The sequence below is a fragment of the Barbus barbus genome (genome assembly GCF_936440315.1).
Source record: "Barbus barbus genome assembly, chromosome: 23".
Lineage (NCBI taxonomy): Eukaryota > Metazoa > Chordata > Actinopteri > Cypriniformes > Cyprinidae > Barbus > Barbus barbus.
This window is the reverse complement of record NC_136751.1, coordinates 8,914,918-8,987,006: the sequence shown is the minus strand read 5'-3', so window position 1 is coordinate 8,987,006 and position 72,089 is coordinate 8,914,918. Positions and strand designations below refer to the sequence as shown.

Below are 72,089 nucleotides of genomic sequence, written 5' to 3'. Positions count from 1 at the left end.
ATGTTGCAGGGCCTGACTGAATTCAGCACAAGGCTGCTCAATGCAGGTTTCATTATAGAATGTTGATTTTCAAAGGCAAAGAACACACTCAATAGAGATCCAACTCAATAGAGATCCAAGTCTGGGCCCAACGCAAAACGATTAAACTGAACAAAACTAAACATAAGGAAATTAACAGCCCAAATGAGTCACAAAGGAAACTTGTATACAAAAAGAACTAGTCCATTACAGACACACAAGCAGTAACACAAAACATAATATTTAAACATGCAATAGATGATTGTCTTCAGAAACATTTTTTTTAAATGCTTGCTGGTTGAAAGTCTCTTCACATGCTGATAGCAATAATTTAGTTAAATGGACTAAATGTATTTTTATATATTTATATCTTCTGTTGAAGGCCCAAGACCAAGAAATGTTCATTCAATCAATGTTCGGTCCGGACATTATGAGAGGCTTTCCTACCTGCCTGTCAACATATGTGTTTGTATACCTCTGCGCACCCTGTTCATGCAAACATGATACATCATTGTTCACGTAAGCTATGCAGACAAAGCGAGAATTGAAGTTAAACATCAACAACTTGACCTTCCTTCCTGGCATGGTAGTACTGTTACTAACTGTATTATAAAGTTTTCTCACTGGTGAATGATACTATTGTAGTAATGTTGTCTGTGGTCTTCTGCTCTGTGTGTGTTCAGGAGGCATGGCTTTGGACAGCGATTTGCAGGAAGAGTGGGATGTAAGCTTTTATTGCTATCAGGCTAAAGTTAGCATTTTCCAAGATGTCCTATACTGCACCTTTAAGTTAAAATTGATCAGTTAACTCCATTACGAAAAAAGTACACAAAAAAAAAAAAACACAAAACAAAGAAATGCAAACTGAAAACAAATGTAAATATCAAAAGCACAAATAATTATAACAAACTCCCCTCAGCATGGAGTAAGAATTCACATGACAGTCACTGATGCCAGCTGGTCCTTTATAGAAACTGACCCCCACCGAGACACAGAACATCAATCCAAAACAGCTCCCAAACTCCACTCTCCTCCCGCAGGAAAGTTAAAATAATGCAAAAGAAATGGTAACACTTTACAATGTGTCATTAACATTAGTTAATGTATTAACTAACATGAACAAACAATATACAATGCATTTATTAGAATATTTATTAATCTTTGTTAATGTTAGTTAATGAAAATACAGTTGTTCATTGTTTATTCGTGTTAGTTCACAGTGCATTAACTAATGTTAACAAACACAATTTTACTAATGCATTAGTAAATGCTGAAATTATCGTTAAGATTAATAAATGCTGTAGAAGTATTGTTCATTCTTAGTTCATGTTTACTAATGTTGTTAACTAATGTTAACTAATTAACCTTATTGTAAAGTGTTACCAAATAAATAAATGTTAAAGGGGTCATATGATGCCATTTTAAAGATCATAATTTTATGTATTTGGTGTAACAGAATATGTTGACATGCTTTAATGTTCAAAAAACACATTATTTTTCTAATACTGTACATTATTGTAATTCCTCGCCCTGCCTCTCTCAAATGTGTGGTTTTCTACAAAGCCCCGCCTTCCAACAAGTGCAGTCTGCTTTGATTGGCCAACTGACCCAGTGCATTGTGATTGGCCGAACATCACATGCACGCGTCAGAAATTTAATGCCCCTTATCATAATCGCAAGCTTCAGCTTTCAAGTTAGTTTTATCAGTTCAAGCCAGAAAGGGGACTTGAGGGGATGAGAGACTCAACGGGATGGATTCAACGGTTATGGCCAGAACAGGAACAAGGACACAGAGAAGGCTCACTCAAACTACCATAACTGGGAGGCACCAGAGGTAAAGTGCTCTTGCGGTAGGATCTGCAAGAACTTAAGGGGCCTCAAAATACACCAGGCCAAGACTAAGTGTGGGAGGGAGGAAACACAGGTGCAGTACGCAGCTCTAGAATCTGGTGAGATGAAGGACAGCTCCAGCCAGGTAGCATCCCACAATGCTGGAGATTTCTCAGCACCTCGGTCCCCTACACCCCAAGATAACATTTCCACAGACACCATACCACAGCCTGCACCCATGAAGGAGAGGATTAGGTGGCCAAAGATGTCTGATATTAAGGAGTGGGCCAGCTTTGATGGAGACTTGAACAGAATCCTTGAAGTCATGTCAGTGGGCACAGCTGAGCGGAAAGTGAACACCCTCACGGAGATCAAGTACAATCTACCAAAGGAACGATTTGGCATGATAGAGAGGAAGGGCAACTTCAAGGCAGGGAAGCATTTGAACAGAAGAGAGAGGGAAATTTATGACCTAAGGAAAGATATCAAGAGCCTTAACAAGATTTTTTAAAGATAACTTATTACAGATTTGTAAATCGTTAGCATATTACTTAATAATTTGTGAATGTATAGCCATGTTTGTAAATGATTTGTTCATCATAAACTAATTACTTGTAAATGACTTGTAAATTAATTAACAAAACATACACAAATTATTAGCGTATCACTTCTTAATTGGTTATGAATGTTTTGTAAATGATTAGTTCATCATTAGCTAATCACTTAAAAATGACGTACAACTGAACATTATTATAAAGTGTTATTATAAAATGTAATATTAATAACAATTTGTCGTTTAGCAAATTTAAATTAAAAGTAATCACTTTGGTAATCTAAAATACGTTTTAGATGTAATTGTAATTTGATTACCACCCATTCCTAAGTATAATGAAATACAGTTACAGTTTTAAACATGGAAATCTTTACAATGTAACCGTTCACAAATTAATCTTATCTGCATGGAATAAGTTAAGGAACTGGGCCCGGTTGCATGAAAACCCTTAAGATAAGAAAACCCTTAATTATAAGGTTAAGGGTACCCTTAGTGAAACATGGGTTGCAAGAAAAAAACCTAAGGGCTTACTTAAGGGAAGTTAAGGCTGTCACTTAAGTATTTCCCTTAATTGCTTAAGTGTTCCCTTAAGTTCTGTTATGCGTTGCAACAAAGTCCTTAGTAACCGTTTCACCTTAAAAAATTAAGGGACCAAAATAGCTCCCTTAAGTCATCTTTTACTCTAGCACGATGGCTGATTTCATGTTCATAGAAGAGCAGCAAGTACCTAGGCGCATTTTTAATGATCGAAATAATCCATTGGAGACTATGAATGATGTGCAGTTATTGAGAGAATATAGGTTTGATCGTCAGTCAATCCTTCATCTCACCGCAACGCTTGAGCCACCAACACCAAACCCGACAAAGTCGTGCACTCCCAGCACTCCTTCAAGTTTTGATTGCTCTAAGGTTGCGGTACTTTTCAGTCTGTCATTGGCGACGTTTTCAGAGTACACAAATCCACTGTCTGCAGAGCTGTCCATCAAGTGGCCTTAGCGCTGTGTCGCCGAATTGACACATATGTCAAATTTACTTCCAGAGATGATCAGGACGTATTAGCGGTGCGTTTTTTTTGCAGTTGCTGGTTTCCCACGCGTTTGCGGAGTGATAGATGGAACACATGTGCGAATTCAAGCCCCACACCTATATGAAGATCAATTTGTCAAAAAAATAATATTTTGTAAAAAAATAAAAAATATTTTACAGCTGTAGTTGTAAGGTTATTTTTGCGGTCCGTTATCTTTATAGTGCGATATGGAAGAGTAACTATGGCAACCGCAGCTCGCGTTGCCGTGCGCTGCCAGAAACTACAGTGAAACGCTTAATATAAACACTTAGGTAAGGCTGACGGTTAAGACGTTTGTTGCAACTCTCTTAAGGAAATCCCTTGCCTCAGGGATCTTTTCCCCTTCAGGGATACCCTTACTTAAGGGTTTTCATGCAACCGGGCCCTGGACTTGATCTCCCTTTATTCTTCTTATTACAGCAGCAAAATTTATGACATTTAAAAGTTTTAGAGAAACTGAAAAATGCTTCGAACTAGCATATGAATGGTTCATGAAATTTCATTCCTGATAGATATTTCATGGTCAAAAGTAAGTGGTATTATTGGAAATTGCAGTCATTTAGGACCAGCAGTAATTTGAAATAGAAGACCATGTGAAATCACAGAGCGGGGTCACAGAGTGATGAGGTGCATGGTGTGTAAAAGTCACCAATGCTCTGCTGATTCAATAGCTGAAGAGTTCTTCCACTCTGATTAATATCAGTGCAAAAAAACTGCGTGGAAAGAGCTTCATGGAGTGCGATTTGTGAGACCATGAGATTCTGGGATGTTTCAGAAACCTGCAGTAGTGCACAAGCATTGATTAGGACGACCGCGTTGGGGCCGTAATGCGCTGCAGGCGTATGCAGTAATTTGCAGATCAGCTTTAACATCACTGAATCTGCTGTTAAAAATGAACCATCCATTCATCATATCATCATGCAAAACTGCGGAAAACATGCAGATGCTGCAGATTCGGGTGAAGTTTGAGCTCACCACTACACTATTCCTATCACTATTGCCTCCTAGGTTGGCAAAAGCAAATTCACCATAATAAAAGTGAAAGTGACGTGACATATGGCCAAGTATGGTGACCCATACTCAGAATTTGTGCTTTGCATTTAACCCATCCAAAGTGCACACACACGGAGCAGTGGGCAGCCATTTATGCTGCGGCGCCCGGGGAGCAGTTGGGTGTTCGGTGCTCAAGGGCACCTCAGTTGTGGTATTAAAGGTGGAGAGAGCGCTGTACATTCACTCCCCCCCCACCTACAATTCCTGCCGGACCTGAGACTCGAACTTGCAACCTTTGGATTACAAGTCCAACTTTCTGAGATGGTCCTCACTGCAGAACACAAGATCCAGGGGGCGGGGTTGGATCTAGATTCAACTCCTCCCACCTTACATACACCTGAACCTACCCGTCTCCACCCCCTGATCCCTAAACTCACCCATCCCCACCCCTGATCCCTAAACTCACCCATCCCCACCCCTAAACCTACCAATCTCCACCCCCTAGATGTGGAAGCAACCCCGCCCCATGGATCTTTGTTCTGCAGTGAGGGGCTACTGGACTTTCTAACAATTAGGCCACGACTTCCCCATTAGGCCATGACTTATTATGGACAACCCAACCTTCCTCCTCCTGGAGCATCAGGAGCGATCTCTCGAGGGCCATTCCAGACTGTTCCTAGAAGTGGCTCATCACACCAGCTACCCAGACGATGCGGTCTGCTTGTTCTACAACACGAGCCTCAACACCGCTTTCAGAGCACAGTCGTCCGAAGATTGTCCTCAGTAGAGTTTCAATGCCTTTGTGTAGTGGGTACCGGTGAGAAACAGATCTCCGTTCACCTTCAGAGTTGAGGAAGATCTTGCCAGTCCCACTCTAGACCCAGCTCCACTGCGCGGATCATCAGCCTGAGCCCACCGCAAATGGAAAGCCAGAGCCCGCTGCGATCGATAAGCCATCACCAAGAGGATTGACAGAGCTGAGAATCGCCCTAGTGCCTCATTCAACTTCTGACCATGTGCATTAGCTGGCAACTAAGCCCGCCGTGGAGAATGTCACAGTGGGGTGTGAGGGCACGAAGGAAAGTCCTGACCACTGGACAACCGCTGGGGGTGAGCTGCCGATGGTGGAATTATATTTGGATATGCCCATTCTTCTCCCGTCTTCTCCTGAACTGTCAGTCTACCCTGAACTTTCTGTCTGTCTTTTTACGGCAAAGGAGGCCGTTTATGAACTGTCTGTCTGCCCTGAATCGGCTGTTTATCCTGTCATGACTACCAAGGTCATTACCCTATCCGCTGCGCTCCCTGTGATGGGAGTCGCTATTTGGTGTGTGTATGTGGGCAGCACACACCATCCCTGAAAGCCCTGGCTGTCACAAATTCTCACCCAGCCTTCCTCTCCCACCTCCTCTCATGAGTCGTCTGCCATCTTCTGCTCCCCTTTGCTGCTGCATCCTGCCAATCCCTCAGCTCACCCGCAGCCCACCATCAGTGGTGTGATTTCGCTGCAGGTCTGCCAGTCTCCATCAGCATTGTGGCTGGAGGATCCCTTTTCTCCACCTCCAGCCTCTGAGTCCTGGGCTCTGCCTCGGCCTGTTGACCCAGCGGCTCCACCATGGCTCCTAGCTCCCTTATCTCCCTCGTCAGTCCACCAGCTCTGCCAGGCTCCCTCCTCCCTTCAGCTCTGCCTTGGTCAGTTGTCAACCTGCCCTCACCTCAGGACTACACTCCTCCGGCTTTGTCTCATCCCTTCATCCCTCTGGCTCCATTGGGCTCCTCCCTCCTTCTGGCTCCACCTTGGTCCTCTGTTGCTCCAGCTTCACCGCGGCCTTCCGGATCCCCACCTGTGCCTAGGTCGTTGGAGCCATCGACTTAATCAGAGAGACCTTAATCAGGCATGTATCACATCATCATGTGGTCAGACAATATTATCTCTTAATTATTCTGCCACTGGTGCAATGACAACGTATCTGATTGAATACGTGTGTGAACATTTTTATTAAAAATTGCAATACCTTGATTTAAGAAAAAACAAAAATGTTTTAAAACATAAAATCTTCTGACTTTTTTAGTCCGAAGACATTCGGACATTTTATAATTCATTCATTCATTCATTTTTTTATTTATAAAGAACATTTAAAAACAACCCAGGGTTGACCAAAGTGCTGTACAGAACATAGTCATCAATAAAGGTATAATTTACAATCTCACAAATAGCAAAACAAAGACACTAAGATAAATTAAAAACCCACACTGAAAAGATGAGTCTTAAGTTTTAACTTAAATAAAGAAAGCGATGGCACCATTCGGATTGAAGCCGGTAGGCTATTCCAGAGTTTAGGACCTACTGTCGCAAATGCTCGATCTCCTCGATGTTTCAACCTAGATCTACAAACAGAGAGCAATCCAAGGCTGCCCGATCTGAGTGACCTAGAAGGATTGTGATACTTTAAAATGTCAGACAGATACGTTGGAGCTAAGCCATGTAGTGATTTAAAAACAAAAACAAGAATTTTAAATTCAATTCTCAGTTTTACTGGAAGCCAATGCAAAGAGGTTAAAATGGGTGAAATATGATCAAATTTTCTACTGCCAGTCAATAATGTTATTACTAAAAAAAAATAATAATAATAATCTGAAAAAACAACCCTAGTTTCAGCATACAAAAACATGTTAGATTAGATTATATTATATTAGATTATATTATATTAGATTAGATTAGATTAGATTAGATTCGATTCAACTTTATTGTCATTGCACATGTAAGGTACAAGGTAATGAATGTAATGCCAAGCCAGCAGAGGGAGCCCTCACCCGAGTACTGACTGCACGCTCCCTCTGCTGCTTCTACAATCACTTCCTGTTTGGGATTATTTAAGCTGAAACCATGTGCTTCCTCTTCGCGAAGTATTGCCAGTTACCTGTTTTACTGAGCGTTATTCTGATTTTTCTGATTGCTTTCACGTGTATGTTTCTGCCTCGTTTTCTGACCATCGATTTCTCGGATTACCCTATTTGGATTGTTTGCTTGTGTGGACTGAATTCAAGGTTTGACATTATTGCCTGGCTTCTCACTTTCTATTTACGGATTATCCCCTGTACTGTTGAACGATTGGACTGCTCTTTTGGTTTTGACCCACTGCCTGATTACACGTGTATGTTTGTTGCTGTTTGTAATAAACTTCCGCACATGGATTCTAACGCCGCCTCAGCGTCTATGTTACAATGAAATGCAGTTAGCATCTAACCAGAAGTGCAATAAGCAGAAATACAGGATATACAGTGCCTACAATATGTTACATATGTACAGAAATATACAGATAAGGCAGTACTATGGACATAATTTACAAATTTTTAAATACTATCAGTATGATATACAGATGGGTGATATGAACATACTATACAGATGGATTATGCAGTAAATGTATCTACACTATGAGCAAAAACTATGAAATAATTACAAATGGATATGAATAAACTATACATTAAGATATATAAACACTAGTGCAATGAACATTGAAAGTGCATAGAAAATACAAAATTCCAGTACATAGTCCTCAGTGAGTAGATGGATTTTTTTTTTTTTGCGCCGCCTGTGAGCACTTCCGCCCGGCCGAGTAGAGTGCGTAGCCTCGGGTGTTCTGGAGATCTCAAGGATGAGTCGGTGATTGGTTATAAAACTGTTGGAAAAGTGCAGACCAATATCCAAAAGATCCTGTCGGGTGTAAGATGTTAAGGCAAAGCTGTTCAGTGCGAACAGTCCCGAGATGAGCAGGAAAAATACTGCAAAACTGCAAAAACTGGAGAGACGCTGAGCCTTGCAATCTTGGTCAACACTTGGACAATGCTATGCTTACAACTTTGTGGGAAGGTCCTTTCTGTTCCAGCGTGACTGTGCCAAAGCACACAAAGCAATGTTCATAAAGACATGATTGGATGAGTTTAGTGTGGAAGAACCTGAATGGCCAACACAGAGCCCTGACCCACAGAACCCTATCATTTACCTCAAGGATATACTGGAAAGGAGATTGTGAGCCAGGCCTTCTCGACCAATATCATTACCTGACCTGATGCAAAAATTCCAGCAGAAACACTCATGGAAAGCCTTCTCAAAAGAGTGGAAGCAGTTATAGCTGCAAAGGGGGCTTGACTCCATACAATATCTATGTTATTATTTATAACTGTTATAATGTTATTAATGTTATTTAGATTGTTATAATGTTATTTCATTAAAGTCCCCGTCGGTGTAATGGTCAGATGGCATAATACTTTTGTCCATACAGTATATTTATCCATCATATCGCCAGTCTCAGATTTATTAGCTCTTTCCATCATCAACAGTTGTTTGAAAAATATTTAGTTTGAAGCTGGTTGGGTGAATCTACAAAACATTACTCACAAAAAAAATAAAAAAAAATAAAAAATATATATATATATATATATATACATATATATGTACAGTCGTGGTCAGATTTATTGGCCACCCTTGGTAAATATGATCAAAGAAGGCTCTGAAAATAAACCTGCATTATTAATCCTTTTGATCTTTTATTGAAAAAAAATCACAAAAATCTAACCTTTCATTGAAGTAAAACAATTGAAAATGGGGGAAAATCTCATTATGAAATAAATGTTTTTCTCAAATACACATTGAACACAATTATTGGTACCCCTAGAAATTCTTACGAGTAAAATATCTCTGATATATTCCATTCATATTTACAATTTTGAGCACTCCAGGGGGATTAGGAACATGAAATTATCCAGCCATGGTTTCCTGTTTCACAGAAATATAAATAGGAGGGAAAACAAAATCCAAATTCACTTAATCATCCATCACAATGAGAAAAAACAAAAAATATATTTTTCATGTGGAGTAAAAGATGATTGAGCTTCACAAATTACTGAAGTGGTTTTAAGAAAAGAGCCGGAGCACTGAAAATTCCCATCTCCACCATCAGGGCAATAATTAAGGATTCCCAATCAACAGAAAATGTTATGAATCTGCCTGGAAGAGGACATGCGTCTATATTGTCCTAATGCACGGTGAGGAGGAGAATTTGAGTGGCCAAACCCCGCTAGAAATTTTACGTTCCCAGAACGTCCTCAGAGCGTCCCCGCTGGTGTCAAGGACATTGTCTAACGTCCCCAGAACTTCTGAGATGGTCACGATGTTGAGTTCTTTAAAAGGTTGGGGGACGTTATTTGGAGGACCTTCACAGAACATTCAGGACGTTCTCGGAACGTTTAGGGGACCATATTTTATTTGGAAATCTGATGTTCCCAGAACGTTCTCAAAGCGTCACTGCTGGTGTCAAGGACATCACCTGGTAACATTCCCAGAACGTTCTGAGAAGGTCACGATGTTGAGTTCTTTAAAGGGTGAGGGGATGTTATTCGGGGGACCTTAGCAGAACTTTCAGGACGTTCTCAGAACGTTTAGGGGACCATATTTTATTTGGAAATCTGATGTTCCCAGAATGTTTCATGGTTTCATTTGAAGTAACCATGTTTGAGATCAGTGTCTGCTTTAGTTGGGCTCTTGACCCTTGACATTTGCGTTAGTTTTTTTTTTTTTTCCCTCTGGCTGTTGTAATCATGTGTTTCTCGAACATATTTGTTTCAACTCAAAAGCCCAGAGCAAATGATCAGTAGTCGGTATATGTTTATAACGACAATCATCTATTAGTGACCTGATCTCCTTGAGAGTGAACAGATTCATTGTGAGTCTAATCTGTGATTAAATGCATGTATGGATTATAGTAAAAGTGATTCTAAGAGTCAGCAGTTTTGTGACGGTCAGGTGATATAAACGATTTTCCAAACAGTTTTCCTCTATGGTAGTAGCTAGACTCACACAGACATCAAGAATCAGATTGTGAACCTCAACAATGGCGACCATTAAAAAAAAAAAACAATCATGCAGCAATGCATGCTGGGAGCCACTGATGAGTTGTGCCCTATGCTAGTACCCAGCATGCATTGCAACATGATTATTTATTTATTTTTATTTTTTAAATAGTCACCATTGTTGAGGTTCACAAGCTGATTCTTGATGTCTGTGTGAGTCTAATTACTAGCTAGTCTAGCTGCTACCATAGATTAAAACTTTTTTGGAAAGTCCTCTATGTTAACTGATTGTCACGGAACCACTGGCTCTTAGAATCACTTTTACTATAATCAATGCAGCATCCATTTAATCAGAATAAACACACAATGAATCTATGCTCACTCTCAATGACATCAGTTCACTAATAGATGATCGTTACTATAAACATATAACAGCCAGTTACTGATCATTTTCTCTGGGCTTTTGAGTTGCAACAAATATGTTCGAGGAGCATTTGTTTACAAGAGAAAAAGAAGAAAAAAAAAAAAAACACATTGTCAAGGGTCGAGAGCAGACACTGATCTCTAACATGGTTGCTTCAAATGAAAATAAATCAACATCTAAACCTTAGTTAATTCTCAATAAGATCTTCTGTAGATGTCTGACAGAAATAAAGTCAGTCTGGTTATTAATAAGTGGAGCTGGTGATGCTGTTTGTGGGGTTGTTTAGATCTTGAGATTTAATGTATTTTATTTCAGTTAGTTGTTGTCCTTGTGTTTCTCTTTCTGTCAGTGATTCTGGTTGTTAACAGCATGTGTTCATCACGAAATGCTCAATCAGCACTTAATGAATCACTTAATTACTTAGTGATGTAAATATTGTCACCTTCCTTACTTAGTGTTTTGTTTTTTCTTCTCTTATGTATTTGATCTATGGGGGTTCTGTATTTGGTATATGTAAACATTGTCACATACTTTACTTGCATAATAAAAAAAAAATAAAAATAAATGGGTTAGGTTCCTGCCTCAAGTGGAGGAGTTTAAGTATCTTGGGGTTTTGTTCACGAGTGAGGGAAGGATGGAACGGGAGATTGACAGACGGATCGGTGCATCTTCTGCAGTAATGCGGTCGATGTACCGGTCTGTCGTGGTGAAAGAGCTGAGCCGCAAGGCGAAGCTCTCGATTTACCGGTCAATCTACGTTCCTACTCTCACCTATGGTCATGAGCTTTGGGTCATGACCGAAAGGACAAGATCCCGGATACAGGCGGCTGAAATGAGCTTTCTCCGCAGGGTGGCTGGGCGATCCCTTAGAGATAGGGTGAGAAGCTCGGTCACTCGGGAGGAGCTCAGAGTAGAGCCGCTGCTCCTTCACATTGAGAGGGGTCAGCTGAGGTGGCTCGGGCATCTGTTCCGGATGCCTCCTGGACGCCTTCCCGGGAAGGTGTTCCGGGCGCGTCCCACTGGGAGGAGACCCCGGGGAAGACCTAGGACACGCTGGAGAGACTATGTCTCCCGGCTGGCCTGGGAACGCCTCGGTGTCCCCCCGGAAGAGCTGGAGGAAGTGTCTAGGGAGAGAGAAGTCTGGGCATCCCTGCTTAGACTGCTGCCCCCGCGACCCGGCCCCGGATAAGCGGAAGAAGATGGATGGATGGATGGATGGATGGGTTAGGAAGATGCAGTTGAGGTCAAAACTTTATACACCTTTCAGAATCTGCAATATGTTGATTATTTTTTCCAAAATAGGAGGGATCATACAAAAAGCATGTATTTTTTTAGTACTGACCTGAATAAGATATTTCACATAAAAGACGTTTACATATAGTTCAAAAGAGAAAATAGTTGAATTTATAAAAATGACCCTGTTCAAACATTTACATACCCTACTGTGTTGTTATGATCCACAGCTATTTTTTTTTTTTTTTTTTTAGTGATTGTTGTTGTTCATGAGTCCCTAATTTGTCCTGAACAATTAAACTGCCTGCTTTTCTTCAGAAAAATCCTTCAGATCCCACAAATTCTTTGGTGTTCCAGTATTTTTGTGTATTTGAACCCTTTCCAACAATGACTGTGTGATTTTGAGATCCATCTTTTCACACTGAGGACAACTGAGGGACTCATATGCAGCTATTACAGAAGGTTCAAACTCTCACTGATGCTCCAGTAGGAAAAACCATGAATTAAGGTGTGTAAAATTAAAAAATGATGTCGTCTCCGTTTTTTTAATTTATTTTGCCTAAATATCTTCTTTTTTATTTAGGCCTACTGCCCTTTAGAAGCTACAGAATATACTTACATGTTTTCCAGAAGACAAAATTCTGAAAAACCAAAGAATTTGTAGGACCTGAAGGATTTTTCTGAAGAACAGCAGGCTGTTTAACTGTTCAGGACCAACGAGGGACTCATTAGTAAATATCACTAAACAAACAAAACCAAAACAAAAAAAGCACAGCTGTGGATCATTCTGATAACAACAAAGTATTAAGAATAAAATATGTCAACTTTTGAACAGGGTATTTTTTATAAATTCAACTGTTATTTTATGTTGTGGACTATAATGGATTTTATCTGAAATTTCTTATTAAGGTCAGTACTAAATAAAACATAACATGAATTTTGTATGACCTGTCTGAATTTGGTAAAATAAATAACATTCTGCAGATTCTGCAAGGTGTATGTTGCATCCAGCGCAGTTCCGAATAAAATGTCCCCATCTAAGTAAAAGGGAACTGTATGGGAACATTCTGTTAATGTTAATGTTTTCTTTGTAACGTTGCTATGTTACCATAGAATGACCAATACAGAACGTCCCCCTTAAGTCATATCAGGAACATTATTATGTGACCAACAGAGGACCATGTGAGAACGTTCTGTTAAAGTCCCAAATGTTCTCTTTGTTGTTAGATAACCATAGAATAACAAATACAGAACGTCCCCTGTAAGTCATATTAGGAACGTTATTACATGACCAACAGAGGACTGTGTGGGAACGTTCTGTTAATGTCCCAAATGTTCTCTTTGTGACGTTGCTATGTGAAGAAAGAACAGGAAAAGAGCGAGCCGCTGCCAAAAAAGAAGCCTGGAGAAAGTGGGAGAGAGATTCCAAGATGGCGGCGGCGTGAGTGTCTTGTGCAGACTGGTCTGCTAATTATGGAATTATTTGTCTTCAACTAACTTTGCGATACGTATTATATTGAATTTGAAAGCCTACATTAAAAGTCTCCGTTGATTATTGACTTAAGCAAGCTCTTCCTGAAGCAGTCAGCACTACAACAATTAAAATCTGAAATGGTCTCCCATTTTGATGTAAAGATGGACAATCTACAGATGAACCTAGAGACAATAAAGCTTTCTTTATCAAACCTGGGAGAACATATATCGGAGCTTGAACAAAGAGTCAGTGGCAATGAGGATAATATATCTGACTTTGGAAAGCGTATTAATATACTTGAGAGTGAAAACGTTTACCTGCGGGACAAGATGGATGATGCCGAGAACCGTAATAGGATCTACAACCTACGCTTTGTTCACGTTCCCGAGGAGTCGGAGGGCAAGGACACGTGTGGATTTGTTTCCAGTTTGATTCAGCAGCTTTTCGGGAGAGAAAGCTTTACTACTCCCCCAGTTATTGAGAGGGCTCACCGTTCTCCAATGCATCGAACCAAGGACAGTGGCAAGCCGAGGGTGATTATGGTGAAGTGTTTTAGTCTCCTTGATAGGCACAAAATACTCCGACTTGCCTGGGAGAAAAAACAACTTGAGTACAACGGTGATCGTATACATATATTTCCTGACTTTAGTGCTGCTTTACTTAGCAAGCGACGTCGATTCGATGACATTAAGAAACAACTCCAACAACGTAAACTGGAATACACAATGATTTACCCGGCCACTCTCAGGATTATCTTTAATGGGAAACCTCTTTTGTTCAAAACCCCAGCAGAAGCGAGCTGTTTCTTACAGAGCGCTGTAAAACGTTAACTGTCCTACTTAACTTTACTTCATTCGATGGAACTTAGTGCAAATGGTGCTGACTTTCTCTGAAGGCTTTGACTTGAACTGAATTTATTTGAATTGATTATATGATAAACGACATCACTTTACTTAAAAAGTTGAAGCATATGCCCTTTAGTCGTATGGTGGGACTTGTTTAATTTTATAATGCTACTAGAAGTGGCTTTCTTTTGTTTTGTTTATATTGTGAGTTGAATAAGTAAATTATGTAAATACAATATTCAGCATATATTAGCAGATAGTCTGCTTTTCTTTTTTTCTTTTTAATTTCAATGCTTTGGACCAGGCAGTCTGTGTTTGCTAGTGTGTGGATGTGTATATGTGTGTTGCTCTTCCATCCAATCATATGTCCCACTCTCTTATCTATTTCTGAATGACCATGGTTAAAGGCTTATTAGTTCCCTATCTGTCGGTCACTACGAGTTATGTCGTGACGACATTAGGGGATTTACTTGAGAGCCCCGACTGCCTCTGATAAGAGAAAACGCCAATGAAATTTGGCTAGTGGATTTTGCATACCTGAGCCACTCCCCGTGCATACGGGTATAAAAGGGCGACAGGTGCATCCACTCATCAGATTTTTGATTCGGAGCCGAGTGGATGAGAAATCTTCAAAACAGATCAGATCTCCACAAAGCCGTCTGCCTCGAAGTTTGTTCCTGGGTGGCGTTACGGTGCAGACAGCGGTGTCCCTGCAGCAGCGATTCCCCTGGGCACTTCACCTGAAAGAGCAAATTTCTAAAACACTGGGCGGTTCGCGTCTTTTTAAAGATGCCGTTCCGTCCGTGTTCTCTTGGTTGCGGTCGCTTCCTGTCCTCGGATGACGGTCACGAGCGTTGTCTTCAGTGTCTGGGCATCCAGCACGCTGAAGATGCGTTTGTGGATGAGTCATGCGCCTGTTGTGGGCGTATGAACATGGCAACGCTGCGTTCTCGCCTTTCCTTTCTGAAAGGATTGGCACCCTCTGCCGCCACCCGTCCCGGTCTCTCTGGCTCGAGCAGAGGACCGCCGGCTGGCGCTCTGGGAGATCTGAGGGTGACGGTAAGAGCTTCTCCGCCGGGCACGTCCCCGCGGACCTCTTACTCCTCCCGCAGCGCTTGTTCCGTCCGGTTCCCGAGTGATTTCGCTGGTTCGCCTCACGGGGCCGCCAGCATTTCATTCGGTGCGCCGCCCGAGGATCAGATGTCGATCGCGGCATCGGGGGATGGGCTTTCGTCCTCTGAGGATGAACGATCGGCGGGGCTGCCCCCCTCGGGTGTTGTCGCCACTGCCGATCCGGACCCAGAGCTGACGGCCATGCTTGCCCGGGCAGCCGTGAGTATCGGGCTGGAGGTCAACAGACCGCCCAGTCCCGAGCCCTCGCGGCTGGATGATTGGTTCATCGGCGCAAAACGCGACCAGCGGCCGCACTTTGCCCCGGTGCCTTTCTTCCCGGAGGTGCATGAGGAGCTGACGAAGTCGTGGACGGCCCCTTTCTCGGCCAGAAGCCGCTCGTCTCCCTCCTCCGTCCTCACTACCCTCGATGGCGGGGCGGCCAGGGGGTACGTGGATATTCCCCAGGTGGAGAGAGCGGTTGCGGTGCACCTGTGCCCGCAAAACGCCGCCACCTGGAGGAATCGTCCGCGTCTCCCGTCCAAAGCCTGTAAGCTGACGGCCGCACTCGCCGCCAAGGCCTACAGCGCTGCGGGCCAGGCCACCTCTGCCCTGCATGCCATGGCCATCCTGCAAGTTCACCAGGCCAAGGCACTAAAACAAATGCACGAGGGTAGTCCCGACCCGGGGTTGATGCAGGAGCTGCGCACGGCGACTGACTTCGCTCTCCGGGCGACGAAAGTCACGGCGCGGTCCCTCGGGAAGGCGATGTCCACGTTAGTGGTCCAAGAGCGCCATCTCTGGCTCAATCTGGCCGAGATGAAGGACGTCGACAAAGTACGCTTTCTCGACGCCTCCATCTCCCAGACGGGCTATTTGGCGACACTGTCGAGGGTTTTGCCCAGCAATTCTCGGCAGTACAAAAGCAGACGGAGGCAATTCAGCACATCCTCCCTAAACGGCGGGATGCTCCAGCTGCCACCGCTGGCCCAAGGGCCAGGCCCCAGTCTGCTGGTCGCCGTGGGCGCCCTCCTGCGTCCTCCAGAGCTGCTCCGCCCCGTGCTGAGTCGTCACCTAGGCCGGTGCGTCGAGCCTCTCGCAGGAGTGCGGCACCCCCTGCGCCTCAGCCGGCCGCCAAGTCCTCCAGGAAGACGACAAAGCGGCCCTGACGCGCACAACCCGGAGATGGAGGAATTTGCTCTTTCCCAGGAGACGACGAGGCTAGCGTCGCTCCTTCCCCCGGAGGAGGGCCGGGTGGAGAATCCTGTGTTTTCTTTTCTTTCTGTTCCGCCACTGGCTCAAGGGCCAGTGGTACCCACATTGTCAAAGAAAGAGCAATTTCCCTTCCCTCCGGGTTCCCAGGTCTGCGGGCTGACAGTGTGCGACGCAATGCCTCCTCACTCTCACCCGAGACCCATATTGCCAGTGGCCAAGAGAGTGCGGTCTGGGGACGCGATGCCTCCCCGCGCACCTCTAGCCAGTCCCCCCGGGGACTTAGGGAGTTTTGTGGGGATGAGTCAGAACGCACTGCCTTCTGTTCCATCCAACCTTACTCCCCCTCGCTGCACCACTGCGGGCACGTCGATTGGGCCTTTGGTGCCGCTTGCACGGTATCTGGGGGCGTGGCTTGCGCTACCCAGCCCGTCTCGCTGGCTCATTCGCACAGTTCGACTCGGCTATGCGATTCAGTTCGCCAGGCGGCCGCCAAGGTTCAGCGGCATCCTCGAGACTTCGGTGGCAGTCCGAGATGCACCTGTCCTGCGCGAGGAGATTGCTGTCCTTCTGGCAAAGGGTGCAATCGAGCCGGTCCCTCCAGCCGAGATGAGGCAGGGGTTTTTACAGCCCCTACTTCATCGTGCCCAAGAAAGGCGGTGGCCTTCGGCCAATCCTGGACCTGCGAGTCTTGAGTCGGGCCCTACACAAGCTCCCGTTCAAGATGTTGACGCAGATGAGTTCACTCCGTGGATTGGTTTGCAGCGATCGACCTGAAGGACGCTTACTCTCATGTCTCGATTCGCCCTCGACACAGGCCGTTCCTACGGTTTGCGTTCGAGGGGCGGGCATGGCAGTACAGGGTCCTCCCCTTCGGGCTCTCCCTGTCTCCCCGTGCCTTCACGAAGGTGGCGGAGGGCGCCCTTGCCCCGTTACGGGAAGTGGGCGTCAGGATCCTCAACTATCTCGATGATTGGCTCATCCTGGCCCGATCGGGAGAACAGTTGGGTGGTCACAGGGACCTGGTGCTCCGGCACCTCAGCCAGTTGGGGCTTCGGGTCAACTGGGAAAAGAGCAAGCTCTCCCCTGTGCAGAGAATCTCTTTTCTCGGTGTGGAGTTAGACTCTGTGAGTATGATGGCATGTCTCTCGGACGAGCGTGCCCAATCAGTGCTGAACTGCCTGAGTTCCTTCAGAGGCAGGACAGTGGTTCCGCTGAAACAGTTTCAGCAGCTCCTGGGACATATGGCATCCGTAGCCGCAGTCACGCCGCTCGGGTTGCTTCATATGAGACCACTTCAGCACTGGTTACACTCACGGGTCCCGAGATGGGCATGGCGCCGCGGGACACGTCGTGTCACCATCACGCTATCGTGTCGCCGCTCTTTCAGCCCCTGGTCGGACCTTGCCTTCCTACGGGCCGGGGTGCCCTTAGGACAAGTGTCCCGGCATGTTGTTGTCACAACAGATGCCTCCAGCATGGGCTGGGGCGCTATATGCAACGGGCAGGCAGCCTCGGGGCTCTGGATGGGGCCTCGACTGCTTTGGCACTTCAACTGCCTAGAGCTGTTGGCAGTGCATCTGGCCTTAAAGCAGTTCCGGCCACTGCTCCTAGGCCAGCACGTGTTGGTCCGCACGGACAACACTGCGGCTGTTTCGTACATCAACCGGCAGGGAGGTCTACGATCACGCCGCATGTCACAGCTCGCCCGCCATCTCCTCCTCTGGAGTCAGTCACAGCTCAAATCGCTGCGCGCCGTCCACATTCCGGGGGAGCTCAATCGTGCAGCCGACGCGCTCTCACGACAGCTCACTTCCCCGGAGAATGGCGACTCCATCCCGAGACGATCCGGCTGATTTGGAGTCGATTCGGGGAAGCTCAGGTAGACCTGTTTGCTTCCTGCAAGTCCTCCCACTGCCAGCTGTATTCCCCCTGGCCGAGGCCCCCCCCCGGCACGGACGTACTGGCACACAGCTGGCCTCGGGCTCTGCGCAAGTATGCGTTTCCCCCAGTGAGCCTGATCGCACAGACACTGTGCAAGGTCAGGGAGGACGAGGAGCAGGTCTTGTTGGTTGCGCCATATTGGCCCACCCGGACCTGATTTCCGGAACTCACCCTCCTCGCGACAGCCCCTCCCTGGCGCATCCCTCTGAGGAAGGACCTTCTTTCTCAGGGGCTCGGCACCATACGGCACCCGCGTCCGGCTCTGTGGAACCGCCATGTGCGGCTCCTGGATGGGACGCGGCAGACTTGAGTGGCCTGCCACAGGCTGAAGTGGAGTCTGTTCGCGGACTGGTGTTCTTCTCGGCGGGAGGACCCCCGAAGATGCACGATTGGAGTGGTGCTTTCTTTCCTGCAAGAGAGGTTGGAGCGCGGGCTGTCGCCCTCCACCTTGAAAGTGTACGTGGCTGCTATTGCGGCCCATCACGATGCAGTGGACGGCCGGTCCCTGGGGAAGCACGATCTCATCGTGAGGTTCCTGAGGGGTGCCAGAAGGTTAAATCCTCCTAGGCCACCCCTGATGCCCTCCTGGGATCTCTCTATTGTCCTGGCTGGACTTCAGAGAGGTCCCTTTGAGCCGCTGGACTCAGTCGAGCTGAAATTCCTGTCGGCCAAGACAGCGCTCCTGACCGCGCTCACTTCCATCAAGAGGGTCGGGGACCTTCAAGCATTTTCGGTAAGCGAAGAGTGCCTTGTGTTTGGGCCGGCCTACTCTCACGTTGTCCTGAGACCCCGGCCTGGATACGTGCCTAAGGTTCCCACCACGCCTTTCCGCGATCAGGTGGTGAACCTGCAAGCACTGCCCTCGGAGGAGGCAGACCCAGCCTTGGCGTTGCTGTGTCCCGTAAGAGCGCTGCGCATATACGTGGACCGCACCCGGAGCTTCAGAAGCTCTGAGCAGCTCTTTGTCTGCCACGGAGGTCAGCAGAAAGGGAAGGCTGTCTCCAAGCAGAGGTTGGCCCACTGGATAGTGGATGCCATCGCCTTGACGTACCAATCCCAAGGCGAGCCGTGCCCCCTCGGGGTGAGGGCTCACTCCACACGGAGTGTTGCCTCCTCCTATGCGCTGGCGCACGGCGCCTCTTTGGCAGACATCTGTAGACCTGCGGGCTGGGCGACACCGAACACCTTCGCGAGATTTTACAGTCTCCGCGTTGAGCCAGTCTCTTCCCGTGTGTTGGGTAACAGGTAAGTGGCGGGAAGAGTTGGCCGGTGTCACGCTTGCTGCGCCATTCCCCCTTACCCGGGGATACGAGCGCCTATTCTCTCCTCCAGTTAGTTCCCCGGACGGCGAACCCTGGCGGAGTTCCTCCAGCACCCCCGGCAGTCAGGCTGGGCGGAGCAGTCTGACGCCAGGCCCAGTACCGGTGTTAGCTTGCCCGGGTCTCCGGTCAGCCCCTGTACTCGGCTAGGTGCCCGTGTGGCCTGATTCCCTTCGGGTGATCCCACATGTGTATTCATCCACGGTACGGTTTCCCTCACGGTAAACCCGTGTCTTCCCTTTGACAGAGCTCTGTCAGACCCTGCTGGCAGCCTTCCTCCCTTCTCCTAGGTAGGATCTGCCCCAGGGTCCAGGCGTATGTAGCACTGCCCCAGGCTTGGGCCAGTCCATACCAGTGTCTCCACACGTTACCTCCCTTCGGGCAGGGTGTGGCCTCCATAGCGCCCTTCTCCGGAAGGCTCGCTTCCCCGTCGTTACTGCCGGGCTGTAGCAACAAACAGGAAAGACTTGAAGCAGTCTTTCATAGAAGGTCGAAATCCCTTCCGATTTCTGGGGAAAGGAACAGCGGCTTGGCTATCTCCAGCAGCAATGTACTCAGTGGTCCCTGCGGGCACCAAGGTTAGCGAATTTGCGCTGGGGCGACGGGAAGGTTGCGACCTTCGCATCGCATTTGTCTGTCACGCGCTAGCTTGTCAACATCTGCATGCCACAAGGTCGTGACGGGGTTCAGGTTGTGACGCTTTCCATAGACCCCTAATGTCGTCACGACATAACTCGTAGTGACCGACAGATAGGGAACGTCTCGGTTACGTACGTAACCCTCGTTCCCTGATGGAGGGAACGGAGACGTTATGTCCCCATGCCACAATCTTGAACCATCGCTGGTTGCCAGGGACACGTTCTCGGCTCCTCAGCGGAAAACCTGATGAGTGGATGCACCTGTCGCCCTTTTATACCCGTATGCACGGGGAGTGGCTCAGGTATGCAAAATCCACTAGCCAAATTTCATTGGCGTTTTCTCTTATCAGAGGCAGTCGGGGCTCTCAAGTAAATCCCCTAATGTCGTCACGACATAACGTCTCCGTTCCCTCCATCAGGGAACGAGGGTTACGTACGTAACCGAGACGTTATTCATTTAAATATTAGGAGTCTACCTCATAAAATTGATCTTCTCAGAGCATGGCTCTTATATAACAAACCTGCTGTTATTACTCTTTCGGAAACTTGGTTAAATAGTAATGTACGTGATGATGAAATAAGTCTTGATGGCTATAATGTATATAGAGCAGACAGAGGCAGTCGTGGTGGAGTCGTCGCTACTTATGTTTCCACAAACCTATCTTCTGAACTTATTATTGCAAGTGAAAGCCCCGTACACTTTGAATGCCTCTTTGTTAGAATATGTTTTCATCAAAACAAACGATTGATTATAGGAAATATATATAGACCCCCGAATTCGTTATCCGAATCAACTAATAATATCCTTAGTACTATTAATTCTTTAAATTGTTTTGACGAAATTATAGTACTGGGAGATTTTAATCGGAACTGGCTTGATAGGTCCTCTCTGAAAGAGAGGAATCAATTTGAAAGTCTAAATCTTATTCAATTAATACGGGAACCCACCAGAGTGGAGGGGAACTCCAGGTCTCTCTTAGACTGGATTTTGGTCACGCACCCTGATAGAATTGTTGATTCAGGTGTTTTATCTGACTGTTTCAGTGACCATTCAGTTATTTTTTGTACCTGGAATATAAGGTTACCTCGTCTACCACCTAAAATAATTAAGGTAAGACAATTTAAAAATATGAATAATGATGTGTTCACTCAAGATTTGTTATGTATTAACTGGAATAGGATGGAATTAATCCCTTATGTTGATAAAGCCTGGAATTTTTTTTTATACTGAGGTATCAAAAATTATTGATAAACATGCTCCTTGGGTATCAGTTAAAGTGAAGGGTAGACATCTTCCATGGATTGCCGGTGACTTATTATATCTTTTTAAGCAAAGGGACAAGGCTTGGGAAAGATACCACTTAACAAAAGATTTAGCAGATTGGACTGAATATAAGCGATTAAGAAATGTTTGTACTGTTAGAACTAGAAATGCCAAATCTGACTATTATAAAAACTCTTTATCAAATGATTTTAAAAATCCGAAACATTTTTGGAAAAAACTCAATTGTCTGTTGAATAAATCTAATAAGAGTTCCCTAGTAAAAATAAGAATAAATAATAATATTGTTAGCGATCCAACTTCTGTAGCTGATGCTTTTAATCAACACTTTTCTTCTGTTTGTAATTTACGTCCACCTGATTTTTGTTACTCTAATTTTATAAACAGTAATGTTGCAAACAGTTCTTTTTCATTTACCACAATTCTTCCTATTGAGGTACAGCAGGCAATCGCCGAAATTAAATCTGGAAGTGGAGTCGGTGTAGATGGTCTAGAAATAAAGTTTATTAAAATTGCTTCTCATGTTTTAGCATACCCATTATGTGATTTATTTAATTTATCTATATCTACTTGTAAAGTCACAATTATATGGAAGTGTGCTAAAATAACACCTTTATAAAAAAGTGGTGATCCTTTAGATCCTAACAACTACAGACCAATTTCAATTATTAGTAATGTAGTAAAAGTATTCGAAAAAATTATTTTCAAGAGACTGTTTAAATATATTAATGAGTTTTCAATTTGTTCTCCACATCAATCAGGCTTTAGACCCAATTTTTCCACCACTACTGCTCTTACAAAATTTGTTAATGATGTTACATTTTCTTTAGGTAATAATCTGTCCACTGGAGCAATATTTATAGATCTAACCAAAGCGTTTGATCTGGTTGATCACTATATTCTCCTGGATAAATTATATAACATTGGTCTCTCTGAACAGTCCATTTTATGGTTTAATTCATATCTTCATTGCAGACGCCAGTGTGTAATTGTTAATGGTTCTCTCTCTCAGTTCATGATAATGGAAAAGGGTGTTCCTCAAGGTTCTTGTTTAGGCCCTCTTTTATTTTCCATTTTTATTAATGACCTCCCTCAAATGTGCTCTGATAGTCAAATTCTCCTGTATGCTGATGATACAGTTATTTATTCTTCAAAACGTGACATTAACTTGATTCAATCCTCACTGCAATTCGATTTCAATACTATTCAAAAGTACTTTTCAGAAAATGGACTTATATTGAATAAAAGTAAATCGTATAGTATGTTATTTCCCACTTGGTCTGCCCGACATAACCAGGGCGATAGTTTATCAATTAAATTCTCAGATGGTACACTTATGGAGAATGTTGAGAAATTTTAATATTTGGGCCTTTGGCTTGATTCTAGCCTCTCCTTCAGGTCTCATATTGAATCTATAGTGAGAAGAGTAAACTATCATTTAAAATTATTATATCGTTCAATTAATTGTTTCTCACTACCGATTAGATTAAGACTTGTAACTCAGCTATTATTTCCCATTATTGATTATGCTGATTTTGTTTATATGAGTACAACAGAATCATGCCTGAAACCCTTAAATGGTGTTTATAACAGTCTCTGTCGATTTGTGTTGAGATGTCCGTTTCTAACTCATCATTGTCATGTATCAACAATTGAATCTTTTATCACCTAAGGCCAGACGACAGTTACATTGGTTTCAGTTTGTTTATAAATGTATCTTTTTTAATTATCCTTTTTATTTGAAGCAATATTTAGTCCCATATAGATCAACTTATGGCCTGAGACACCTTGATCATCTATTTTTTTCTGTCCCAAATATTTTAAAAGAAGTTGGAAGACGTGCCTTTAAATTTAAAGCTCCCTCTGATTGGAACAGTTTACCTTGTTCCTTAAGGTCCATCTCTTCCTTTTCACTTTTTAAGTCAGCCCTGTTAACTCATTTACAATCCTATGATCAATGCTAATGTTTCTCTATATGACTTTTTTTTTGTTTTTTTTTTTCTTCTTCCAAATAAGGTTCTCTCCTGTAATACTTTGAAAGTATTTTATATTGTTTATATGAATATGTTTTGGATAGAGGAGGGACTGGTTGGTTGAATGTGCTGAAGAGCTTTATGTGCGAGTTTGTAATTGTGTGTAATTGTTTGATGTTATTTTGAGGACCCCCTCGAAAATGAGATGTTTCATCTCAAGGGGTTATCCTTAACCCTTTAGGCACCAGGGTTTTTTGGAAAAAATGCTGGATTTTGACATCAAGATTTCAAAAGCTTGTGGCTTGAAAGGCTTAAAGATAGAGATCTACTGTAAATTAGAAAAATGTTGGGCATGACCGAAAGTTTATGTGGGGTGTAAATATACTCATCTAATTTGCATATTATGACGTCATCAGGGGCGGCCCTCTTGAATTTCATAATATTTAGGAAATAGTAGATATTGAATTGATGTTTGATTTTTTTGTTTGTTTTTTTGTCTTTTTCTCCTCATTCCAAATGGTCAGAAAAGAGGAAACCAACAATAAAACAGGAGAAAGTACTAAATTATTACTATATTACTATACTATATAGTAGTAAAACGCATTTGAACAGTAGCCTACTTTTTTATCAGTTCATCAGTAATATTCAGGAAATAATAGATATTGAATGGATGTTTGAACTTATTTGCATGTTGTTGTTGTTTTTTTGTCTTTTTATCCTCATTCCAAATGATCAGGAAAAGAGGAAATCAACAGTAAAACAGGAGAAAGCAGTAAATTATTACTATATTACTGTGCCATAGTAAAATACATGTGCCTATTTTTTGATCAGTTGACCAGCTATCTGCCCAATCAGGTATCTATGTGACAGTTTATAGTTCTTGAGAGTATGGTACCTCTCATTGCATGGCACAGTGCACAAATGTAACCCAAACTGACTGCACCTGTCCTGTCTGCCGGCGGCCCTTGGAGCGCGCGCGCGATCAGAACAAACAGCGCAATCTGGCCGATCATCAGAGAGCAACAGCTCTGCTATGGACACTAAGACCACGTCCACCCCTGCCACCCCCATCCCCGTTGGGCAAAGTGTTGAAATGATCACTTGTTTGTGCTTTGTGAACGATCGCGCCTTGCGCGCGGCACCATGGCACCATTGGAGAAGCGCGATCATTAGACGGCCGATCGTCATTTCTAAAAGGCAAATATTCCCCTTCAGAGTCAGAATCGGCGAATGACATTTGCAACACATCCTCACAGTACAACTTTTTATTAGCCGTTTGGCGATTTTCTCTCACAAATCTCACAATTTACTCACACGCTATGAACTGAATTGCTTCCGCATCAATGACACGATAGCTCACTTACTCTGCTATTTCCTCGAACAATTTTGGTCTAGAATCGAAGTACTACATGTCTGCCATCTAGTGGAAGGGAATACAAATGAGCCATTACACCAGATTAGGAACTACAGCCCATTTCATGAAGTATGACGTCTTGTCGCAATTTTGCGACTTTGGCGCTTAGAGGGTTAATAAAATGAAATGAAAAAATGTGACCATAGAACGTCCCCCTTAAGTCATATCGGGAACGTAATTATGTGACCAACAGAGGACCATGTGGGAACGTTCTGTTAAAATCCCAAACATTCTCTTTGTAACGTTGCTATGTGACCATAAAATAACCAATACGGCACGTTCCCCTTAAGTCATATCGGGAACGTTGAACAGCAGCACTTTCAAAATCAAAAGAGGACGTTTTAGGAACGTCCCTAATGTTCTGTAAAGGTTTGGGACTTTCGTCACCTTTACAGGACTTTAAGGGAACGTTACGCAAGGTCGCGAGAACGTCCCCTCCTACCAGGGAAGACTCTTCAAGGACCACAGCTGGAGAATTGTAGAGAAAGGTTGAGTTTTGGGGTCAAATAGCCCCCACATCACCACATGTTGTTCGGAAGGGTTTCAAGAAAAAATCTCCTCACTCATCCAACAACAATCTCCAGCATATTCAGTTGTCAGACACGACTGGAACTTCAAAAGGGATAGGCTCCTATGGTCAGATGAAACTACAAAAATGTGCTTTTTAGCAGCAAACACTCAAGATGGGTTTGGTGCACACAGGAATACAAAAGTACCCCATGTGTACAATGAAATATACTGCTGATATACTGCTGTATTTTTTATGTTGTGGGCCTATATTTCTGCTGGAGGTCCTGGATATCTTGTTTAGATACATGCCATCATGGATTCTATCAAATACCAACAGATAAAAAGTGACTGACTCTGTTAGAAATCTTATAATGGGCCATGTTTGGATCTTCCAACCGGACAATAATCCAAACACAAACCTCAAAAACAACACAAAACCAAGCTTGGTCATTCCAGTCCCCTGACCTGAACCCTGTAGAAAATGAGTGAAAGTGAACTGAAGAGAAGAAGCAACAATGCAGATTAATTTTCACAGCCGTCTTTGATCATATTTACCAAGGGTGCCAATAATTCTGACCACGACTGTATATATATATATATATATATGAACTCTAAATGTTTTTTTTTTGCAGTTGTCTGGAAGGTCTGAAAATATGAGAAGTTACTGTTTACTTATACACAAACGTATATAATTCTGATAAGAAAGACGCATTCTTTAGTTGTGTATATATATATATATGCAAGTTATTTTATATGTGGATGTGCGTGAGCTTTTCAGTGTAAACGGAAGGCATTTCAGTGTAAAAGGAAGCAGCGGCACTTCCGGCGGGACATTTGAAAATGCTTAACGTGGCTTAATGCATTAAACTGTGTTTTTAAAAGACCAAACTCAATAAACACATTATTAATAAAGCATACGACGTATAGACAAGCAGATGAGTCCAGAATAAGAACGTAACGCGTTTAATTACGTGTAAAGCGTTTTCCTCCCATAATACGCTTAACCTGGCTTAATACCTTAAGACTGTGTTTTTAAAATGCCAAACTCAGTAAACACATTATTGATAAAATCAAACTATGTAGAGTATAGTATGATTTATTAATAAAGTTCACACACATCCACATATGAAATCACTTGCATATACATATATACAAAACTAAAGCAGTCATTCTTATTAGAATTGTATACGTTTGTGAATTTTATTTTGTATGTTGCACGAGTGATTTATGGGTGAGTGCGCGCGCATTGAGTTTATATGTATGTGCGAGTGTTTATAGGTGTAGATGCATGGATCAAGTTTATATGTATATGTGAGTATGTATAGGTGTGTCTGCGTGCAGCGAGTTTATATGTATGTGCGTGTGTTGTTGTGGGTGTATATGCATGGATCGTGTTTATATGTATTAGCGAGTGTCTATAGGTGTATGCATGCAAGTTTATATGTATACGCAAGTTATTCACAAGTGTATATGCATTCATTACTAACATAATATGTATTGGTATGGATTTTATATTAGTGTGCACGTGTATTTCATATATATATTTTGAACATCCAATAGTATACATGTATATGTGAGTAATTTATAGGTGTATATGCATGTGTGTTATGTATGTATTGATAAGCAAAGTTTGATTTAAATCCTACGTGGCACCTCATATTAAGGTAGTTTGCTTTGTTACTACAGTTTTTCTACAGATTAATGCTCAATTGTTCCTGTGGCTCAGTGGTACAGCATTGCGTTAGCAGCGCAAAAGGTTATGGGTTCAATTCCCAGGGAACACACATACTGATAAAAAAAATGTATAGCTTGAATGCACTGTAAGTCACTTTGGTGGCTGCTAAATGCATAAATGTAAATTGGTTCTGAATTGAATCAGTGATTTTGAAAGATGATTTAATGACTCACTCATTAACACAGCCACCTACTCAGGGCTTGAAAACAAAAAAAAAATGTCAATCGGTTCACTCCGAGCAGAATCGCTATTTTAACGTTTCCGTTCCTGAGTTCCTCTGTATTATTACGTTCCGAAACCGGTTTGAGTAGAAAAAAATAACGGTTAATACCATTATATTTAAAATTGTCTTTGCCTATAATAATAATAATAATAATAATAATAATAAAGTACTGTGTTTTCTTTACACAAAAATAAAAAAAATAAAAAAAAAATACAGAAAGTGATGATATCTTAACCCGCTGCGCTAATAGGCTATACAGCATCATCTTTTCTAGATTTTTACATTTCTAAATGTAGGCTACTAAACAAAATAAAAAAATCTATTAATGCTTTAAAGACATTAAATAATGTTTTAAAGATGTCTGCTGCAAATTGTAAAAAAAAAAAAAAAAAAAAAGCTACTTGTATAAAATGTTTTGAGGGAAAAAAAAACAAAGGCTAAGCCTGCATTTTATTAGCCTATTATTCAGAAATGATGTAGGCTAAAATGCCGGTAAATCAAAAATGTTTACAAACATTATAAACACTAGGGATGTGCGCTACGACTAATTTGACTGTAGTTTAAACGGAAGTTTTGTATCCGACTAGTCGACTATAGTCTAAAAGCTAGAAACCCCCAAAAAATGGCAAAAAAAAAGTGTGTGTGTCTATATAACAGCCTACACTTGAAATACTTATATCTTTGAATCACACTGTCAAATTCCTCAATTAATTCTGCTAAAAATAGGTCATGATTAAGCTTGCCTCGCGTTATCATCATTTAATATTAGGCGGTCGTTAAACAGAAAAAAATAAAGAGCATACACTCAACAGAGCCCTGCACGGCCCTCAAATTTAGGCCCTAGCCCGGCCCTGGCCCGAGACGCTCAGGCTAGGCCCGGCCCACGTCCGACAGCTTATCAGAATTTCCGACCCGAGCCCTTTTTTTCCCCCTTCTCCTAAAACAGTTTATACTAATGTTTCGGCTATTAAAATAGTTCCGTTTTGTGTGTAATGGCAAAATTATTATATTTCGTTTTGTTTTTTTAATTTAGAAAAACGTTGGGAGTTTGACTCTGGATGTAAAGATAGCAGGGATACCCACCCGGTGCTTGTTGGACACGGGCTCTGAAGTCACTACCATCTCAGAATCTCATTTTAAACGTCATTTTGGAAAACAGGATGGATCATTGTCATCTGCTAACTGGGTGCGTCTGACTGCTGCAAATGGGCTGGACATCCCAGTCCTTGGGTGCTTACAGGCAGATGTAGAGTGCATGGGGAGTTTGCTTCCAGGCAAGTGTGTTTTCGTGCTCACAGAATTCAACCCTGATGCGAAGGAGATGAAAGGATTGGATGGAATTGTAGGAATGAACGTGCTTAGTGAATTGAAAAACCTTGTACTGTCAGGAAAGGAATTAAACAAGGAGAGTAGGGTCAACCCACACACAGATGCAAATGTTAGGAGAGTGATCGCAAGAGTGAATAAAGGTGAGGAACTTTTGGGTCCAGAAGGAAGGATAGGATTTGTTAAAGTGTCCGGGAAGCAAGTTGTCACAATTCCACCCTTAAGTGAGAAGATTGTGGAAGGCCACTGTATTGTACCACCCCAAGCGAAGCGTTATGTACTTGTGGAGGGCACAGATTCTGTTACCCTTCCAAAAGGGCTGTTGGTGGCTAATGTACTCGCAAGCCCAGAGAAAGGAAGAGTCCCAGTGCGGGTGCTGAATCTCTGTCAAGAAACCGTTAAGTTGATGCCGAGGTCTAGGATTGCAGTCGTGTCCAAACCGCAGAATGTAGTCCCAAAACAAATGGTGGAGTTTGAAGAGGATGATGACGAGCTGCGTGTTATAAAACCTGTACAATGCAGCATTAAGGCAGAAAGCCAGCCCGAACAAGTGTTAATTCCAGTCCAGGTGAACAAGGAAGGACTGACAGACGCGCAATGTGAGAAGTTAAGTGCACTGCTGACCCAGTACAGTGATGTTTTCTCCAAAAGCGATACAGACTATGGATACACGACGACAGTTATGCATAGCGTACCCACGGGAGATGTACAGCCAATCAAGCAACGTCACAGATGAGTCCCACCTCACATTTTCCAAGAGTTCAAGAGACATGTGCAGGATCTTGTCAGTCAAGGTATACTGAAGGAAAGTCGCAGTCCATGGGCCTCACCTGCTGTCATTGTGATAAAAAAAGACGGCGGTGTTCGTTTCTGCTGTGACTATAGGAGACTCAATCAAGTCACGTTCAAGGATGCCTACCCCCTTCCCCGTGTGGAGGAATCGTTGGATGCTTTAGGAAATGCAACGTTGTTTTCCACACTGGATCTCACGGCAGGTTATTTCCAAGTGGCAGTAAGTGAATCAGACCAGAAGAAGACTGCTGTCACAACGCCGTTCGGGTTGTTTGAGTGGACACGGATGCCATTTGGCTTATGCAACGCTCCGGCCACCTTTCAACGATTAATGGGTGCAGCATTAGGAGACCTGGCCTTTGATGTTCTCTTGATTTACCTTGACGATATTATTGTGTTCTCAGAGGACTTCAAGAGTCATTGCGAGAGGTTGGAGCTTGTTTTCTCCAGGTTACGTCAACACGGCCTGAAGCTGAAGCCGAGTAAATGTTTCCTCCTGAGGCCAGAGGTCCGGTTCTTGGGACACGTTATTTCGTCTAAGGGGATTCAAGTGGATATGGACAAAGTTCAGTGCTTGGAAGCCTGGCCGACACCAACGAATGTTAAGCAGGTCAGACAGCTGGTGGGATTCATGAGTTACTACCGCCGTTTTGTCCCAAGGTTTGCACAGCTGGCAAAGCCCCTGCATGCTCTAGTGGGAAAAGGTAATAAAGGCAAGCTGCCAGAACCGTTCATCTGGAGTGAAGAGTGTCAGTATGCATTCAGTCAGCTAAAAAGTTGTCTGACGTCACCTCCAATCTTGGCTTACCCTGATTTCCAGTGTCCTTTCATACTTACAACAGATGGGAGCCGCAATGGGCTTGGAGCCATACTCAGTCAAAAGCAGGGGGGTGTAGAGCGTGTCATTGCCTATGCGAGCCGGGGCTTGAAGGGTTCCGAAAGAAATGACAGGAATTACAGTGCCTTCAAGTTGGAGTTACTAGCCCTTAAGTGGGCAGTAACTGAGAAATTCAAGGAGTACCTGATGTTTGCAAAGTTTCAAGTGGTCACCGATCACAACCCACTCCGATACCTGGAAACGGCCAACCTCGGAGCAGTGGAACAGCGTTGGGTCGCTCAGTTATCAGAATTCCATTTTGAGGTTTGCTACATGCCTGGCAGACAAAACATCAATGCCGACGTTCTTTCTAGAATTCCTTGGGGTATAGAACCAGAGGAAGAGGACACAGAAAAAGACTTCATTCGGTTGACCCCAGATGAGGTACGAGCATGCTTGTGGCCAGGTAAAGGAGAGGAGAGTGATGAGTCCACAGTCCGAGTTGCCAAGCAAGCAGTCATAAAGAAGGGCGTTGATGGTTATAGCTGGTCCTCTATTTGTGAGCAACAGAGAAAGGATCCTTGTATAGCACCAGTGTACGATGCTGTACTTGAGAACAAGTGGTTAGTGGCACGTGGTTTCCGAAGCATGGGAGCCCAACAAAAGAAGTTAGCTAGGCAGCTTGAGCGCCTGAAACTGAAACATCAAGTGCTGTTCAGAGTAATTACAGATCCGAGAGATGGAGAGGAACTTTGGCAATTAGTACTGCCAGAGTCCTTGCGAGCTAAAGTGTATGAGGGTGTACACGAGCATGGAGGACATTTTGGAAGTAGGAGTACATTGGAGCAGATACGGCGGAGCTATTATTGGCCCTCAATGGCCAATGACGTGCAGACGTGGGTAACCCAGTGTCGGAGATGTACTTTAGCTAAGGACATGTTTCCCAAAATCCGTGCTCCTATGACCTGCACCAACGTAACCTCACCCCTAGAAGTTCTTGCCATGGATTACACCGTGCTGGAGAGATCAGCAGGGGGTTACGAGAATGTTCTAGTGCTTACGGACATGTTTACAAGATTTACTGTGGCCGTCCCGACTAAAAATCAGACAGCACTTACCACTGCCAAAGCCCTTCTATGACACTGGTTTGTCTGTTATGGATGTCCCGCCCGACTGCACTCGGATCAGGGGAGGTGTTTCGAGGCAAGTGTAATTAAGGAGCTCTGTAAGCTGTATGGAATCAGCAAGAGTCGCACCAGTCCTTACCACCCACAAGGGAACGCACAGTGTGAAAGATTCAACCGTACAATGCATGACATGCTGCGGACTTTACCTGCTGAAAAGAAAAAAGATTGGAAGACTTACTTGCCTGAACTGGTGATGGCTTACAATAGCCATGTACATTCGTCAACGGGTTACTCCCCGTTTTATCTAATGTTTGGGCGAGATGCAAGAATGCCCATGGATGTCCTAGGAGGGAAGGATCTAACTAATGATGAGGCGGATGATCTGGATGAATGGGTGAAGAATCACCATAAACGCTTGAGGATTGCAGTGGAGACTGCAAAAACAACCGCTCAAGAAGCCTCCAGGAAAAGGAAGAGAGTCTATGATCGCAAAACATCCGGAGCGCTCATTAGACCTGGTGACAGAGTATTGTTGCGCAACCATAAGTTTAGGGGCCGGAACAAAATTCAAGATAAGTGGGAGTCCGTACCATATTTGGTAGTACAACAGAATCACCCCGATTTACCTGTGTTTACCATACGTCCTGAGCAGGGGGGTCCCACAAAAGTAGTTCACAGGGATCAATTGAGACACTGTACCTTCCTCTCTCCCACAAGACAGGTTACACGTGCTGAAAGAGAAAAAGAGTTGTCAGAAACAGTTGTTGGCCCACATGACATTGTTTACACTCCGTATCCTACACACTTTCGGAGTACAGATTTACCTGAGGAGGTTGGGGTTGAAGTGTTAGGTGAGGAGGAGGGTCGTGTAAGTGAGAGTGGACGAGTACAACCTGAACAAGATGCAGAATCTGAAAACTCTGACACTCCAGAAAATGACATCAGTGGGGTACCTGATCTGAGACGTTCTAACCGAGAAACACAGGGCAAATTGCCTGTAAGGTATAGAGATGACTATATTATGTAATTTGGGCTTAGAGTGTCAAACTCAAGTAAAAGGGAAAACATCAAAGTGTATGTTGTTTACCTCATGAAAATGTAAAACAAATGTTGAAAAAGTGTTAATGAATCTGTTCTGTGTTTTATATATTTTTTTTTCCTAGGAACTGGCCTGCTTGAAGTGTCCTGTATATGGCAGGGTTTAGCAGGGGGGAATGTGGAGGTAGTCAAAGACTTTTATATTGAAGGGTTTTTTTTTTAAAACTGAAAACGGAAGTGACGTGAGCGGGATGAGAGGTGCGCGCGCGACGTACAGAGAGGGCCTGAGAGGCAAAGAGTAAAGAAAAATAAAGCTGACTTATCGTGATTCTTTCTCATTGACGTGGACAGCATTTGACAAGTATCGAGGGGAGCCGATGAAGAGCTGGACCGAGCTTGTTGTGCTGCTGTGAGTCTTATCACGGAAGTGTGATTGCTGTGGAACTGAATCGGAGAAGATCGTTGTTCAGCACGTTTGCTGAGATGGCGTTTGCGCGAGTGTTTGTTTTCGTCTAAAGAGAGCTGAAGTACTGTGAGTTTTCTTCATTTTTGTTTAACTACAGTTGACTTCCCGAAGAAATATACAGATAGTATTTTTGTTGTTCTTAAAACGAAGCTGATTCCTGAACGAGTGAATTCTGCTATTGTTTTGAGGAAATTCTTTACATTCCGCTTTTGACACGTTACTGCCGCTGTGTGGACGCGAATGGGATTGACGCTTTTCTTTTGACAATATTTTCCCCTCTATTTTTCATATTGTATTTTTGAACATTTTGCAGTATTTCCTCTTGGAGACTTTTCAATTCCTTTTTGCTGGACTTGAGAACTGAAAACTGAGTTTGCTTGAGTGAATAAATCCGAAATTCCGTGTTTTTCGTTCCAAACGGACAGTCTCGTCTACCGGAACCGTTGGTAGAAAAATATTTTTTTTCTTATTATTCATTCCTGAACATTATTTTTCCTGTGTTTAAGGAAAAGGCAGAGACTTTGTGTTATTGAACAGGTGGCTATTTGTTCGGTTTAATTACCCTGCCATATTGGAACACTCCAGCACCAGCCCAGTTCTACTGTAAGGTAAAACTTATATTCTGGGATTGTGAATGTCATTCAAGCATGTGATTCGTCATGAAAAATATCTGATGTGGACCGAAACGTCTGTAATGCACTTTTGAGTGAACTGAGTATTGAGCTTTCTGTCAGAGCTGTTGTTGTTTTTTTCTATTTTTGTTTGAATATTACTGTTGGAAGGAAAGAAACCGAACAAAAGTTTGAATCTAAACAAAACTTTGTTTTATTTATTTTGTTTGTATATTGCTTGGTGAAATCATAAGAAATCACAAAGTAAACAGAGTTTATTTCATGATTATTGTTTCCTTTATGCTGTTTATTCTTTACTAAGCCTTTTTTGGAAATAAGTGTAAAACTTCTGTTATCTTGGAGTAGGGGCATTCCTACTGTCTTGTGACTGGTATAGGGGAGGAGGGGTTAAGCAACGCCATTATACTCTGGGGTAGCTACCGTGTCTGTTATTAGGATCCAGAGCCTCAAACCTTATCAGTCGCTGCTAACAAAGAAAAATGCATAATTAACAAGGCAGATAAAACACACTTCAGTAAAGAAAGTACAGGAATTAATTGTGCTAGGAAGTGAGGACCTAGATCTTATCAATTCCTAGTCGTCCAAGATATATTGGAGCAAAGTTAAATTCACCCCTACATTGTAGTGAAATTTCTCCGCTACATTACACTGACGTCAGATAAACGCTAACGCCGGTGTTCTGACGATTTGTGCTACCCTGTCAGATTTTCCATTAAAACAGATGGTAGCAGAATTCATTGCCATTGCGACTAGGGTTCACAGCTGAGCACGGGCGGGCATTTCACTCGCTGGATGCGTCAGAATCACATTTGTATAGTCTGTACTACTTGAATTCGTGATTGGTTGACAGCAAATTTAAAATATTAAATGGAACTATAAAATAACGTTATTAACCGGTTAATGGCCATTTCAAATTTTCGATTCTATTCGGAACTATAAAATTTGATTTAGTTTCTGTTTCCGGTTCTGTTCCAGTCAAAATTTCGTTCGTTTCCGGTTTTCGTTTTCGTTCCTTGAACTGGTTCAGAGCCTTGCACCTACTACTGTCATTGTGTATCTTACAAAATCCAAATGAATTTGTGTTTCTTTTGTTTGTATCAGGGATGCATTGATCCAATACCAAGTATCGTTACTGATTCAGCACTACCCTTTTTTGTCGGGTACAAGTCAGATGGGATCGATCCAAATCCGACATTACATTACCTATTATTGTTACTGTCCAGCTCAAAAAAAAAAAAAAAAAACATTATAAAAGCACCATAGGTTTACTGCATTGTTTTCCAAGTCTTCTGAATCCATATGTAGGTGTGTGTGTGTGTCTTCATTTACAATTAAAGCTGTAGTCTACGATGTTGAAAATCAGTCGAGAAAGCCAGAATTTTTAAAAAACTCATCCCGCCCCTCCACACGCACACCCCTCCCCTCTGTGCTACCTGATCCCTCCCACCGGGAAATGACCTGAACAACGTCACTCAGTCAAGCAGGAGTAAACATGGAACAGAGATGTACCATGTGCGATGTCGGCTAACATTCCAATGCCGACCGGTAGCCTGATCATGTTGTCAGACTGATAAAAAGCTATTTATGTACACCACACCATAAAAGTATAAATAAATGCTTACCTGCTCAACAAAAAGTCAGCCATGTCAGCGTCGGTTTTAAGTCCAAGGTTTCTCTGAAGCTTCCTCCAACGGGCAATGGTTGACCCTATATTGATTCGGCTTTGAGTCCGGCGTTCTTCACATTTTTTTTTAATCTCTGCTCTTTCCTCAATTGACTTTCTCTTTCTTCTAACCTTGACTGTTGGGGCGAGCAGGGGCCGCTTGCTGCTGTCTGTTTGTTGGTTTTTCTCCATTGCTGAGTTGATGCTGCCTACTTTCGCGCGAAATTTCATGTCGCAGGAGGGGGCGGGGTGGGGTGCGGTGGGTGGAGACGCGAGTGGAACAGGGGATTGGATGAGAGCAGTTAACCAATGTAAGCTGTCCGGCCGGACAGCTTACATTGGTCAATTTCTCTGCGGGTGTACACCCAATAGAGTGAATGGATTTTTTTCATTCTTTTTTCTCTTCATATTATTAGGATTGTACTGTAGAACCATAACCAGCATCTAAACGAGGTTATTAATAATGAACAATCTTTGAAATCGTAGACCATAGCTTTAAGTAGATATTGTAAACATATATATATAAAAAAAACCTATCAGCAGATAATAAACATTGCAGTATTGGACATAAAAAAGTGGCACTGAGCAATTCCTAGTTTCTATACAGGCTTTAGAGAAACTCCACATCTGGGGGTGTTCCCATTGCATCACCCAGTGACACATATTGTGCCCTATTCAGAGAGCCAGGGGTTATATAAGCAACAGACACATTTCCTTTTAATTTAGTTACTAGTATTTTAATATTGCATTAATCGTTTGTTCAGGATGCAACAGTATTCTAAAGTGTTACTGGTTTATATATTATAATGCATCATTTCAATACGGCATACATGTTTTACAACAGTGTTTTCAAAGCATCTGTTCATATCATGAAAGAGAGAGAAAAGTAAATAAACAGTTTATTGGTCATTTCAAAACCTTTTTTTCCCTGCCAGGGATAGGTATAAATTATTCATTAAAAGCAATAAAATCAGGAAACTCAAATCAACTTGTCAATGTGAAATTTCAGCATTGGAACTACCTAAAGACAGACAGACAACAACAACAATAATAATTTCCAATGTTAAGAGCCCATGGTCAGTGATATCCAGCATTTCCAGATGATGCACTGAAGAAACAGTTCTGGGCTTCTCCTGATTGATGGTGTTAATGCTGTGTTACTGGCAGTAAGCACTGCATTGTTTGGCTAAGAATGGCTATATTGAAGACACAATGAATCAGTTCTTAGACCCAACCTGTTCCAGTCTGTCTGAGTCTTTGGCCAGGATGGGGCTGATGCCCCTGAAACTTCCATAAGGCCTCTTTGGTGTCCCACTCAGGCTTGGTGGGGTCCCTGTATCCATGGGGCAGATATAATCTGCTGATTCATCCATTCTGAGCTTTCTTAGTTGTCGGAAATGAGTAAAACCAAGCTTCTTTGGCTAAAGACAAAGAAATTAATAAAAATACAACATGACAAAAATGATACTTGCAACTTATATGTAGCATAAAATAGGTTATTTTGTTTGGAATATCATACCCTGACTTTGGCAGTGGTGGTAAGTGGTGCATGCCCACTGGCATTGGCAAACTCCTGTTTCTCCTGCTGGGCCTGAGGCCCCACCAGTGAGTTAAAGTTGGTGGCGAGGTGGCGTCTGAGGAGGGTTTTCTGTGGAGGGATGTTGAGCAGCATAGCCAAGGTCTCTGACTGAAAGCGAGGCTCCAGGATCTGATATGGAAATACATACAACTTAAAAGGGATATTTCATCCCAAATATTCATGATATATATTTTAATGTTACAGCTAAAGTAAAATCAGTTTGTTTAACACCCAGCCAGCAATGACATGTGGGGCCCAGATGAGGGCTTCATGGGCGGCAAATGTGGGCCCCATTATGGGCTTGCACCTGGGATCCACATGTCATTGCTGGCTGGGCATGATCAACTTAAAACAGATACAACTTAAAATAGATAAAACACCATACATAAAATCTTACTATGTGACACTGAAATAAGCATCCTTAAAAAACAACAAAAAAAAAAACACGTCAGCCCTTTTGTAAATATCAGAAAGGAGTTGAGGAGCAGCCTTTCAGCAGAAAGTTAGCCAATCAAAAATGCTCCCTTCTATGAGTAATTGTGTATTTGTCTTCATCTTTGTCCTGCAATAATGTGCCTGCAAACCTAAGTGTTTCAAGAGTGCTAATATAACTGTACAACAGCCTTGAGACTTCTCATTGTGTCATTCCACTTGTCTGTTGCATATTCCAAACAAAATCTTAGTCTGTGCATTAGTAACAAGGATTTTTCAGTGACTTTTCTGTACAAAAATTAATTAAATCATCTGGCTGATTCATTCAAAAACACTGATTCGTTCCGGAAACAGAACCAATTGAGCATGAATCTATAGATAAATAAATAAATAAAAAATAAATAAACTGTAGCAACAAAACAAACTACCTTAACAAACTGTGCACATTCGAACATGCACATGCAATTCAAAGTTAATTGATAAAAACTGTCCATGGCATTATTTTTTAAAACAAGCTAAAGCGTTGTTTCACAAGTGCTTAAAACATTTATCAGTATTGTAGTTTGAAGGTAGACAGCATAATGTTTTACAGTTCAGCCCTAACTGCAAAATAAAATAAATTAATAACAAAATAATATCTCAAATTCTCACATAAGCACTTATCATATAATTTATCATATACAATGTATGATATCTTATAAACACCTGCCCCTTGTTTTACCCCTCGTCAGTTCTAGTATATCTTCTTTCAAGTTCGTTGTCTAGTACTGTTTGCTGTCACACGGTTTCTCCTGCTATTATCCCTATTTGGATTATCTTTTATTTTGTTTTAATAAAATACCTGCCTCCTTGTCCTATTTGCCTCACTTGTCATGACAGATACAATGAATACAGTGCAGTGGATCTAGAAGCTGTCCATCTCTTCCTTCTCACCCAGAAAGATCACTTCTGACAACTTCTAGGACCTTGCCCACCAGACCCACTATCCTGACAGTGCACTTATTTATTTATTTTCTTCTCAATTAACAGTTGAAATAACAACAACTTCCTTTTTCAGTTTATGGATCCATCTCAGTCCAGTGAGCCTACGTCTCTGCCTTAACTTTCCAGACCAGCAGTGTGGCCCTGGATCTTCATCTCCTTGGCTCTGTCTAGGTCTCCACCTCTCCAGAATCCACCTCTTTTGGTCATCCCACTGGTTCTAGCTGGCATCACCATCAAGTCTGTGGCCCCTTTCACAGCCAGCTTCTTTGTGGCCTCTTCTCTTCTCACAGAGCTGGTGGTGGCAGAGACCTGGCAGGGGGTCTGTTCCACTGCCAACTCTGTGGCATCACCATGGACTCTTTCATCTGGGGGTCCTAGTCCTCCTTCCGGCCTCCCTAGAGTCATCTTCACCCCCTCCCACCACAGGTGTGTTTTTTTGTTTGTTTGTTTCTTGGAGTTTTAATTTGTATAACCTTGTTCTCATAACCGTGTTCCTGCTTTTCATGACCCATTGAGCTGATTTCTCACACCTGTTCCATGTTTTACCCCTTATCGTTCTACTATGTCTTGCCCCTTTTCAGTGCAGTTCTTTGTCTTGCATTGCCATGTGGTTTGATTATATTTTTGTTTTGTTTAATAAAATAGCTGTTTATACCTTCCTCTTTGTCCTATTTCCCTTCTAGTTGTAATGGCTGGACAAATCAGACACATTATATTTAACAAATAATCCAACAGACCCCTCAGCCAATAACTGGACAGGGTGCAGAGATGTCTGTGAAGCCATGACAAACAACCAGAGGCAGAACAGGCCTCTGGTTATCATAGCAGCAAGGACAGATTAAAACATTAAGACAGGTTTTATGGCCCAACGGAATTCACAAAGAGTTTTACACTCACTCAATTCACTTCAAAACAGACACATACTGCCCATAGAAAAGGACATCTTTCATTAATTCATAGCCAAACCTTTATATGAATGAACATTTAAATAAGCAGGTCATTGTGTGTATTATTAATGTTCTTGTATATTGCCTTTTGTGTTGTATACTGTTCTATGCATACTTTATGAACAAGTCATGTTGCAACTTTTCTCTCAGAGGGAGAGAACTCTCCTGACTTCTACTAAGTCAGAATAACATATTTGATGTTCGTCACTCTTCAGTCCCGGAAGAACATGATCACTATTCCAATACCATCAGCACTTCAAATCATCAAGACTTCCATCCGAGACTGCATCCGGATGCTTGTTTTAACGGCCAAGGCAAGTCGCGAGTGAAATTAGACAAACTTGGGGGTGGCGCATGTCCTAAAAGGTTGAAAACCCCTGGTATATATAATGTATGAGAACATTTAAACCTCATTAGCAGTAGTACTTTAATGACCAGTAAAAGCTGACTCACAATTAGACCTCCATGAACGCCGCTGCCTCTAAGGTTTGGAGCATATTCAGCCAAATCCACCGACCTCAACCACTCCATCACACGATGGTTGGACCACTGCACCACCTCAGAGGGAGATGTCTTATTCTGCAAAAAAAAAAATAAATAGAAATACAGTCTTTCGGTGTTTTTCAAGATTTATCCTTTGTGGAGATGTGAGTATCCTATATAATTCTGACGTTGAAATTGTGAGTTTTTAATCTGCAATTTGTCTTACTTCATCCCCTGGCCTGCGTCTCAGGCAGTTTGGGTTAAACTTGTTAACGTGGAGGACATGGATGGCACATTTAATGCTCAAGTGATGGAGCTGACTGGTGACTTTCAAGAACAAGAGATCATTCTGTAAGAAAAGAACATCAGTTTCTGAAGGGTAAAAATATGCGAATTTGAAAAATATTGTTACACGGCATTTTTAACATGGGGATAGAGGCAACTTTTGGTCTTACCACTGTTAGGTACTGTAGCATGCGGCCATCAACTTTGTTTTCATAGAACTGATCTTTGTACTGTGGTAAACCGACGTCATCAAGCCAACCTACAGATGAAAAATAGGGTAGTGAAAACATGCATTTATTTCAATACTGTCAATCTTTTCTTTTCTTTTCTTTTCTTTTCTTTTCTTTTCTTTTCTTTTCTTTTCTTTTCTTTTCACATAGCAAGCCACTTGTATTTCTTTCCAATCTAGCTAATTTTATTATTAGTAGTACATACGTGTAACCCAGATGTGATCCAGTTCTGAAGATTTCTCCATTGTCTTGTTGCTAAAAGCTCTGAGAGCCAATTGCAGCTTTTTTCTGTGCAGAGGATGTTTAATACAAATCTCCTGTTGAAAACGGTGCATACGAGTCATGGGAACTGTACTGTTTCACTAAGAATTTCATGCAGAACAGTGTATTTTTGTTGTTGATTAAAAAAAAAAAAAAAAACTATGGTTGATAATTTTACATCATGCAGAGTACACTAATATAAACCATAGGTAGCAACATATATAATATAAAATATAAAATGATACCTTCTCAAGCTCCTGTGGAGTGGCAGAGAGGAGGGTTTGTCCGCTGTCCACCCACTGACGTGCCAAACTGACATACTGCCCCAAACCAATGTCCTCCAGCCAACCACACACCTGCCCCGTCGTCCACTTAGAGAAAGGTGTGTGTGCACTAATGATGACAAGATAATAACATAATCAGATCAATAATAATTCTTTATCTGTATTGTTCTTTCAAAATCTATTGCACCTCTGGCCCTGTCTGTTTATGAAGGAAAGTTTACCGGGATGAGCATCCAGAATCAGGGGTTCGTGTTAGCCGAGGCCCAGCTGTGGCTCTGAACCCTCCTCTCTTGAACTGAGTGGGCTCAATGTCATCTGATAGCACACCTGTCCTCTTCATCCTCAATACAAACATGTCCTGTAAGATGCTTGTTTTTCATTGGTTTCACACAGAAACAGGGAAGATGCAAGTAACTGTAACATTTTCATAATTTAATATTGCAATTGTCAATGGTCATAATCAACTCACTTTCCCCAAAGTTTGCGTATGCTGCTATTTTTTACGTTTTCTTGTAACACAGGAGACTGCTGTCCAGAGTCAACTCCAGAAGACACTGAAGAAAGGTCAGAATTGGCCGTGTCCTTCATTTTCTCTGTAATTCCTTTGGGGGACAAAATAATAATAATAATAATAAAAGTCATTACGTATTGCTGAATGAAATAAATAAATGAATGAAACCAGCAACAGAACGCTATTTTGGTAAAAAAAAAAAAAAAAAGACATTATAAATAGGAGGCTCAATATGTGCAAATGTTGATTATACAATCTTATTTTATGTTATGTAAATATGTATTTTATTTATTTAGTCCCTCAGCAAAGAAAAAGACAACAGAAAAACATCATATAGACTTACACTGAGAATGAATGAATGTTTTTGTTACAGCATGTTATATTATTGCAGCATTCATTATGCAGTAAATGTAATTTATCAGAGCTGTAGAGTAGTTTTGAGGTAGGGTTATTTTTTATAATATTTTTTACTAGTTATTCATTAATGGCAATCTCTGTTGGAATTTTCCTTTAGTTATTTATGAATTACATAGCTTCTTGTGCATATCTTCCACAAGTGATAATAGCATGTGTTCAAAGACTGGGAATAGTTTGCACAGACAATGTAGAAGAGTGATTCTAATCCCATGGTAACAGATGCTAATGTTATATGCTATGGTTATACTTTTGAAATACAGTAATAATTGAATAATGAATTGCAGTTCAGCATGCTTGACTGCTATAGCTTTAATTGAAAGAACATTTTTCCATTCCTTATTACAAACTTAATTTATTTTCTTTTCTTTTCTTTTCTTAATTTATAATCTTTTTAAGGAAGATTTAATTTATTTTCTGCAGTAATCAGATACAGAAAACCATAGGAATGGTGCACTGGTAAAAATAAACTGGAATATTTATTTATATACAGTCAAAGTGTCTTTTTAAAATTCCAATACAGTGAAAAAGGGAGAAAAGGAGGGAGAGATTTGATTGTGGCAATCAGCCCTATTACAGTTTTAGTTATGATCTACATGTGTGAAATGTACATGCAATTACCAAAGACAAAGGACTTCAGGTCTTCAGGACTATTAGCTCATTGTTAGAGATTTAAATTAATGAAATGAAAGCAGCTGTGCTAATGGAGCATCAGAGACTAACAAAGCAGATTTGCATAGGCATGTCTCCAGTCTCCCTGCTTGTCAAAGCATGTTTGGGCATCTGGCAATGATTTGCCTCCCTTCAGTCGAGCTTCAGTTACAGGGTGGGTCCTGAACAGGTGGGGCCCATATGATAGATCTGGTTCCTGATGGATACCCTTTCATTAGAGTCCATCAAAGGCACAGGGTTTTAGGAATGGTAGAATGGTTTTGCTCCAAAATAGTGTGGAGGAATTATACATTCTAGTCACAAAAAAAAAATATTTCACCAGAGATGGGTGGGTTTGAGATCAAACACAAATATGCAGGGCTGGGAATCAAAATACTTGTTCTAATAATATAAAAAAATATACCTCTGCCATTTGCAATTGGTCTATGATTTGAGTTGCACAGACTCAGCTGGATTAGAATTAAATATCAAGATTATTTTTTAGTAAGGTAAATCCTTTCTAATTTCAGGTTTATAGTACCAGCTGTGATAAAAGTTGCACTTCACATGGCATTTAGATGGACTTTTCTGCAGTTCTTGGCCAGAACAAGCTCCAATATGGACCAGACTTTATGCCAATACACTGTTAAAAATAAAGGTGCTTCACAATGTCATAGAAGAACCTTTTTTGTGTAAACGGTTCCATAAACAACCTTCAACATCTGAAGAACCTTTATGTTTCACAAAAGGTTATTTGTGGTGAAAGAGGGATCTTCAGATTATAAAAAGGTAATAAAGAGATTCTTTAAAGAACCTTTAACTGAATGGTATTTCTAAGGCTTCGCTGTGAAGAACCTTTTAAGCACCTTTATTTTTTAAGAGTGTAGGCAAATTATACAAGATAACCTGTTCTCTGACAATTATCTTCAAAAGGTAAATACTAAATTATTATGATAGGCTTAAAATAATCAGCAGTGGCTTCAACACAGGACAAGATACTATGAAAGGATCTCATACCAAGGTTGATGTTTTCATCTTTGTTCTCTGGTGTCCTCTGGTCTGATGTGTCACTCGCCTCACTCTCTCCCTTCTCTGGGTGACTCAACACTGTTGGGCGTGTCGGATGTTTGTTATCAGCTGGTCGAGTCTATAAAAATGGGTGAGAAGTGAAGAGTAGGTATTGCTGGCTGCTGCAGACATGTTCAATCTTCAAAAGCCTCCTATTATAGCATCAGCATTAAACCACTGCCAATAACAACACGGCCATGATTTCAGTTATGTTGACATGTTTAGTTTTAATTCAAATAGAAGATTAAGAGTAAATATGATGACAGATTAATAACTTAAGACAATGATTTATATACCTCCTCTGAAAGAACAGGCTCTACCAGTTTCCCATCCACAGCCTAAAAAAATAGAGTGAATCACTAGAAAGAACCTTGGCATGTCAGCATCATTTTAGGATTTTATCAACTCTGAGTAAACCACACACACACAAACCATAAAGAAATAAATAAACAGCTATCAAATTAATTAGATTGGTTGTTTGGTCAAACCGTTTGTGCTGGGCTGCCTTCAAAGTCTTCTATACTGATGGACCTGAGGAAAACAACATCAATAGTTATATGTGACATATATTCTACTGTTTGAAATGAGGTTTGCATGTACAGACACTGTTACCTGGGGTTTGCATCTTTCTGAGAAGAAACTGAAGAAAACATCAGAGGAGATGAGCTACTAAAGGTCAACTTTATCAGAGACAAAAAAGAATAAGTTCAGAAATGGTTCAGGAAACAGTCACTCATACTCATGAACCTCAACACACACACACACACACACACACACACACCTCAGCATGAGCTTTATGTGTTAAAGTCTTCATCTTTACAGTCCCGTTCTGTTTTCCATCTTCGCTGCTTATCTCTGCTGATTTGTCTTCTGGGTCTGAGGAAGGCATCATTTACATATCATTAAGCTATACCCTATTAAAAATTAAATGTATTTAAAATACATTTATTTCATAAGTATAGTTCAAATCTATTAACATATTTACTGACAAATCGCTCAAAACTTACTGATTAAGAAATGCCACTATTGATAAAGATTTTATGAACTTTGACTTATATCAGTCTTTAAATGCAATATACAGTCATGGCCAAAAATATTGGCACCCTTGCAATTCTGTCAGAAAATGCAACCTTTCTCTCAGAAAATTGTTGCAGTTGCAAATGTTTTGGTACTCAAATGTTTATTTTTTTTTTGTTTGCATTGGAACAACAACAAAAACAAACAAACAAACAAACAAAAAAAACAGAAGAAAAGTCAAATCTGATACAATTCCACAAAGAATCCGAAAAATGGACTGGACAAAATTATTAGCACCCTTAACTTAAAGGGGGCAATGGCAATATCAACACAATGAGCCTCCAACTATGCTAGGGCGTCCCCATAGGTGACGCGCGCCGTCCTCGCCTGGATGGCGTGAGAAATTGGCAAGGGCTACCTGCCCAAGGACAGGGCAGGTTAAAGAAATTAGTAAATAAGAAGATCTGACTGGCCACACTTAACATTGGTAAGCTCAGGGGGCGCAGCCACGAACTAGCAGACGACCAAAGGAACCGGCAAGTGGACATTGCATGTATTCAGGAGACAAAATGGAAGGGAGCCAAAGCCAGGGACATCGGTGAGGGATATAAGATCATCTACTATGGCACCAAGACAACCCAAAATGGTATAGCTGTAGTCATCAGCCAACAATTCCGGGACAATGTCGTTGAGAGCATCACATGCTTGAAAATCAATTATTTCTTACAATTTTGACAAGCTGCCAATAATTTTGGCCAGTCCATTTTTGAGTTCTGTGTGAAATTTTATCAAGTTTGACTTTTCTTCTCTGTTTTTGTGTGTGTGTGTGTGTTGTTGCAGTGCAAACAAAATGACTGTATTGCCATGACTGTATTTAAAGTGTTCCTGAAGTATACTGAATACTTCAGGTATACTTAAGTATCAAATATACTTCAGCATATCTTTAGCTGTACTTTCGTCCACACAAAACAAGTGCATTGATTAAAGTACAAAATTATTTTTTTCCGATTTAGCAAACTTTCCCCCGCTTTCACAGACAAGGCTTGAGTCCCAGACTAAAATGCATGTTTGAGCTGTCGCAACTGAAAATATCTTGCTCTGACATAATATGTCAGTGTCATTGTTCTGTGTCAAGATGCACACCTGTAATGTTTTCTTCTAAGGCATTTTTATAAGTTAAATATCTTAATTTAACTTAGGCCTAGTCCTGGCTTAAGCTAAGCCCTGGTTGTGAAACCGGGCCATTTAAGTATACCAGTTTAGTATATTAAAAGTACAATTTCAGGGTATTTTTATTAAGTACAAAAATATGAAAAGGTATTTGTAGTATACTTAGCATGAAATAAATATATTTCAAATACAGTACATTTTAGTATATTTATTTTTCACTAGGGTAGCTATCTGGAATTCAATATTTCAACACCTGATCATAACTCCCAACAAGTGTGATTTAATTTGAGTTCAACAATCATTCGGTTTTGATTTAATCTCATTGACATTTCCAACAAACAATGCACTCTTCATTTAATGATTTCTAACTGATCAGCAAAAGGTTACTACTTAACTTAGAGTACAAATGAGCTTGTTAGAAAAAAAAAAAAACTCTGTTATGCACATTTTTTTTTTATGCATGATTATAGTGCCCTTTTTGTATTTTAAATATTTTCTGGCAAATCTCTATGAAATGGTTTCAATGGGTATATGACCATTGATTATCTGATAAAACACATCAAAAATAGTTTAAGAATTTACCTTGAACTAAAGTCATGATGTCATTCATTTGTCTGAATTTGCTGAGGAGGTGAGTGAGCTCTTCTATTCGACGATCCTGGGAAAAATATTAAAAATAAATGTTATATATATATATATATATATATATATATATATACAGGGGCGGTCCAAATCTTTATGGGGCGCTAAGCAGAATTTTATTTGGGGGCCCCTCAGTCCGGCCAATATGACTGGTTATTGTCAAAGCTTGATTATTCACACACTATAAATCTAACACACTCATTATCAGTTTTGTTTGTTGTAGCTGTGTTGCTTACATCATACCATTGTCTGCCTGCATGTTTTTACCCTTCTGTGATTTTTAATTGTAACAGTTGCAAACTTACAAGAGTGGTCAGGTGTTAATTTGCACTTTAACATTCATAAAAGTCTTAAAGTATTAAATGTCATACTTAATGTGGTGGTGTGCTGAAATGTAGCTAAATAAACCAGCAGACAATGCATTTACAGGACAGACTGTTACTTTAACAACATAAATATTAATTGAAGTTGTATTTGTATTACAAGTCATACTTTTTTATAATAAATATCAAACACAGCAGAGAGCATCTGTACATATAAAACAACTCCTAATCTATATCTAGCTAATTGAGGCATAATGATATTGGAATATAATAGCAAAGACGCAAAATGTAGACCAATGATTTTCAATCCTGTTCCTCGGGACCCACTGCTCTGCCCATTTTGCATGTCTCCCTTATCCGACACAGTCATTTGAGTTCATGGAGCTCTTTCCTAATGAGCTGATGATCTGAATCAGGTGTGTAAATTAGGGAGACATGCAAAATGTGCAGAGCTGTGGGTCTCCAGGAACAAGTTTGAAAACCACTGATGTAAGCTGAGGTAAATAATGTTAAGCTGTTATTAGTTTATGAAACAGAAGCTTATTTTTATTACAAAAATATATACCAAGGAAAGTTATTTTTACGCATAAGACAAAAACTTTAATCTAAAACTAAGTAAAATGTTATATTTATAATATATTAAGATGTCTATGTTAATATGGGGGAGGGTTAGTCGATCGATTTCAACCTTTTGATGCGCAGCGCTTTGGCTGGCGCTGAGCCAGAGAAAGACGAGCTCAGAAGAAAAAACAATGCCACAGTGCTTTTCATAACTGTTCAATGTTTTAAACCGAATAAAGTTTATTTTAGGTTTCAGACATTTAAATACACTTCAGTTAAGTAAAAAAAAACATTTATTTTTTTAAATAGGCTACGCACTGATTTCTATACACTGTAAAAAAAAAAAAAAAAGAAGTTGAGCCAACTTAAAATTTTAAGGCGACCAGCTTCAGCAGATTTTTGAGTTCTCTCAATTTATTTTTGAAGGAGATTTTCAACTTTTGGTTGTATAAACTTAAAACAACAAGTTGAGAAAACTCAAAAATCTGCTGAAGCTGGTTGCCTTAAAATTTTAAATTGGCTCAACTTTTTTTTTTACAGTGTAGAAAGCGCCAATAATAATCCTGACGAGATGTGCATGATAATCAAATTTGATTTAATAGCATAATATATAGTTATAAATCTGAATATATACATGTAAATTGAAAGCATCCTGACCAACTGCATCACAGTCTGGTATGGGAACTGCTCAGTTGCTGACCGCAAGGCACTGCAGAGGGTGGTGAAAACTGCCCAACGCATCACAGGGACACCACTTCCTGCCATTGAGGACGTCCAGAGAAAACGCTGTTTACGTCAAGCTCGCGGCATTCTTAAGGACTCCTCTCACCCTGACCATAGACTGTTTAACTTACTGCCCTCTGGGAGGCGCTTCAGGAGCCTCCGAACAAAGACCAGCAGACTCAGTAACAGCTTTTTCCCTACAGCTGTCTCCCTACTGAACTCTGCCTGATGATACCCCCTCACACACCACTACAAACTCTCCACCCCTCCCCATCACTAAAAAAAAAAACAATCTACACACTGAGTACTATGTACTGGACATTTTTATTTTCTATGCACTTTCAATGTTCATTGCACTAGTGTTTATATATCTTCATATATAAACACTTCATATCCATTTGTAATTATGTTCATAGTTTTTGCTCATAGTGTACATACATTTACTGCATAATCCATCTGTATAGTATGTTCATATCACCCATCTGTATATCATACTGATAGTATTTAAAAATTGTAAATTATGTCCATAGTACTGCCTTATCTGTATATTTCTGTACATATGTAACATATTGTAGGCACTGTATATCCTGTACCTCTGTTTATTGCACTTCTGGTTAGATGCTAACTGCATTTCGTTGCCCTGTACCTTACATGTGCAATGACAATAAAGTTGAATCGAATCTAATCTAAATTGTGAATATATAGTAGTAAATCTGAATATATAGTTGTAATTCTGAATATATAAAGGTAAATCTGAATATATAGTTATAAGTCTGAATATATAGAAGCACATCTGAATGTATTTTCACAATTGTTATTGCTGTTCATTGTAGTTTATTGACACTGTAACTAGAATATTTTAATTTAGTAGAACAGCTAGAATAAGCAAATTTATATCAGTTTAACTGAGAACTAGTGAATTAGAATCAAATCAAATCTGAAAATCAGTGTCAATATCAAGCCCTATTAATTGTTCATACAAATGTAGTGATTGTTATAAACTGTACACAACTGTCTCATAGGTTGTTTATATACAGAAAAATAGTAAGAATCTATTTCCTAGATTGGAAAGGTGAATATGCTATTGTTTTCATTTCTAATCATGATTTCCTTAATTTCCTTGTAGATTAAATCTCATTTTGCTTGTAAGGACTCTAACTGTTGTGCCTAGTATTGAAGCAATCAATAACTCCAGCTTACTTCCGGGTGTGCAACTGGGCTACTACATCTGTCACACTTGCTCTCAAAGGCCATTCAGAGCACTGAGCAGCTTCTCGCTGTGAATGGCACACTGCCTGTCCAATGTGAGCTTCTTGAAAGGCCTAAATCTATATATTCACAATTTACATTCATATATTCAGAATTACAACTATACATTCAAATTATCTTCTATATATTCACAATTTACATTTATATATTAAAATTCATAACTATATATTCAGATTTACTTCTATATATTCAGACGTATAACTATATTTTCAGATTTATATGTATATATTCAGAATTATAACCATATATTCAGTTTTACATAATATATTCAGGCTTATAACTATATATTCAGATTTACATTTAAATATTCAGACAAAACAATATATTCAGACTTATAACTATTCACAATTTACATTTTATATATTCCGATTTTTATATAATTATTTCCTGTTTGTACCTCATAGTATATATATATATATATATATATATATATATATATATATATATATTGTTTTTTTGTTTTTTATGTTTAAAGTAAAACAAAAAGAACACCTTTTCCTCATTTGCTGCAATAAGTGATTCCATTCCTGTCTTTAGACTTTGCAGCTCCTGATCTGTTGACAGACAAAAAAGAAAGAAAGAAAGAATATATTCAAGATCTGCAAGATTGTTTACGGTGTCAAGTAACAGTCTAGAATGTCATAAACCTCACAAATGTTTAAGATCTACTACCCTGAACATAATTAAAGTACACAGACATGGAAAACAGGAATTACACTGATCTTACTTTTCCAAGGAAAGCCAAGTGGAGCAATAAATGGTTATGACTTCATTTTAGAGTCACCAGTTCACAAGACACTTACACAGGCATGAGTTTATGGGGTCACATAAAACAATGAAACAAGTGAGAACTTACACAATCAAATGCAGAAATGGGTTTTATGTACGCAGATGAATTCTGCATTAATCTTTCTAGCAATTTATGTGAAGTTGTGTAATATAAACAAGCTTACGTTTGGTGTTGAGTCTCCTTCTGTATATCTCCTCTAATGGTGAGTGAATGGTAGTAAGGAAAAAGAACCATTGTTAGCACACCACACAGCAGACACATATGGCAATTACTAATAACTCCTGTTAACATTAGTGATTGACTGAGAAGTACTTTTCAAAGGCTAATGCCAAAATCTAAAGAGCAGGGCAGCTAATGGCCAGTTTAATAAAGATACAATTTAAAGGTTAAGTGTGTAATTGCAGTGCCACTGTAACAGCAGAAAAGGGAATTACAAGAATAATGACAATGTGCTCCCAAAATCGTGTGCTGTCAGTTTATGCACTATATTTGATGAAGAACTTACTTCTCGGCCATTATTAAAGTATGTTCTATAAAGTCTGCAACATCAGCCATGCTTTTCAGAACCTCTGCAGAAGCAGTAAGTCGCTTAGGTATGGTTTACCTACTATTTTATGAACACTGCATTTTTGGACATACTACTCATATTGCTATTCATACATAGTACTGTATGTAACTAACAACATCTGTATGCAAAAACTGAATGGAATGCATGCATTCCCTGAACTCTCTCACTGTCTGTCATTAGTCGGACAAACAACTGATTTAAAAACAGCAGAACTAATACTTTTGCCACTTAGCCAAGTGCACACAGTTATGGGACAAATATCTCAAATGGAGAAATATTGGCTTATCACTAATTAACATGCATTAACATGCACAACTAATTAGACACAGCTGCGAAAAATACAAAGAGCTAAATTGCCTTTAACATTAGTATTGAATGCATCAAGGCAGGCCTTTAGATGGATTTGAGAGAGAAAGCAGTACCTCTTTCTGCGCTGTCTACAGACACTGGAGCTCTGGAGAGCAGCTGAGCATGTAGACTCTCTATCTCAGAGTTCTTACAGCTCAACAGCTGCTGTAAACTCATGATCTCTGCCTGAGAGAGTAGAAACACGTCATTACGATATAGCCACAAATTTAAAAATAAATTAAAATGATCTGCATTAATAATAATCATAGTACATGTTTACAAGAGTATTAAAAAGGACATTATAGAGAGCAGAAACACTGCTACATTGACCACAGTTGATCACAACATGAGCTACATTGGAATATTTTCTGTGAACAACTTTGGGAAAAAAATTGTGCATTTGTGTGGCAGTACCTGTGTCACTTTGAGCTTCTGCTCATACTGCAACTTCTCCTGTTCCAGCTCGTCAACTCGATGCTTGAGCATCTTGAGCTCCTGAAGCAGGTTCTGTGTAATAATGCACACACCAATAATGAATCATTTTATATCGGAATATATAATGTTCCCATGTAAAAAAAAAAAAAAAAAAAATTATATATATATATATATATATATATATTCACATTGCTGTAATACGTCATGTTACCATTGTCAATTTAGGCAGGGTTGTCCAATCCTGTTCCTGGAGAAATACCTTCCGGCTGTCACATGTATGTTCAGGTCTGTTTCGGGGTTTTTTCTAGTATTCTTTGTTCCTGTGTTTGACCGAATATATTTGGTTCCAATTTTCCCACCACTGGTTAAGCCACTGGTTAATTTATATTGTTTCAGATAACTGTATTTCACAGATGTTTCTGCTTACCCTGATTAGTTCTCTGTGTATTTAATCCCTGCACTGTAAAAAATCCAACTTTCGAAAAGTTCTACTAACCAATGTAAAAAAAGTAGCCTGAACAAAGAATTTTTAGTAGGAGAAGTCAGTTTAATTTTTTGTGTGAGCTGAACAAAAATACTCTAAGCATGTCGCTAACAAAAGTTGTTTTGTTTACCTTACTTAGATACTCAAGTATTTGTTGTAAGTATTCACAACATATCCAAATGTTCTCCCAACTTTTCAAATTGAGTCATCTGAATAAACAATTTTACATTGAACAACATTGCACAAGTTCCCAGCATGCATTGCAGCTTGAAAACATTTTATGTTAATTATTACTAAAATATTATAATTGTTTTACATTTTACTGGCTTAATGTATGCTCCTGCTGCTGTTGTCACTGTCAGTTAGCTGTCATGTGGATTAGAGTTCATATTTTACTGATTTAAAATTTGTTGATCCTCACCATGGTTGAGAATCGTGTGCTGAGGTACTGTATATGTGCATCTCATTGTAATTTGTTAATTACATTTGTCTATTAACATAAATGTTTGCTTTTAGTTTTAAAAGACAAATGCCACCCATATTATGTAGAAGGCTTCGAAAACAAACGCATATTTAAAAGAAAAAGGATTGTCAAAAAAGATTAGCATTGCTAAATGCTAAAACATATTTAGTTGCTCTAACAGATTTTTTAACACTCAGTAAACTGACTTTTATTCATTAGATGAACTAAAGTTTTTAAGTTGTCGGTTGCTTGTTGAGTTAACTTAAAAAGTTGAATGTGATAGGTTGCCTTATTTTTGTGAGTTAGGTCAACTTTTTTTTTTTTACAGTGTGTGTTTAGTACAGTGTATCTGTCCATTATTTTCACATTCTTTTTTTGTTGTCCAGTCTCACGTTTCATGCATCCTGAGTTTTGTTTAATAAATTTTTATATAATTGCAAATAGATCCTGCTTCAACTGCTACTTTTACAACCAACTGTGACAGCAGAGTCTAGGTCCAACCCTACACCAACACACCTGTCTTACTTACCTGGTTCAGGTGTGTTTCATAACAGTAGGGTAGGAGCAGAACTTTGCAGGAAGGAGGATCTCCAGGAACAGGGTTGGGCACCCTTCTGTTAAATAATAGAAGGGATTAAACAATATAAAATATTTTTTAAGCAATTAAGACATAACCACAGCCCCAAAAAACTACTGACAGTTAAGAAACAGATAATAGGTTCTGGAAGTAAAAGTCACATTCAAATCTTCATAAAAATATGTTTATGCACCACCAATCATTACAAGACCATCCCAGAATGTCTTAAGCAATGATATATGTTAACGTATAAGCTATTAATTTGATTGAAAATTAATATTTTAATAGCCAAATTCCAGGTGTAGAATTACATTATCCAAAATTATTTAAACAAGTGCTTACTCAATTAGAAAATTTACTTTTAAGATTGCAATGGGAAATGCATCTAGCGAGATTGTTTTGTCAGGCTATCTAGATAATGTTAGCTAGTGACTGCATATATGATATTGGATTTTGTAGTGCTAGAACATAAACACAGCAATAAGTTGTCTGTCAAGAAAATGCATTTTAAAAACTACAACAACAGCAGCAAAGCACAGACTAATTAAATTACACAGTTTACAGTACTTGATCCCAGTAAGATGCTTGCAAAAACACAACACCTGAAAAACAGTTAATTCTAAATGTTCAAATGGTTAAATATTAAATAAATAAATAAATAAAAATATAATAATTCCAGGACAAAAGCTCAGTAAATGTGGGTGGTCACTGATGAGCTCTATTAGAGATCATACAAACACTGTTGATCAATAACAATGCATAATTATAGAAAGAGGGCATCCATTTATACAAAACAATTCTAACTCTTACACTTTATTTTTATTGTTCATGTCCACTTTAGACATTCTAATAAATATAAGTAACTTTGCAACTACATGCCCACTAACTATCTTTAGAGTATTAGACTATTAGGTTAGGGTTTGTAGAATAATATATACTTGCAAAATTATTACAGTTAGCATAATGCTTGTTGAAGGACCATCAACATAAAATTTGAGCAGATATTAAGCAGACTGTCTACTAATACTCTTATTGACTGGTAGTTGACATGAAGTTGCAAACTTGCTTATAGTCAACGGAATATATAAAATGGACCGTCAGAAAGTGTTACCAATTTGGACACCAATTCATAAACACAAACAATGTTTTTGCAGATTACAGTCTATGACTTTAAACCTGTCAGATCCAAGGGGTGCCTACAATTTTTTTTTCAACAGTGACCACAGTTCCACATAAATGTGTCCAGGTCTCAGACCCACCGCTGGCTTTGGCTCAGTCAAAGAGGCATGTGCTGTCTCACTGCCACAACCTTCCTCTGGGACCATCTCCGCTGGCTTCTCTTGGATCTTACTAGAGATCTCCTGCCGAATCCTACACATCTGCTCCTGAAGCTCGCTAATCAGATTCACTACACTCTGTCAGAAGGGAATAGCAATAGGGAAGAAAAGATAAAAGAAGGTAAGAGAAAGAAGCAGACATGCAGTGGTTTCCTCCTGTCTGTGTTCTTCAGGTTGCTTGAATAATTAGATTATTAACTCACTTGTCTCCTTTATGTATTCTAGATGAAACCTCTGATATATCCTTTCCTCCAGTCCTTTTCTCTTCCCAACTATTATTATGTATGGTAACATAATGTACAACCCGAATTCCGGAAATGTTGGGACGTTTGTTTTTTATGTTTTTTTTTAATTTTTTACTTTAATAAAATGAAAACTAAAAGACTTTCAAATCACATGAGCCAATATTTTATTAACAACAGAACATAGAGTAGGCTACATAAAAAAAAATTCAACAGATACATTTTACACTTTTATCCACTAAATGAGCTCATTTCAAATTTAATTTCAAACTGGAGAAATCTCTGTACATAAGGGCGAAGAACTTTGTTGGATGCCCGTGGTCTTCAGGTCCTCAGACGACACTCATCGGCATGATTCTGTCATTGGCATTACTAAATGGGCCCAGGAATACTTCCAAAAACCACTGTGGGTAAACACAATCCACCATGTCATCTGCAGATGCCAACTAAAGCTCTATCATGCAAAAAGGAAGCCATATGTGAACATGGTCCAGAAGCACCGTCGTATCCTGTGGGCCAAGGCTCATTTAAAATGGACTATTTCAAAGTGGAAAAGTGTTCTATGGTCAGACGAGTCCAAATTTGATATTCTTGTTGGAAATCATGGATTTCGTGTCCTCCGGGCTAAACCTTCCTGCGTGTTATCAGTAATCAGTTCAAAAGCCAGTATCTCTGATGGCATGGGGTGCATAAGTGCTTGCATGTTTTGAAAGGCACTTTTAAAGCTGAAAGGTATATAAAGGTTTAAGAGCAACATATGCTCCCCTCCAGATGATGTCTATTTCAGGGAAGGCTTTGTGTATTTCAGCAGGACAATGCAAAACCACATACTGCAGCTATTACAACAGCATGGCTTCATAGTAAAAGAGTCCGGGTGCTGAATTGGCCTGCCTGCTGTCCAGATCTTTCACCTATAGATAACATTTGGTGCATTATAAACGACCATGACCTCTTCAGCAGCTGGAAACCTATATCAGGCAAGAATGGGACCAAATTCCAACACCGAAACTCCAGAAACTCATAACCTCGATGGCCAGACATCTTCAAACTGTTTTGAAAAGAAGATGAGATGCTACACCATGATAAACATGCCCCTGTCCCTACTATTTTGAGACCTGCAGGCATCAAATTTGAAATGAGCTCATTTTGTGCATAACATTTAAAAATTTCTCAGTTTAAAGGTGGGGTATGTAATTTTTAAAAAAGTACCAAACTAAATTTTAGCTAATCAGCAGTAAGGGCCGTGTCTACTCATGATGTGGAGGAGAAAGCGTTCATTAAACAGCCGAGCCGAGCGACAGAAAGATAGAGATGGTGGATAAAAAAACAAAAGAGGAAAATGTCTGTGGAATGATAAGGCAAGAATTAGGACCCGTGTAAATATCGGATCAGCTTTCCAGCGCTGGAGAGAACTCAAGGAGCGGAAGGCCTGCGCTCGGAAACCGAGGTTGATTTGGTTTTTCTCGATAGGTGTCTAACGCCGTGTCTACACCGGACGCGGCGTGCTGCAACAGCTAATGTCTGCCTACACTGGACACGATAAAGCGACCGTTGAAAATCATTTAAAATTTGTGTCAGCACGTCATAAATAGAATGAGGCAGCAGTTTTCTGTTGGTAATTTGTCATATCGAACCATGCAGCATCCAGTGTAGACAGCATCACTGACTATAATGACTTCTATAGTATTTTGTCGCGCAGCTCGCGTCGGTCCGGTGTAGACAAGGTGTAAACATTGGTTTTGCTTTGTTTCACAGAACTAATCGTTGCCTGGGTTGCGTAGGCTACGTAGGTGTGGTGTGAAGCTATCAAAATAGGGGTGGTACCCTTTTGGGGTAGGGGCGTGTTTGTTTTGGTGACTTCAAATATCAACATTGACTTCTAGAAATCGTTCACCTTTAAAGGGGTCATCGGATGCAAAATTCACTTTACAAGTTGTTTGAATATAAATGTGTGTTGAAAGTGTGTTTACACATCCATCCTATAATGATAAAAATCCACCCAGTGTTTTTTTTTTTTTTTTTTAATCCCTATTTTAAAATCCCCTTTCTCAAATCAGGCTGTTCTGAGAATCCTGTCAGAAAGTCGTAGTTCTGTACAGACCACTCCCACGAGAGTTGATTGACAAGGCCGTTTTACATTAGACCCGCCCTGAGTGAGCTGAGAGAGCGGTCTGCCATTGTGTCAGCTCCGGTGCAGGGGAAGACAAGATGTCTCAGATTAAGCGATTTAAGTGTTTTTTTGTTGGATGTAATAATGAATATAGCAGTCGTCATTTACTTCCGACATCTGAGCCGCTGAAGACGCAGAGGATTAACATTACTTTCGCTTTGAAGTGAATGCGCCGATCCCCGATCTACATAAATGCTTCTATGTTCACCCGAATAATTTGTGATCCAGCTTTATCTACAGAAGTGAGTATAAGGGTTTTTATGAATCTTTGCAAATCGCCTTTCCTAATAATGTGCTAGTTTCGCGGCTGATATATATAGATGCCTCATTATGGACTGTTTCTATGGGCCGTGATACGTAAGCCATCCACCATTTTTGGAACGGTCTGCGAATCTTTGAGCACATTGACTGTGTGCGTCTGCAACAGCAAGTTATATGCTTGTATATCTTAGAATATTCATTGTTTATTATGGTGAATGCAAGATGGCTGACGCGTCAACGTATCTGGAGCGGTCGAATAGGGAATCTATACAGATCTATGGACTGCACATCACTCCACGGAAGAGAGAGGCGGAGTCAGCAGAGCTCATTAGGATTTAAAGCAACATGGACTAGATCAGCATTCTGAAAACCGAGCTGATTTTTACAGGGTAAAGGTGATTTTTTTCACTACTACAGAGAAATTTTAACCAAAGTATGTTATAGACTTTTCATTAAGACCCTAAAGAATCATATCAACTTGTGTAAAATGGGTATCCGATGACCCCTTTAAACATTTGTTATGTTTATCTATGTTCTATTGTGAATAAAATATTGGCTCATGTGATTTTAAATTATTTTAGTTTTCATTTTATTCAAATTTAAAAAAATGTCCCAACATTTCCGGAATTCAGGTTCTAATATGAATAAATATCAGTCAGTGTCATTACACATAAACACAGTTTAGTACCACTACAAACAACAGATTCATAGTTTAAATATAATTGTTATATATTTTGCCAAATGGAACTTTTACATAGTCACTGGAAGTTGTTTCTCTAGACTGATGAGGTCTCAATTCATTACCGCATCTATTTCTGTACATTATGGGGACAAAGTAGGTTAACTACTAAAGGTTAACCTGTGTGTTTGTGTGTGTTAGATTAACTCTTCAAACAAACTAAGAAACTTAAACATACTAGTTTAAAATAATATAACAATGTTACATAAATGCTCCTAAATGTCCCATTAAAAACAGAAATTAAGACTTTAGTTTAAGGACCAATTTTCGCTATTAACTAGTTGCCTATTAGCATGTAGCATACTAGCATACTGGCTGTTTAATAATACTTATAAAGCACAATGTCTTATTCATTACCATATTTTAGTTCCATTAATCCTACTCTATAACTAAACTTAACAACTACTTGCTAAATATTAATAAGCAGCAAATTAGGAGTTTATTGAGGCAAAAGGCGTAATTCTGTACTTACTTAATAGCGAGAATTGGTCCCCAAACTAAAGTATGACCGATCAAAAATTGTCTGTCATTTTATACTCTACAAATTTCATGGATGCCATTTTATACACTACACTAGTCTTCTTTTTTTTTTTTTTTTTTAACAAGGTGAGAACTCAATAACCAAAATTATTAAAAAGTAATGCATAATCATGAGAGCATGCTGGTTTCTTACAAATTAGTGTTTCTTTCATTCTGCTTTTCCAGGACACTTTGTTGGTTTAATACAATGGAACATTTCAGGATCATTCATGAACATCATTCAACAGCTCATCTACTAGTCTTTTAAACAAACCACAATGAGAAAACTTGTTGTCTGCTCCTATCAGCCTGGGCTTTCTGAAATATTATTTTAGACGAGTAAATATCTCACTGACCCATTTCGCACAAGCCAAGTTCTCAAATATAAGAGCTTTTGTTAAAGAGCCAAGTAACTAAATTTATTTTCCAGGATATACAGTACTGTATGAGTAATCATGATTTGAACACAAACCAGCTTCCAATGTGGTGTTTCAAATAACTTCATCGTCTGGGTACTAATCTTTAAAAACATATCAAGTTAACTCACAATTTAATGCATAAAACTGTCCTTAGCTAAGGAACTTGGCTTTCCTGTGTGAGGCTTCATGACCTATAATAACCACTTAACTTTTAGTATGTCAGGCACCAAAAGTTGTGACAAAAATAACTAACTTTCAAAAGCAAAGACAGCCATGAAGTTTATAAAATAAAATAATAATAATAATAATAATAACCTGTCAAACACAGACTCCTGTAGCATCTTTTACAGCAAAGGAGCCTGTGTTCTAATAAAAGTTAAAAATCATGTACTCTCTCCAGCACGTGGATGAAGGAACTTTCATGTGAGACGCCATGTGACACCAACAACATGGTAAACTAGATGGTAAACTGGCCTATCTATAGCAGGTAGAAAGCCAGGACCTTGTGAGTGAGTGAGTGAGTGAGTGAGAGAGCGAGAGAGAGAGAGAGTGGCATGCCGCTGGAATGCTCACGAGTGGATTGGTGCCATTTTTTAACTGTGTGAAGCCAAGCAGTTGTCAGACATCACGCTGAGGTCATTCTTAACACTCTATCCTTGCTAAAAACACTCTGGCTGTTTGTCATTTAGACTAGACTGCTCAAGACCATTACACAGAAATTTGTTCTGCTTGTATTGCATGAGGCCCATAATGGTTAAATGAAAGGTACACAGCCCCACAAACACACACAGTGTATGCCAACACATCATAATGTCAGAGGAAAGGTATATTTTAGATCAACCAGTTATGTCCCGCAGTAGTTACTTTGAACATAGTAATTACATGAAAGTAGCAAACTGTAAATTATTTGACACTAATTGTTTGATGGTCAAAACAGCAGCTTTTTTTTAATACATAGCCGAGTTTACAAGACTTTAAGAGACAAGACTTTAAGTTCACAAGACAGATACATTTACTAATATGTGGCGCTTTTGAGATTATTGGTCAAAAACTGAGCCCACCTGGTCCCTTAACAGTTTTTTTTTTTTTTCTTACATCTCATATAATATCAGTGCCACCCTGCTCCAGATCTGTGGTAAAAGTGGACCTGTGCAATTCACAAGTTCTATGTTATATATACTGTATATTTTATGTCTATATAATTCAATATACCACATACCCACTGGTTGTAGCCTAAATAAGTTAGCTTCAGGGGGGTATAAGACCACATTGTTTCCATATTATGTTTTTACTTCACTCTGCATATCACAATCAGAATCTGTTGAGTTTTATCTTAGATTCCATAAGAGTTTTACCTCAGCTTTATGTTGTCTCTCAGCACTCTTGATGTGTTTCTCTTCCATGTTCCCCAGCTTCAGTTTTAGACAGCACACTTCCTCCATCAACCCCAGCTTCTGTGACTCTAGAGAACTCCTGTTCAGAAGCTCCTATGAGAGTCCACACATAAATGCAAGCACACACACACATGCACACAAATAAAGGAAACTAAGTAACTGTACTATTAAGGAGGCACAAAGTCTGTTCAAAATCTCTGTACTTTGCTGTCCCACAATGGCTAAATATACACAGGTTATGAGGGCTATATTTACCCACTTCTCTTGCAGGGACTGACACATGAGAGAGAGCATGAGACAGAGCTTGAGTGTTCTGATCGTGGTGGGAAAAGCGCATTACATTTGAGCATAGTAAATAGAATGGGTGTTAAATTACCAACACAGATTCAAAGCTAAAAAATAAATAAATAACACTAAATACATATTTTTGGAACTCGGATGATAGCAAATATTTAAACATCAGAAAGTGTATACTTAAATTTTGTTTGGCACAACCTACCTGTGTGAAACAGTATTTTCCCATGTGAAGACCATCAAATCCAAATAAACATCAACTCTAAGTAAAGATCACCTGAATGCTTGTTTTAAACATGCCACCAGCAGCTACAGCCCTGCTTACAATAGACTAGCTGATTTGATTCAGTGCAAATCGACTGAATAAGCGGTTGATTTCCATAAAACTTTGAGAACCCTTGGTGTAAAACATAAAAGCAGCGTCTTGCCTTCTTTGATCTTGATGGTTAAAATCAGACACTGAACGGGAATCTATTTCACAATACAGAAGCCCAAAAAAACATTTCAAAATGTCAGTAGCTTGTGCTGAGGAGTTTTACGTGAGCTTTGAGTCTTTCAAAGACGGCATATGGAAAATATTAAGCCCATGTCACTGGAATAGGATTTGCCTTTGAAGGCCAAAACCTCAATGACCACAGGCACATGCCCTGAAAAGTTTTCCATCTGAAGACTGGAGATTTAATCAAGCAAAGAGCCTTCAAAGCAAAGGCGAGTTAAACAGAAATATGCAATTAGCTTATGATGAAAATGAGATTTACAAGCAGCGGGATGTGAATTTTGTCCTTGCAAATGGTATGGATAAGTACAGGTGTCTTACCATGCCTGGAAAGATTTTATCTTCATAAATGATCCTAATGTCTCTAGCAGGTCTACTGAAATGCCAAAGCTTCAAGACCACTTTGCTTCTCTCACTTACTTTCATGCAACACTGTTTTTATTTGTTTTGTTTTGTTTGTTTGTTTCTAACTGGACACATACTTGTCTGAATGATTACAGAAGAAAAAGCAGGTTACCTGCTCTCAGGTAATTCCCAAGCCAATTCGAATGTCCACGTCAATGCCGGCTCTGAAATACCACCGCTACTTAAATATTTGAGTTGCCAAGGTGACGTGATGACCAGTCTCCTGGAATCCCACCAAAGAATTTCCACACAGATGCCAAAGTTGTTTCTCAGGCACAGATTTGTCTGTTGATGTGAGCTGGTTCCCTAGAGTATAGCTATTAGTTTCCTTTAAAATAATAGCTGTTTATAGACTAAAACTAGAGGAAACAGGTTTTTATATTTTATGAATCACAAATGCCCAATGTCAAGTCTCTATGGTTTTCAGATTTAAAGATATGTCTCAAGTCTCTGAAAATAGGATCACTGTCAAAAAAGTGACAAGTCAACTAAGAAACCTACTGCCTTCAGAATCCCAAACTCTTTAATGCATGCCCGCTCATTTACACATCCACTGAGCCTTTTAAGAATCCTAGCCTTCCCAGTCAGTGCAAAGCAATGTAAGCTGGATAAACAGCAGATGACTAATGATGTAAATGTGTAAATATTTTAGTGCTCTTTACACTTTGTGCAACACATATCAGCACTGGTTGCTTTTTGAATCAGACACAGGCTAATGCATACTTTGCAAAGAGGCAAATACTTTGATGGATTTACCCAAATTTTTCAGTGTATGAAATAATTTGTATTTTTATTAATAAATATCACCAATACCTGTTGAAGCATCTCCTCAGTGGAGTTGAGCTTGTGCTGATGTTCCCCAAGAGAATTCTCCAGATCTCTGATCTTCTCTCCCTGAGCCTTCACCTGATCTGTCAACACACTCACCTGAGAAACAGGTTTAAATTACGTTTGTACAGTTGAGGTACATCATCTTTGTCCATTGTCCTTCTAAAGTTGCTCCCATGTCTGAGAGTAAAGTACATTACTCACAGTCTAATCACATTCATTATTCTATTCTGAATTAGACTGAATATATACCTAAACATTGGGTTATTCATAGTTTCAAACAAATTAAAGCAATATCCTCGTCAACCCAGTCGATCAGGAAGCACCCACATGTACTTACTGTCAAAAACCCAACAAGCCAGAACAGGACTAATCCGTAAAGCCCTGTCTGTTCCCATGAAACACCACAATTGTAGTGGCTTGGCTAGGAACACTTTACAGTTTTCTTCAATTATTTTATGCTACAACTTAGGGTGCTTTCACACCTGCCTCATTTAGTTCGGTTGAATCGCACTAGAGTTCGTTTTCCCTCTTGGTGCGGTTCGTTTGGGCAGGTGAGAAAGCAGCAATCACACTCGTGTGCGCACCAAAAGTGGACCAAACAAGCGTACCGAGACCTCCTTGAAGAGGTGGTCTCGGCACGCTTTCAAACGAACCCTGGAGCGGTTCGTTTGTGCTGAGAAAGCAATCCGACCCAACGGACCAACGAACCAAGCGGTATCATAATTCATAATGGGAAATATGTTATATAAAAATCAGCAGTCAGTGTCTTTTGTGTCTAGCAGTCAAGCGCTTTGAGTACCAAGAAAAACGCTATATAAATGTAACAAATTATTGTTTTGTGAATGCAAGTGAGAATTTTTGAGAAACTTTGATTTTGTTAGTGAGAATATTTGTTATTGCAGTTGAAAACCAAAGAGCACCTCTTCATATTAAAATGTTGTGTAATTAATTACTCTTCTCCACGCATTACAAGAATGCTGTCCTGACGAAGCCTTGATTCCTGCTGGCTGTAACTGCATTTTATATATATATATATATATATGCATGCATGTATGTATAATTATATTTTCACTATATATGTATATATATACTGTATATATATATATATCTGTGAAAATATAATTATATATAGATAGATATATTAGAGAGGAATGACAGCTACATTCGTTTTGCGTTTGCCGGGACAGCTATAAAGCGGCAATAAGCCCGCGGAACAAACTTGTCAATCCATCTTGATGAATGACGCAGAGGAACGTAAACAAGTGAAATCTGACCAATAAGAGGAGAGCTTTACTCACATGTGACTTGCATAAACACATTTTGGTACGCTTTGCAATGTTGCCGTGTGAAAGTGATCCGAACCAAAAAGAAAATGCAACAATGTAACAAATTAATCCCTGTTTCGGAACAAAGCAAACAATCTACAGGTCTAAAAGCACCCTTGAAGGGTTTTGCAAAATGTCTTCATGAAACAGACATTTATGAAAGTAATGTTACATTGTATATGCTCTCAGTGCTCGTCCTGATGTCATACAACACTGATGTTTAAACTATTTATTGAAACAAATCATGCTGTCTAGATGCATTTTAAGCAAGTAATTGTAACAAATTGCCCGCATGTTTTACCTGTAAAACAAGAGACTCTTTATCTCCTTCTAGACGAGACAGCCGCTCCTGGTAGCTCTCACCATTGGCTGAGCCTTGCACATTGACCTGTGGTTCACAGGTGGTTAGAGTTATGTTTACAATCAACAGAGAAGAAAGTGAAACACTATAATCATGAAACGTAAAGCCCACAGCTACTGTTACAGATGCATACAGTAACTGGCTGTTTATTGTTTCTCAACACCCTGTATTATTCCATTTCTGTTGAATGTCACAACTCTTTGGCAAATTTTCACTATACCCAGCCCACCTAGGGTTTTAGAGAGGAATTTCTTAAGAGGTTTATTTTGATAATAAGGATTTGGTACACAAGCTCCATGCAGTAAAGCTCAGGGACTATGTGGAATATGTCAGTGATGTGTGAAATACTGTGAATGTAGGCTACTTGAAAAACAAGATTTACATCTGAATATCTGAATATCAATATACAATAATCTAAAAACTTCAAAGAACAATGGTTGTTTTGATATTTACTTAAATGTTGTATACATGTTCACAGGCATATACAAATGTTCTTAAATGCAATGTGTGTTTGCATTTTGTGGGTATAAAGGCAAGAAGCAGCAGTAAAAAATATATATAGTATGCAGCACTGAACATGGACTTAAAAAAAGACTTCAGTTTAAGAAATTATACTACTAAATCTAAAGTCTAAAAGCTACTTCTGTTACTAAAGGCAGAAGTCTTCAAACCTGTTCCTGTAGACCTACTGTCCTGGAAAATGTATTTTTAACCTGCTTCAACACACTGACCTATGATTATCAAACAGTTCTAAAGACCTTCATTAGCTGGGCAATGGGTCTGCAGAAGCAAAGTTGTAGAGCTCTGAATCAAAACTTATTACATTTAATGCAGCTCAAACATTTTCACAGACAGTTAATGTAGATTGCAGACAAAAGACCAAAACTGGAGGCAAATTGGTGCTGATTTTTATATATGGTGAAGATTGATGTGTTTTAATTATCAAAAATATGATCTAAGTGTCAATTTAGCTGGTTCAAAATCTATTCTAGAACTATCTCCCATCCAAGTGCTGTAGTATAAAACGTTTTGACTGGAACTGGCAATGACAGTTGTGTACTGTGCAACAAACAAACAAACAATTCAATGACTTTGAAAGTCGTGTACATAAGGGTGGCATAAGAGTTCTTTATACTGAACCTGGAGGTCAACAGCCATGCATAATTTACTTTCATTGCTTATCAATCTAACCTGGCTGCAATGTTCTAGTTATTCTGAAGACTTTCATTAGTTTGTGTTTGATTAATGTAAGAGTTAAACTCTACAGTGGACCTCCAGGACAAGATCTGAAGAGCGTCTTGGGTTATGAGTTTAACCTTGGTTCCCTGAGAAGGGGAACACGACACTGCATCTGATGAGATGCTACAGGAAATGCCCTCTGTCTGAAGCATGTGTCTAAACATGACAATTCCATTGGCCAACTACCATGACCATCACTATAGGTGTGGCCAAGTGTATAAGAGAGTGTCTGAACATACATTATCAATTTATTTGTCTGAAGGAAATGTTGCAAGCAGGCCTGAATCATGGCATCCCTTCCTTCTGGGTCAACTGCTAGACACCACCTATAGGGAATACTGACCCAGGGAGAACATTTATAGTTCCCTTAGCCTGCAACTACCTGAGGCGAGCAAACATATCATCTAAAACCTGTACCCACAGGGACTCACAGGGCAGCTACAGGTTTACTGCCCAAACATAATTGGGAAATCACATCCAGCACTTCCTGAAATGGTTGGATGAATGTTCCACAATAATCATACGCTGCTACGTAAAAAAACTTTAGACATTCTACTAACAGTAAGTAACTTTGCAACTACAGGTCAACTAGCAGTCATTAGAGTATTAGTAGACTGTCTGCTTAATAACTTCTAACACTTTATTTTGATGGGTCCACAACAAACAACATACTGAGTATTAGAAACTTTGTTTCTAATACTCAGAAAGTTTAAATTTGACCAATGTAGTGTAAATTTGCACAGTTTATTGAGATAAACACCACATACTTGTAGTTTTAACAGTCAAACACAAAATGATGTGTAAATAAATATCCTTTCTTATATTTTATATGTGTCAAATAAAATGTTGTAAATTGCATAAACAATTATGAACAAAACAGCATAATGTATTTATGCATAGCTTAATACAAAAATCTGAAGTGCCGATCACACAGATATAATAATAATAAAAACATATGAGACGTAGTGGAATGGAATAATGCAGCATTCATGCCATCTTGTAATTACCGTAATTCCAAGATGACAACACGCAATGTTTTACTCGGTGCTGCCCATGTTCTCAGACTCAGAGGTAGCACCTATGTAGTGCCTAAATGAATATGGTGGCAGTAAGGTGGTACAGCTGTCACTGGTCCAACTCTCAGAACGTTCCGAGCTCACAAATTGTAATTACGGAAGCACGTGAGCACGGAGCACGTGAATGCTTTAGCATCGATAGTGTTGCCATAGAAACACATAATTCTGCTCTGAGTAGAATGTCACGTATTGTTATCTCGGAATTAAGGTAATTGGCCATTCACAAAACCCCCCACTCTTAGTTACTGTTGCCATGACCGACAAACAATGCCGCTCTCACACTACACACCATGTTCTCACGCAGTGAAAATACATCGCAGAGCAAAGAGGAAACCGACAACACACAGACAGAGAAGACAGAGCCAATTACTTCTGATATGAAATTATCCCTGCGTTCCATTCGGAAGGGCTCATCCCTATGCCCTAATCCCTTCAAAGTGTTAACCCTCTGGAGTGAGAGCTTGAGTTGCAAGAATGTAGGGGACCAACACGGAGGTGTCGTCATCATGCAAAGATTCTGCGCAAAGGATCATGGGAGCCCAAAGTGTCATCAGTTGTACCCTTCGAAATCCTTCATTCCGAAGGACGCTTTGATGTGGCTAGTTTTGAGCACTTCGGTTTGGAATAACACTTCAATATGGTGGCCATGATTGTTTTCTCGCCGAAGTGCCCTTAGGAGGGCAATATATGCCATTTGGAACGCACCGAAGGTCTCAGGACCCTCAGCTTTTAAAGAAATTCAAACAATAAATACCGTTTTGTGATGGTGACTGATCACTGTATTGCCTCAGTTCAAACACGTGAACAGATCATCCTTTCATATTTACTTAAGGCACGAAATGAACATGAATAAACACCAGAAAGGGTTTTATTTCAACCACGCATTTTTCAAGTTTAAGTCCACCGAAGTTAATCTACTCTTCTGTCTGATTTGTGTTTAAGGCTAGCAGTGCGTCCCAAACGGGATAAATCGCCCTCCTAAGAGCACTTCGGAGTGAAAACAATCATGGCCGCCATATTGAAGGGTCGTTCCAAACCGAAGTGTTCAAAACTAGCCACTTCGAAGATACTTCGGGCTCCCATGATCCTTTGCGCAGATTCTTTGCGTGATGATGGCGCCTTCGTGTGGGCACAGGATAATGATGCAGAAGGGCACTTCAAGAAACAGTTGTTTGGTCCCCTACACCCTTCAACCCTTCGAAGCTCTCACTCCAGAGGGTAAACCCTTTGAAGGGATTAGGGCATAGGAATGAGCCCTTCCAATTGGAACGCAGGGAACAAGGGATACAGCTGCGCCTACTGGGCATGCACATTTAAATATTTTCCTTAGCCAACAATATAACGTGAAACCTATGAAAATGGTTTTTAAAAAGTACATAACGCCATAGTTGAATCACTTTGTACATTATTGTTGTCATTGTTCAGTCTGTATTTCAGGTTTAATGTATGCTTTTTTAAACAAAGCAGCTGATATTTTAATGGTTGCAAAACGGTAACATGTTTTACTTTTTAGTCTGCTTGTTACGGTCAAAAAAAAAAAACCCTTTAATACTGTCACATTACTATGCAATAGCCTATATGAGCCCATGATGACTAGATTTTACACAGGTGTTGCTGTAACGTTTTTGTAAATGGTGATCAGCAACCATGTGGAAGTTTTTGTCTTTTGCCTTGGTGTGACTTCTCACTTTTTGCAGACAATGCAAAGGCAGAGTACAGTAACTTCAAAATGGGGTAAAAAACTAGATTTAGCACACAATTTTTTAATGTAGATAATTTTCATTACTAAAACATCTAATTGCCAAATTTCCAGTGTCCTACCTCTAATTAATTTGCCCGGACAAATAAAAAAAAAACTTTTAAGTAATTTTTTTCACACTAATGAGTTAAGGTCTTTTGCCTTTGTAGGGCAGAGTGCATACAGCTCCTGATCGGAGCTTTGACGGAATTTTGTCCATAGAATGATAAGAGTACACGTTTTAACATTATTTTATTATTTAACACTCAGTATTTAACTTAAGCGCTGCAAGCCATGCATACAGCTCCGGACATTACAGGTTTTCTGGTATGCAAAACAAGTATTTAAAGGAATACCGTAGCTTATTACCATTACTGTGGCAGCCAACAACAGCAGCACAGCTTAACCCTTTGCACCTATTTATATTTAGTTACATTGAAAAAGTTTGAATTCAGTCAATCTTTTTTTTACCCCTTTTTAACATGAATTTACATAGAGACAGATTTTAATATATTTGTGCGTTCTAATGTCACAACTTATTGGCTGTCTGCTTGTCGCTCAAAGCACGCACCTATATCGAGCGCTATACAAAACAGGTTTTTCTATCATTATCGATGTTGTACCATCGATAAATACAATACTATTTTATCACCCAGGCCTTGCAGGCTCCCACTTATACTCTTGTTGTGTTTAGACACAAGCTTCAGACACCAGTAATGATTAGTGCATTCTCCTTATAGTGTCTCATTAGATGTAGTGTAGAAGTTCTCATTCGAAAGAGAACCCTGTTATATGAACTATTGAACTATGAACTGTTATATGTCTACGAAACAATTTAATACAATCAATATCACACTGTCCCATGTGCAGTTATACAGAATATACACACCTGTAACTACCTGAGGCATTTTATATGTTAATTGCTTGGCATCTTAGCATACAACATATTATTTTGCATAATATCGCAGAAGGCTGCACAGCATCTTATGAAAAACATGTTGCATGCTTAAAACAAAGGTGTAAATAATGTGCCCTCATACAGTATGGCACTCATGTTCCATCATAAACCTTTAATGCCATAACCACATATTGAACAGCACATACATTTCAGGTATTATTGAACAGATTCACTAAGTAATTGCACCCAAATCATTTATTTTATTATTATTATTTTTATATTTAATTTTTTCCACAGTTTGCATGCTGAAATTTTCTAGTTGTTGGTGGTTGTGGAGGATTCAGTTTTCAGTTGACTACCACAATCGTGCATACTTTAATGGGACTGTGCACTTGACTACACTGCACATCTGGATACACTAGAAGCACTGCTGCCATAACCAACAATTAAAAAAGTATTTTGCATGGATTTGCATCTCACATGGTGCTTAACCCATTAATCCTACAAAACGTCCACTAATGAACAAATTATTCAGTTGTTCTTTAAGTATTAAGCATTTATATGGACATGATGAAAAAATTAATCAGTATACAAGAACAGTTGCTTACCTTCTTAAGCCATGCAAAATGTTTAGAAAAATCAACATCCCATTCCATTTTGTAGGGCCATTATAAGATCCTTAAGTCTCATAGCATTATAACTATCTCAGACATGAGGAGAGTGAATGCCTCTTTCTTTCTTTTCACCCTTAATGTAAAGACTGTGAGTTCTTTCTCTTCTTCTTTGTCTTTCTTCTGAGTTTAGCCTTTGGTTTAGGTTCCTGAGCATCTGGTTTGGAGCAGCGGTTTGTAATATCAGGCTCCACTCCTGCCAGCTGCCCTCATTTTATTTTCTTTTGTCCCCTCCCTTTTTTCCTCCTTTACTCTCCTCCTCCACTCTTTTTTCCCCTGCCAAACATTTTTTTTTTTCTTGTTTCTAACTTATATCCCCCCTTGCTTATTAACAAGTGCTGTGTTGCTGTGTGCGCTTTCTGTAGGGGAAACACTTTTACACACAAGAAGAGAGAAAGCGAGTATGCATGGATTGCATGAGGTCCATGCCCCAGAGGTGCAGTGCCCCTCAGAGAGGCCACAGTGTCCAATTGAAAACTTATAGTGGTACCAGACAGCTTGCACTGCATTAGATGTGTGACATTGTCAAAACTGTTGACAATATCCTTCATACATCATGTGTTATGCTATGAATTTACCATCACAGTATATAAAATGAGAAAGGGATAAAATGATTATATAGGATTTTTTATAATAATATTAACAATAACAATAATAATAATAATTATTATTATTAATTATTAATATATATATATTTTTTTAATGGTTTGCATGTTACAAAGCAGCACAAGAGTGTGTGAGTGGAAGAGACTGAAATCAATTTAACTCCAAAACTTTCACATTCAAACCTGTCATTCATTACTCTATTAAAGGGACTGCAGTCCACATTCTAAGTATTGTTTGTCCTGCCCCCTCCTCCTCAGATTCAATGCTCACATGGGTTGCCAGATTGTGGACACGAAAGAGGATCAAGCACAACTGACAATGGAAGGTGACTATAATTTATCACTTTAATATGTGTCTGAGCTTTTTAGTTGGAAGCTGATGCTTTTTAGGATATAATCTCTAAGCCAGTTCTTTTGCTAGCATCCATGGCCACTGTTTTCCACCAACTGGCAACCTGGGGTGAATATCATGTCAAAATACTATTTGGTAAATTGGCAGATCAAACCACACAGACCAAAACAAAAACAAACAATCCGACATGGGCGCATATTCAAAACAGAATAACTGCTTGTAGCATTGTTTTTTTTTTTTTTTTTTTCAGAAAAGCAAGTATGTTAACTTAGCAGGTTTCATAAATATCTACTTAAGTATATGCTTTAGTTGCACTTTTAAAGCTCCACTGTGGTTTTGCTTTGTCATTCTCTACTCACTGGTCAGAGAAACTCAATTCAAAGCGATCCAGGCAAAATTATCCACCTTATTCTTAATGTAAAAATGAGTGCGGCCATTTGTAAACTTTAAGGGTCTTGCTTCCAGTCTCATTTGCTTCCAGCTATTATTAGCTGTACAAAACCAGTTCCATACAGTTTTTTCATTGATGTGGTAAGGTTTGGGGTGGGGGGTGGTCCATGTTTCAGGAAGTAGGGGTTTGCATGGGGTTTCAGAGGTGTGCGGGGTGGTTTGAGTTCAGGGCTCTCACAGCCTGGGGGAAAAAGCTGTTGAGCAGTCTGGTGGAGCGGGCTCTGATGCTCCGGTACCGTCTTCCTGATGGTAGGAGCTGGAAGAGACTGTGGGAGGGATGGGTGGAGTCCAGTGGCGGCTGCTGGTCTTTCAAAGAGGGGAAGCTCATTTTCGGCCTACATCATAAAAATTGTCCATTTATTTATACGTAAATTATTTTCAAGAAAATGCTCTGTGACCCTGTCGTACCGACTAGACGTCTTTTCCAGTGACTTGACCAGTGTCCTCTCAATGGCCAGCAGAGCTAGGCTGCTTAAACGGCCTTGGCCTATTGTGTTATGGGTGTAGGACTTGAGCCGCTTTAAACAGGAGAAGCTCCTTTACACCTGCAGATGTAGCTCCAATTGTTGCCACTAAGGAGAACAGTTTGTAAAGCTGAGGCATTGCACTGTCCATCTCCATGTCTTTAACCCTCTGGGGTCTGAGGGTGTTTTGGGGGCCTGGAGAATTTTTGACATGCCCTGACATTTGTGCTTTTTTCAGTTGCTTATAAATATATAAATGGCTAAAGTCTAATGACACTGTAAACAGCAAAAACAGGGCTACAATAATATGTTAGCAGCACTTATGTACTTGATTTTGTTTTTGAGAAAACAACGTTTATGCGTGGTTAGTGAAAAACTAACATTTTGAAGTCACTGAAATAAGGACATAAAAAAAACATACAGAACATTTGTTCACAAGACTTCTGAGAACTGGATATTTTAGCCTAGAATTTTTGGTTCAAAATAATGTGAAAATCATCTTGTTTATTTGCTCACAAAAAAACAATATATTGATTTTTTTGAGTAAAAAGGGACTATGCCATTTAGTCAAGTATGTGACTGAGAGGAAGAGTTACAAGAAAGAATATAAGGACAAAATAAATATAAATATATATATATATTAGTAGTTTATTAAGTATACATTTAGCTATCACAGAAAATAACTTGAGATTCACTTGTGAGTGTTAAGTTAAACATTTTATTAGGAACAATCAAAGCTGTCTTTCAAAGCTGACATTTTAGCATCATTACTCCAGTCACATGATCCTTCAGAAATC

At 40.0% G+C, this 72,089-nt stretch overlaps 1 protein-coding gene across 1 annotated transcript; it reads right to left on the bottom strand.

Moving 5' to 3' along the window:
- Positions 1–36,226: 36,226 nt before the first annotated feature.
- ppfibp2a (PPFIA binding protein 2a) lies at positions 36,227–60,416 on the bottom strand. The gene is made up of 22 exons (XM_079373551.1): positions 60,347–60,416; positions 60,049–60,180; positions 54,266–54,421; positions 51,462–51,554; positions 51,122–51,233; positions 50,295–50,327; positions 49,834–49,895; positions 46,406–46,481; positions 44,418–44,512; positions 44,249–44,316; positions 44,125–44,167; positions 43,933–43,974; positions 43,586–43,715; positions 41,462–41,594; positions 41,214–41,333; positions 40,954–41,101; positions 40,653–40,764; positions 40,388–40,476; positions 40,159–40,281; positions 39,903–40,028; positions 37,027–37,215; positions 36,227–36,928 (listed from the first exon to the last, which is right to left on the bottom strand). Exons 2-22 carry the CDS (start codon positions 60,133–60,135, stop codon positions 36,725–36,727), a joined length of 2,241 nt encoding a protein of 746 aa, XP_079229677.1. The 5' UTR covers positions 60,136–60,180; positions 60,347–60,416; the 3' UTR covers positions 36,227–36,724.
- Positions 60,417–72,089: the final 11,673 nt, after the last annotated feature.

Bases quoted from the DNA above. Each gene is read 5' to 3' on its own strand.
- ppfibp2a (XM_079373551.1), bottom strand. From the start codon at position 60,135: ATGGAGGAAGTGTGCTGTCTAAAACTGAAGCTGGGGAACATGGAAGAG. The intron at 44,513-46,405 runs GTAAATTCTTAA...TGCCTTCCTCAG, and splicing joins CATCATGACTTTAGTTCAAG to ACCCAGAAGACAAATCAGCA. The intron at 41,334-41,461 runs GTGAGTTGATTA...GTTTGTATTGAG, and splicing joins ATACGCAAACTTTGGGGAAA to GATGAAGAGGACAGGTGTGC.